At 45.3% G+C, this 70,247-nt stretch overlaps 6 protein-coding genes across 6 annotated transcripts in view; 4 read left to right on the plus strand and 2 right to left on the minus strand.

The window, feature by feature from the left end:
* Positions 1-651, plus strand: part of LOC149995658 (uncharacterized) — a 7,826-nt gene extending 7,175 nt beyond the window's left edge. The window contains exon 4 of the mRNA XM_090260974.1: positions 1-651. This exon is cut by the window's left edge and continues 1,445 nt beyond it. The gene's annotated coding sequence lies outside the window, so the exon portion shown is untranslated.
* Positions 652-7,173: 6,522 nt separating this feature from the next.
* On the minus strand, positions 7,174-20,313 carry ZNF550 (zinc finger protein 550). The gene is made up of 5 exons (XM_090259277.1): positions 20,278-20,313; positions 19,379-19,402; positions 15,964-16,090; positions 13,764-13,859; positions 7,174-9,828 (listed from the first exon to the last, which is right to left on the minus strand). Exons 1-5 carry the CDS (start codon positions 20,311-20,313, stop codon positions 8,834-8,836), a joined length of 1,278 nt encoding a protein of 425 aa, XP_090115403.1. The 3' UTR covers positions 7,174-8,833.
* Positions 20,314-22,767: 2,454 nt separating this feature from the next.
* On the minus strand, positions 22,768-31,063 carry LOC149995660 (uncharacterized). Its single transcript, XM_090260971.1, is given in 5 exon segments — positions 22,768-23,397; positions 23,399-24,932; positions 28,042-28,168; positions 30,295-30,333; positions 30,997-31,063. Coding segments are annotated over 4 exon segments (1,725 nt in total). The 5' UTR covers positions 30,997-31,063; the 3' UTR covers positions 22,768-23,372.
* A 167-nt stretch (positions 31,064-31,230) lies between these two features.
* Positions 31,231-38,488, plus strand: LOC149995661 (zinc finger and SCAN domain-containing protein 4-like). Its single transcript, XM_090260058.1, has 4 exons — positions 31,231-31,669; positions 36,349-36,832; positions 37,327-37,492; positions 37,583-38,488. The coding sequence occupies exons 2-4, from the start codon at positions 36,437-36,439 to the stop codon at positions 38,314-38,316; spliced, it is 1,296 nt and encodes a 431-aa protein (XP_090116184.1). The 5' UTR covers positions 31,231-31,669; positions 36,349-36,436; the 3' UTR covers positions 38,317-38,488.
* A 13,907-nt stretch (positions 38,489-52,395) lies between these two features.
* Positions 52,396-58,498, plus strand: LOC149995662 (uncharacterized). The gene is made up of 5 exons (XM_090259506.1): positions 52,396-52,562; positions 56,239-56,805; positions 56,959-57,525; positions 57,694-58,029; positions 58,282-58,498. Exons 1-5 carry the CDS (start codon positions 52,442-52,444, stop codon positions 58,476-58,478), a joined length of 1,788 nt encoding a protein of 595 aa, XP_090115632.1. The 5' UTR covers positions 52,396-52,441; the 3' UTR covers positions 58,479-58,498.
* Positions 58,499-69,649: 11,151 nt separating this feature from the next.
* LOC149995663 (zinc finger protein 586-like) overlaps positions 69,650-70,247 on the plus strand; it is a 4,823-nt gene continuing 4,225 nt past the window's right edge. The window contains exon 1 of the mRNA XM_090259690.1: positions 69,650-69,862. Coding sequence (XP_090115816.1) covers positions 69,704-69,862 — 159 coding nt within the window. The 5' untranslated portion in view covers positions 69,650-69,703. The remainder of the gene's footprint in view (positions 69,863-70,247) is intronic.

Genomic DNA, 70,247 nt, shown 5'->3' on the forward strand with positions numbered 1-70,247 from the left:
TTGTATCACTCTGGAGTGGCCTTTTCATCTCTCTGTGTTTGGAAGGAGGCAAGAGGAAGTGATCTTGGTTCAGATGTGACTGGCTCTTGCTGTTCTTACCGAATATTAGACTTTCTTGAATAAATGTTTCTTCACTTGCTGTACACCCTTAGGACTATTTCCACAGTCTTAATGGGAAGCAGGTCCACAAAACTCCTTACACTGCCAACCTGGATGTTGATTCACATATTTAGCATTTTAAGAACTTGCCAAATCATATTCTACATTGTCATGCCTTTTCACATTTCCTCCTGGAGTATATTAGATTTCCAGTTTTTCACAGCCTACTGACCTAGTTTGTAAGACAAGGACCATTTATTTTAGCCATTCTAACAGGTGTGTAGTAGTCTTTCATTGTTTTAATTTGCATTTTCTTAATGACTCAGTGGGGCACACTTCCCCTGGGTTTATTTGTCATCCATTTATCTTCTATCTATACCTTTTGCTTACTATTAAAATAATTGTGATTTATTAATATATTCTGGATACAAGTTCCTCATTTGATATGTGCTTTACCAACATTCTATCACAGCCTTTGGCTTGGCTTTTCATTTCTTAACAGTAGAACGTTGTACTAAAGGTCTGTGTTAGTGAGGTCAGAAAAAAAAAAGGTCTAAAGACTGTAAAGCTAGAATTAAAATGGTCTACACTCAAATGATATAATTATGTTTAAGATTCTAAATTATCTGCTAAGAAACTAAATTTAATAAAATATGTTCAACAACTATAAGATACTACCAAATATTGCTGAGCAATCTTAAAGGCCTAGTTTCACTGTTAAATTCTACAAAACATTTAAAGAACAAATAATATCACCCTGCCCCATGTGGCTCAGTGAGTTGGAGCAACGTCCTGTAAATTAAAAGGCCATGGGTTCATAACTGATAAGGGCGTATGCCTAGGTTTCAATTTTGGTGGATATGGTCCCAGCACAATCAAGAGACAACCAATTGATGTCTCTCTCTCTCTCTGTCTTTCTCTTTCTCTCTTGCTCTCTGATATCAACAAGCATGTCCTCAGGTGAGGATAAAAAAAGAGAAAGAAATAATACCACAATACATCCTTTGAGAAAACAGGAAGATCAAAGGATTTCTAACCCATTTTAAGGGACCAACATAACTCTGAAATCAAAACTTAATGAGTACAAGAAAAAAGTAATCACAGAACTACAGTTTTCATTAATCCAGGTGAAAAAACCCTTAACAAAATATAGCACATCAAATCCAGGAAAAAATTACAAATAATAAAATATGACTCGCTGGATTTTATCAGGAACATATGGTTGGTTGAACACAGGGAAACTCAGTCGTCATCCTCAGCCTGTGTTCTTCCTCAGCCAGAGGGAACTCGAGGTTGCAGGTTCTATGTCTGAATCCAGCCTCTTGAATCTGACCCTTGCCTGCTGTGTGACCCCGGGGAAGCCACTTTACTTCTTTGAGCTTCAATTTCCCTGTCAGTACAACAGTAATTCTTGCATTTTTGGGTTGTGAGAATTCAAGAGAAAATGTTGATACAGCAAATACTGGAGTCTGAGTGGGGCCTAGGGTAGTGCTTGGTATATTTTGTTGCTTTTATGAATCCTTCCACAGCCATGGGGGAGAAACACCCTTGTCAGCCTCATTGTCAGTGAGCTGTAGTGAGTCTCCCAGAGTCCCCAGTCTACACAGCAGGAGGAATTTGAACCCAGGCCCTCTGATGCTAACCCTCACCCTCTTCTATTACCAGGTGAACCCACGGTGACCAGGAGCAAAGCACTTCTAATAAGTGTTGCTATTAGATCCACATTAGCCACCCCTGAACATACCTCCGGGGACATGGGCAGAGGATCGGAGCCACCGAAGGGGTGCCACCTGCAGCAGGAATGGCAAGACCCAGGCCAGCTCCCTGCAGCCACTTGGGTCCCTCATCCTTGAAGAATTCAGGAGGCTCCACAAGGAGCTAGCAGTCAGTTTTCCATTCCTGAGTCCCAACCACGTGTGTCCCTGTGGGGGCGATTTGAGGGGTTACCTCCAGTTCATGGTGGCATTGCTCTTAGGGTGCAAAGGGGGCAAGGTGGGAGCTAAGAACTTCTCTTACAGGTGTGCCTGGGTGGGTATGATTGGTTTCACACAGGTAGATGGGCACTCCCTAGGTGTCACTACAGGGGTGTGGGAACACCAAGGAGGAGGGAGAATGGAGGGAGAGAGGCCAGAGATGTGAGAGACGTGCTCTCCAGAGTTATGTGCAGTTAGGAAGAGCTGAATCAGACCATCAGGATTGAAGACAGAAGGGTCAGCCTAAGTTTACGATGTCAGGGAGGCACACTTTGGAGCACCCCAAGAGAACTTCATTTTTTTAGAGGTTTTTTTAATGTATTTACTTTTAGAAAGAGAGGACGAGAGGAAGAAAGAGGAGAGTAATATCATCAGTTGCTTCTCGCGCGCCCCCAACCAGAGACCTGGCCCGCAACCCAGGCATGTGCCCTGACTGGGAATCAAACTGGCAAACTTGGTTCACAGGCTAGCACTCAATCCACTGAGCCACACCAGCCAGGGCAAGAACTGGTTTTTAAGAAAAGGATGAGACCCTGTATGTCAACATATAGAAATCAAGGGCATCCCCTATGTGCATCCCTGCCCTTTGTGTCTGTGGGCTGACACAGATACCAGGGAGCATGAGCAGAGAGCGCCACTGACTTCTGATCCGGGAAACTCCTCTGAGTAGTGAGCTGTGGAGGAGGGTGAGCAGGGTAGATGTGGGGGCACAAGGACTGGTGTCCTGGGGAGAGAGGCTGCTCATGGAGTCCAGTGTCCCCATCATGGCAGAGCTGTGTGGCCATCAGGATTATGTTCATGTACTTATCCCAGGAGGAGTGGAGATACCTGGATGAGATTTCTGTACTGCAGTGGAATACGTTGAAATTGTGTCTGCACTTGCTCTTACTATTATTTATCTACTTCTTCATTAAAAAAGAAAAAAAAACTATACAAAAACTTAGGCAGTTCAACCACAAACATTTTCTCAGTGTCTTGGTTCAGGAAGCAGGGTGTGGCTTAACAGAGCTTTTGTCTCTAGGTCTCCTGTGAGGTCACAGTGAATCCAACTACCAGGGCTGTGGTCTCATCTGAAGGCTGACCTGGGGATGACCCTCTTTTAAACTTACATATTTGTTGGCAGATTCATACTTTCCCAGGATTTTGGACTGAGAGCATGACTTTTTACTTGGCTGCTGTCCCCTGATAGAATTGGACTCAACTGTGTTCAAACGTATATTTTTAAAAAGTCCTCCATGCATCTTCATCACACCGAAAGTGAGAGATTTCCCCGAATATCCTATACATACAAATTCCCTTTTCACACGATTTCAAAATTTCCTGAACTTGAACTCTGCAGACTCTGTCCCAATTAGAGTGAGTGTTGTTCATGTAAGGGTGGGTGATATTCATTTTACCTCTATAGTAAGATCCAGGGGACATTTCTGGCCTTGGCTGTCACATCATCATAATTTTCTAGCAGGCAGTGTTTTAACCAATTATTAACCAATGTGAAGTGAATGATTCAGTCCACCTACAGAACAGTCTCATAGCCCTGTAACCAGATTAGAAAAACAATGTACTCTTGACCTTGCAGCCAAAGCACAACCAAAAGACTCGGGTGTCACTGCCCACAAGGACAAAGAGACTGAATGCTGGAAAACATGGTGCCACAAACACAGAGCTGTTCACCCACCGGCCTGGGTTGGAAAATAGAGTCATCCAAAGGGTCAAAATGGTACAGCCTGAAAAAAAGGTAACAAAGAAACTCATTATAATTAGGATGGTGTACGTGGCTCTGGCCTTGTGGGAAGGTCAGGGGAAGAGTCTGTTGCTGTGAGTGTGTTGCGCTCGTGGCTGGTGCCTGTGCAGGACAAAGATCACGAAGCCACTGGCTCAGATCATGAAGCCCAAACTCATAAAGTCGCTGGAAAAATATGACTGTATATAATAATCTAAATTTCTTCGTAATTGTCCAATAACAGTGTCCATAATTGTTTCCCACACTAAGGTTTTTTGCCATTTAATGGATCATTCCTTGAGTTTGTGTACATTCTGTGATGATTTTTATGTTTGGTTTGAGAACTCATGCTTTGTTCTTTCACAAGGACATTTTCTTCCATAATCTTCTAAGAAGTATACATTTTTATTCCTATTTAAGGCTTCTTTATCTGAAATTAATTCTTATTTTAAGTATGTTTTATTATGTTGTTATAGTAGTCCCAATTTTTTCCCCTTTGCTCCACTCTGCCCAGTATCCACTTCCCTCCAGCAATCCCACCCCCTTTAGTTCATGTCCATGGGTTGTGCATAAAAGTTCTTTGGCTTCACTCTTTCCTATATTATTCTTAACTTTCCCCTGACTCTTTTGTACCAAACAATTATGCTTCTTAGTCCCTGCACCATTTCCCCATTTCTCCCCCTTCCCCCTCCCAGCTGATCACCCTCCAAATGATCCCCATACCTATGATTCTGTTCCTATTCTGGTTTGCTTAGATTTTGTTTTTATTTTTAGATTCAGTTGTTGATAATTGTGAGTTTGTTGTCATTTTAATGTTCATAATTTTGATCTTCTTTTTCTTAAGTAAGTCCCTTTGACATTTCATATGATAATAGCTTGGTGATGATGAACTTCTTTAGCTTTACCTTGTCTGGGAAGCACTTCATCTGCCCTTTCTTTCTAAATGATAGCTTTGCTGGATATAGTAATCTTGGTTGTAAGTCCTTGCTTTTCATCACCTTGAATAATTCTTGCCAGCCCCTTCTTGCGTGCAAAGTTTCTTTTGAGAAATCAGCTGATAGTCTTATAGGCTCCCCTTTGTAGGTAACTCTCTGCTTTTCTCTTGCTGCTTTTAAGATTCTCTCTTTATTTTGAACCTTTGGCATTTTAATGATGATGTTTCTTGGTGTGGTCCTTTTTGGGTCTAGTTTGTTTGGGACTCTCTGTGCTTCCTGGACTCGTATGTCTATTTCCTTTACCAAATTTGGGGAGTTTTCCTTCATTTTCTCACATAAGCTTTTGATTTTTTGCTCTTCCTCTTGTCCTTCTGGCACCCCTATGCTTCGGATGTTGGCACGTATAAAGTTGTCCCAGAGGTTCCTAAGTCTCTCCTCATTTTTTTCAATTCTTGTTTTCTCCTCCTGTACTGGTTGACTGTTTTTTTCTTCCTTATGTTCCAAATCATTGATTTGAACCCCGGTTTCCTTCCCTTCACCATTGGTTTTGTGTGGATTTTCCTTTGCTTAATTTAGCATAGCCTTCACTTCTTCCCTTATGCGTTTTCCGTACTTAAGCCTATCTGTCAAGTCTGTGAGCATCTTTATCACCAGTGTTTTGAACTCTCTGTCTGTTAGGTTGGCCACCTCCTCGTTGCTTAGTTCTCCCACTGGAACCTTGATCTGTTCCCCCTTTTGGGCCATACTTCCGTGTCTCCTCATCTTGACAGGCTCCCGTGTTTGTTTGCCTCTGTGTCTTAGGCAGAGCTGTCACTCCTATTACCTTGCAAGTGGTGGAGCCTTAGGTATTCGTCAGTACGGGCGACCCGTTTCACCTTGTTGTGGCACTGTTTGTGGGGGAGGCGGTCTGAGAGTGAACAGTGCCACTTGCTCCGCACTCACCCCTTTTCCAGGCACTTCTCCCACTTCCGTATGGAACTGGTGCCTCTCTAGCTGTTGCCCTGGCCGTTGTTCCCAGAGTGGGTGGGTCTGCGGATATTCTAGGACCATGGGGGCCCTTTAAATAAGCAGACTCTGCTGAGAGACTGGCAGTTTCTGCCTCCACTCCAAGCCCCACCGTTTTGCACAGTCAGAAGCAATGAGGCTTAATTTTCCTCGGTGCTGCGACCGTGAGCTGCGTGGTCTGATCTGGTGCTGGGAGGGCTCCCCAGGTGTCCCTCCTGCTTTTTAAAAGTGTTTGCACTTTCCACCAGCCTGTCGCTGCTGCCATCACCACACCACATCCTCTCCACCCTGGCTCGTCCCTCCTACCTATCTGGGTGAGTATTTCTTCTTTATATCTTTGTTTGTTGGACTTCCATGCAGCTTGATTTTCTGGAACTTCTGGTTGTCTCTAGTTTTGAGGTAGTTGTATTCCTTCTTAGTTGTGGAGGGAGACACAGCATCTGTCTAGGCCTCCATCTTGGCTGAAAGTCCTAAAATTAATTCTTATATATGTTTAAAAGCAGAGATGAAAATTAGAGTCTTATCTATTTGATACCCTATTTCCTTGGAACAAGTTTTTAAAGCGTGCATTTCAAAGTGTTCTGTATTATCCTGACATCTCAGCCTTAAATGAAGAATCTAAATATGTGAGTGACCCTTTATTAATCTAAAAATTTATTCTGCTAATTTTAAATGTAAATTCTATTCCACTACTTAATAAAATACCCTTCTCATTGTAAATTTATGATTTGCTGTAGTCTCTTTTAGAAAAATTACTTTATATATTAAAATAACTTTGTATCTCTTATATTTATTGCTTTATGACACTTATAAATAGCATCTAAAATTCCAAAAGAATACTGGTATTTTTACATTTATAAGTGTTATTTTTTAAAATTATGAAGTGTTTACTTCTGGAATTTTCTGTTTAATATTTTTGGACAGTGGTTGTAAGGGTTTTTATTTGTATTTATCTTTTCTCAAAAGGAAGAATCTGGGCAATAATTATATTTTATCTTTTCCCCATTTTATTGAAGTTGTTGGAGCGACAGTGGTTAACAAAATTATGCAGATTTCAGGTACACAATTCTGTAACACGTTATCTGTACACTTTCCTGTGTTCACCACCCCAAGTCAAGTCTCTGACCATCACCATTTGTGCCTTTTCCCCTCCCCCACTTCCTCCCACCCTCTTATAACTATAATTATGAACACCTGACCTCACCCCCACATACTTCTACTATTTTTGCACAGTCTCTTAGCAGCTTTTCCTTGCAACACCACCCAGCATGCTAACTTAATAATTACTGTCAGCAATGGATTTATGTTGTCTAATTTTATGTACTAATTTTTTAGCTGATGTAGCTTAAAAAGATACTTTGTTGCATATAATTCTCATTTTTTAATTTCAAACAGGCACTCACTTGATTTTTTTATTTTTAACTTGGAAATTACTCCAAGATTTTCATTTTGGTAGTCTTTACATAGAAAACAAAACAGATAAAGAAAAACAAAAAGTAAGTACTGTGTCAAGCCTCAGTTTTTTAACCCTTTAAATGCCGTTTCTAATCCTGCAACAACCAGTTGTGGGAGTGCAAAAGGCAATCGATTGATGATTCTCTCACACAGGTATTGCAATAATAAGTCAATATCTCCTTGGACATTGGATAATGACAAGTACATGCTCAAGTCTGCCAAAATCCTACCCAGTGGGCTCCCTCTAGGAGCTGGCACAGAACTGCCTTTATTGACTCGGACGCACCGGCCAAGAGCTATAACCAGAAAAATCCAAAAACCCTGAGAATCAACAAAACTGGTATCCGTGACTGCATTATTCCAGAGTCCTCACCAGCAAATATTCTGCCAAGCAATCTCACAAACCGTGGTCTTCACCTGTACTTCGTTTCATGGCCCCTTCCCTGACCTGTTTCCTTCCCACCTGCCAGATGTGTTTAGGCAGCCAGCACCTTGAGCGGGCATGCAGAGGAACTCTGAGTGACTAGGAAACCCTGCAGTCCCACTCTAGGTGTCAACCAGCCACAGGCAGCTAGCTAGTGGGGTCCCACTGCCCACTGCCACCCTCTAGGCAAAATCCCGGAGGCAAAGGTTTGGTGATAAAGGAAAGGAGTCTTTATTCAAATGCTACACAATTTTGGAATAAGTTTTCCACTTGCATTAGTCACTTAGGCCTGTCATTTAAAGCTAAAACGTTTAACTCTTTAGTTACAGCTTTAATCATTAAGCCTATCAATTAAGGCTAAACTCTTTAACTCCTGAGTTCCCCTAACATTTCAGGTTAGTTTTTAATTATTTCTATAGCATTAGTTTACAAACTAAAACAACATCAGATACAAAAACGACACAATTCTGAAAGACTGGCAGGTTTCTGCCTCAAAGCCCACCCCCTCTAGAACACCCGAAGAAAAATAATCTTGCGGCCCTTTGCCAGGCCAGCCTGATCCTCGGCTGCACCCAGAGTTCCTTCTGTCCAAATACCATCTGCAGGCAACTGTAGTACAATCACCCAGGAATCCTCGAGAAAGAGAGTCAGAGAGACAATCTCTGCCTCCTTTTATTTTAAACCTTCCAGCCCATCCATGCCCACCAGAGGTGTTCAGCTTCTTGGTCAGTCTGGTCCTGGTCTGTTCACCAACTGCTGTGGGCAACCTCCTTCTCCACCCCTCCCCCCACTCTCTTCAGTGATCAGATCAGATCTCTTTGTATCAAAGTGACCTGTCCCAGGTTTGCTCACAGCGATGACAATTACGTGGCTTCTCCATTATGAATTCTCAGGCGGCAAGTAAGAATTTTCCCTTTGGCTTAAGGCTGTCCTTAGTAGTTACATCGAGCATCTCTCCCCAGTAAGTTCTCTGATGCTGATGGAGGGGGACCCCCTGGTACCCACCTTCTCTCCTTTCTCTCCCGCCCTGATGAGGGAAGGCTGAGCTGCGGCTCAAGGTGCATTCACTGCATTCCCAGGGCTCCTCGCCAAGGCGACCACTCGTGCGTTTCAGAGCCGACAAAACACCCTCTCCGACATTCTTCGCTTGGAAGGGTGTTTTCCTCCCATGTCGATCCCCTCTGACAGACCAGGAAGGGGCCGTGGGTGAGGCCGGCTCGGCTCAGGTGTGGACCCGCTGGTGCTGCAGGAGGTGGGACCTGCGCTTGAAGGCCTTCCCGCACAGGCCGCACTTGTAGGGCTTCTCCCCGGTGTGGATGATGGAGTGCTGCAGCAGGTAGGTGCTGCGGTGGAAGGCCTTCCCGCACTGCGCGCACACGTAGGGCCGCTCCCCGGTGTGCACGCGCCGGTGCTGCAGCAGCTCCGAGCGGCAGCGGAAGGCCTTCCCGCAGGCGCCGCACTCGAACCGCTTGGCCCCGCTGTGCACGGCGTGGTGCTGCACCAGGTGCTCCCGGTTGCTGAACGCCTTCTCGCAGTCCTTGCACGCGAAGGGCCTTTCCCGGCTGTGGGTCCTTTTGTGCCGAATGAAGGTGGAGCGGTGGCTGAAGGCCTTCCCGCACTGGGCACACTCGTAGGGCTTCTCCCCGGTGTGGATCGGGTGGTGCTGCACCAGGTAGGACCTGCGCTTGAAGGCCTTGCCGCACTCTGGGCACGTGTAGGGCTTGTCCCCGGTGTGGATGAGGTAGTGCCGGACGAGCGTGGAGCTCTGGCTGAAGGTTTTCCCGCACGCGTTGCACTCGTAGGGCTTCATCCCCGTGTGAACCCGCTGGTGGCGAGCAAGGTACCACTTCCTGCTGAAGCCTTTCCCGCATTGCCTGCACTTGTAGAGGTTCCGTCCCGCCTGGGTCCTGGTGCCTTTGGCTGGTCCCTGTGGGTCACGTTCATGGAGAACAGCTCCCCGGGAGGCTCTTTCCTGCAATACCCTAGAGGGCAGACCGTCCTCTGTCTCCAAACCGATACCGTCAAGGCTCCTCTTCCCAGGATGGGTGTCTTTGTGGGGGTCTGTCTCTGGCCGCACTCCCAGAAGCCCTTCCCGGTCCCTGGCTGGCTCCAGTTTGGAGTCCCTGGATGATTCCGGAGTCCGCCTTCGCTGGGCTCCCTCACACAAAACCGGCTGAGTGGTGCTTGGCCCTCTGGTCTGAAGTTTGGCTCCGTCACCTGAAGAAAAATCCAGGACACAGAAGGAGACTTTTAGTGACACAACATAGAAGAAACATAGGCAAAACTTCAGTGGGCGCGTGAGGACAAAAATGCCACCTCTGGAATTTGCTGTGTTCTGACGTCCCTATAACCTTGGTCTCCCAACGACGGTCCTTGTATCCTTGGCCCCATGAAAGGGAAAATCTGGACAGTGGGCTGGACCACGGGACACAGGACTTAGTGCGGAGACCCCTCCTCACAGTCCAGAGTAGGGGAGTGAGGGCAGTTTTGATGACACTGTCGGGGCAGGGGAGGAGTGTGCCCCCAAGAAGTAAGGTCGATGTCTCTTGGTGCTGTATCGACAAGTGGCACCTAACAAGACTGAGAAGAAAAAGAGTCACCTTCCCTAGGGTGGTGCCCCTGAGCTGGGTCCTGATGGAGAATTCAGAGTTGACAGGAAGAGAGAGGGGCACTGGGTTGAAATGGGGAAGATTCACCCTTGAAAGAGGAAAAGGGTACCAGTCACCTGGTGAAGCCGACATCAAGGGGTGGTTTCAGGAGAGGGGTCAAGGGGATACGCAGGCCGAATGGTACAAGAGACAAGCTTCTGCTCTGTGAGGCATCGTTGTGCCAGTTAAAAGTGAGGGCTCTGGGGCCAGCATGCCTGGGTCTCCCCTAAACCCTGGCCTCTGTCCAATGAGCTGATCTTGGATGGACGTCTTTCATCTGTAAGTCATACTTTTCTCATGTGAGAGACTGATGAAGAGACCCAGTTTCCCAGGCTGCCATGGAGGGTAAAGGAGAAAAGTGTTCAGCACGGTTCTTGACGTGAGTGTTCACTAAACTGGGGGTCGTCATCCTTGTTCTTTGTGTTAGTTTCACATGTCAAATTGACCAGGGTATCGCGCTGAGCTGTTCAGTCAAGACACCGGTCTAGATATTGCTGTGAGGTAGTTTTTGAGCGTGATTAACATTTAAATCAGTAAACTTTTGAGAAAAAGAAGACTATCTTTCACAATTGGGTGGGCCTCAGCCAACAAGTTAATGGCCTTATGACTGACCCCCCTCATCCCCAGGGAGGGAAGGAATTCACCTCCAAAAATCCACTCTTCCAGCACACTGGCTTGCCTTGCAAGACTTCGAAACTGCTTCTCCCTCATAATCGCAAGAGCCAACTCTTTAAAATAAATAAAATACATACCGTATTTTTCGCACCATAAGACACACTTCCTCCCCCCCCCCCCCAAAAGTGGGGGGAAATGTCTGTGCGTCTTATGGAGCAAATATTGCATCACAGACCGTGATGTGTATAACCTGACCTGGGGTTCCCAGAAAATTAGAAGAGTACTTGAACCTTAAGTTTCTCTTCATTTGTTAATGACAGTGCTGATGGTTCTTAATACCACTGTTGACTGCTGTTCACTTTACATGGTTGAAATATTATTATGTTATATTTTATTAAATATTTTAGTACACAATATTTTTTTTCTTGTTTTCCTCCAATAAACCTAGGTGCATCTTATGGTCAGGTGTATCTTAACAGTGCGAAAAATACAGTATATCCTGTTTGTTGAGTCACTGGAGAACCCTGACTAATACAGGGTGGGGCAAAAGTAGGTTAATAATTATTCACATAGAAAATATGATTAATAAATAATAATAGAATAACAAACTATGTTTTGTGTCCTCACAATTGTGAACCTTTTGCCCCTCCCTATATGTTTCTCACTGTTGGCCTGCGCAGCGAGGATGACAGCAGGGACACCAGCCAAGAGCCAAGGACGGGCCTCAGCAGAAACCAACCCTGCCAACACCTTGATCTCAGACTTGCAGCTTCCAGAACTGTGAGAAAATAAATGTCTGTTGTTCAAGGCACAGGCACGTGTGCGTACACACACACACACACACACACACACACCGAAAAAAGAAAAAGAAAAAAGCCAACCCACAGAGACAGTGGGTACCACTGTAGGAGGAGCTACTGACAAGGCTGGGGCACCAGGAACCTGCTATGGTCCTAGAAATACTCTAAATGTTGACTGGGGCAGAGGACATTTCAGTTCATACATATGTAACAATTTAAGCTGAATCCTTCAGATTTGTGCACATCACTTGTACATTTCCGAAGTAAAAGAATTGAAATAAGGAGTTTAAATTTTTTAAAAAGATTCTATTTATTTAGTCTTAGAGAGGGGAAGGGAGAGAGCAAAACATCGATGTGCGAGAGATATCAATCAGTTGCCTCTCACGCGCCCCCAACCGGGTACCTGGCCCGCAACCCAGGCATGTGTCCTAACTGGGAATCGAACTGGCGACCCTCTGGTTCACAGGCCGGAGCTCAATCCACTGAGCCACACCAGCCAGGGCAAGGAGAGTTTAAATAATAGGTATGAAGTCAAATGTCTACATATTTCCCAGAAATGAGACAACTCCTTCGGGGAACTTGGCTTTATATGTAGTCTGTGTTGGCTGTGACGTTCACAGATCTAAAAGCATTTGTGTTTCTTTCCCCCAAGTGAAGGCACCCTGAGCACATTATATGTTGAACAGAGAAGATGAAAACAGACAAGGCAAAAGAAACAACAAGTGAAAAACTAAGTTCCCACTGGCCACGACCGCAGGTAAGACTTCCAGAGGACAGGGTAAGGCGCAGGTGTGAGGTGGACACCAATGAGCCTTTGAGGATCGAGGAGCAGGAAGCACATTGCCTGTTCTTTTAACATGACATTGTGTGCTAAGACTCCAGCGACACTGAGGATCTGGAGCGTGTCGCAGGGGCTGGAGCAGGAGGAAGAGCAGATAGAGAGTTGCTGGGGCTCTGGCATCATCCAGGTGACAGATGATGGGTGAAGGTGGTGGAGGTGATGAGTTCGGGGACACAGATAAATGTCCAGTGGACAGGAGTGGGGACGAGTGGCTGCAGGGCTTGATGGAGACAGAGGTGACAAGGGGCTTCCCATGTCACCTGCTTGGATGGCAGGCCCTTCTCTGAACAGGGGTGGGGAGGAGCGGGCATGCTCAGGGGTGTCTTCTAAGGCAGGATGAGCCTCTGAGACACTTAACGGAGGCTGGGGCGGCACCTGGAACGGAGGCTGCAGTGGGGCTGGCCGCAGATACTCACAGGCTGGCTGAGCGGCCTCAGGGCCACCAGGGAGGACACACTATGGCTCACCACGGCTGGGTCCAGCCACACTCACAGCACAGATGTGGACCAAACATCACCTTGCTGTTTCTTGGGGTGAGGTAGGCAAGAAGATGCAGTGCAAGGTGTGGCTTCTAAGCTTCTGATGGACCGACAGGATGATGGACGAATGGATAGAGGCGGGGAAGAGTGGGAAACAGTGCATACAGTGCAGATCATCCTTTCTGGGGGAAGAAAGGCCCCCTTTCCTCTGGGTCCAGGAAGGAATGTGCGGAATCCCTATCACTCATGATTTGTGTCATTACATGGATCCACTAAGAGCTAAATTTTGTTACCTCCCCTCCAGGCCAGGCACTGTACTGACATCTCAGCACAGCCTTCAGCCGCCCAGTCATACAGGGACCGTCACCACTAGCCTTCCGAGAGCAGGCCGAGCCGACATGGGCCCAGCCACTGGCTGTGATCCCAGAGCACGCTGCTACCTGCAGTCCCCAGTCCTGAGCGCCAGTGTGACCAGGTGCCCAGATGTTGTCAGTGGGATGCGTGAAGTGCAGCATACGTGCCCTCCCGTTGTCACTGCTCCCTGCCGCGTCTCTCCTGCTCCAGCTGCAAGTGGCTGGAGTAACCTCACTGCTACTCTGTGACATTAGAGTCTCTCTAACGGTGTGGCTCATGGCAAACATGCTGAGGCACACCGAACCTTGACGTGAGAGAAACAACAGAAGCCCCAGGAGGGCACAGAGTTTCACAGAGGAGTTCAGAAGCAGTGGTGTGCCCGAGGCTGCCGTGACCGCCACCCGCTGGCTCCTACCTGGACGGGTGCTCCGTGCGAGGCCTTTCCTCACCACGCACAGCCCCTTCCTGTGCTCCAGCAGGTGGACCAGCTCTGGCCTGGGAATCGGATGCCCTGTGGATGGAGAAAGCATCAGATATGGGTGTTTTGCAGAGAAGGGGGAAACCCCTCCGTCGTATCTGGGACTTCAGGACAGGGACGAAAATGAAAGAAGCTGCTCCCAAAGTGAAGACCAAGGGGACAAATCCCACTCCTGGGCTGCACCTGCTGTGGAGGGCGCTGCGTCCGTCCCGCAACAGCACTGCCCTTGGACTTCACCATAGAAGCCGATGCGGTTCAGGTGCGTGCCACTGTCCCACACAGCCACAGGGCACCGGGACGGTGGGCCCATCTAACTCTCTTAAACCCCTGGTTCTTCAGAACTGCCTGGGGATCCCTGATTCCAGCCTCCACCAGGAGAAACCCCAGCTCTTGGGGTGAGGCAGAGGCACCCGTTTCTGAGAAACCCCCTGGAGTGTGGGTGCCCCGAGAGGGCTGAAAACTGCTTGTGGAAGTCAGTCGGTGAATGGCCCCCCTGATCGTCAGTCATCTGGGGTAGGCAGGGAACCCGGGGCTGGATCCTCATTCTGAAGAGGAAGCTGGGAATCCTGTGTTGGAGCAGAGGGCTGAGCAAGGGCCCGCTGCCTCCGTCACTGCCGCGGCCCCCTACGACCCTGCCCGGGCGCGCAGGTGCCGGTCCAGGGAGGGGAGCAGAGAGAACCTTCACGCCATTCCCTTACATGCTGCCAAGTACATCTCAGCGGAGACCGGACGGTTCCGTGTAGAAGTCCATGACTGAGGCATGGGTGTCCATTCACACAGGTCTCAGGCACGGTCAGCGACATGTGCTAGGTGCCTGGCACCGACCTCAGGGAGGGGGCGGGACCAAAGGTGATGCAGATGTCCCCTGGCTCTGCCAGCTGAGCTCACTCCCACTGCAGGGCAGCTTCTCAAGTTGGTTCCTCCACCTGGAACCCCTCCTTCACCGCCCCTCCCACTTAGCTCTTAGCCTCTGAGTCACCTCCTCAGATGCCTTTCTTCAAGCATCCAAGACAGGTTATGACCCCTGGCTACATACTCCTAAATCCTGTTTTTCTTCTACAACTCATCACAATTCACCCTAGAATGATGTCCCCTTCCTAACACCCACAGTGTGCCATCATTACTGAAGGTTTCTCGTCAAACCAACCCACTTTATATTGTTCTTCGGTATTTTATTCTAAAAGGAACCCTGTTTTTCTCTGGCAAATGAGAAAGTCGAATTCACATCCCACAACAGAAGGTCACCATCAAAACACAGCAATGAAATGAAATAAAAAACAGTGCCATGAAGTCCCAGTGAGCTCGTGTAGACGCTCAGAGCTGTGAGCCGGCGGTGGCTCGCTCTGTTGAGGAGAGTCATTAGTCACAGTTGGGGGGCAGGGAAGACTCGGCACCAGTGAGACTTTCTTTTGACAACAACCAGCATGCCAGACAGAGAAGGTGAAGGGACTGGCTTTCTCGGGGTGTCCACCGTGACGTTCCCACACACCTTCTAAATCAGGAGCCCCAACCCATGGGCTGCAGACCAGCACTGGCCTCTGGCCTGCTGGGAACTGGGCGGCAGGCAAGCAAAGCCTGTGGGAGCTCCACCTCCTATTACCCACCTCCAGCCCGTCCGCCCAGGGACAAGCTGGTCCCTGGGTTGGGATCTGCTGTTCTAAACCATCTCCTGCACGGTCGGGTCTCAGGAGACATGATTGTCATGTAGACACCAGGGGCCGCAATACCGAGATTGTGGTGTTCAGAGGACTCCTGGCTGGCACTGATGACAAATGCCATGTGGGAGTCTGCCCGACTCACCCTGTCTTCTGAGAACAGCCCATCACCCAGGGCCTTGCTAACTGGGGACACCTGATCCAACCAGGCTGGGCCAGTGACCTCCCCTCCTGTGGAATCCAGAATACAGACCTCAGACTGAAGCCTGAGCATGCTGGGCACTGGGGTGAGAGTGAGGGTTCAGAAAGACATATTTCCATGCCAGCGATCCCTGAAGCAGACACAGGCAGACCAGGCAGGAGGAGGAGGAGCCAGGAAACTGCAGGGGCTGTGGGGAAAAGAGAAGGTGGCTTCTGGGACCTTCTTGACCCGCCAGAAATAGACATCGGGGTCCCCACAAGGATAAGAAATGAGCACTTACCCAGCGAGACCAGGAGACTGCAGATTTCCAGCATCACCTCCTGGTACAGGGTCCTCTGAACCGGGTCCAGCAACTCCCATTCCTCCCGGCTGAAGGTCACAGACACATCCTTGAAGGTCACTGGTGCCTAGAAAGTCAAACACATTAGTCTCATGCGCGTTGGGGTTGTTGGGTGAGATCAGAGCCCCTCACTCAGTCACTGGCAAAGGTGCTGAGAGACCCAGGCCTGGATCACCAAGGTCTTCTAAGGGCCAAGTTCTGTGCTGGGTGCAAAGGGGGAGAAGAAGGGCCTTTGTGTAAGAACAGAGTCACTCAGAGAACCATGAGGAGGCAGCGAACAGACAAAAAGAAGTTTATTTGAGGGAATTAGCAAGCGGGAGGAAGCCGTGCCACGAATGGCCCAACTCCGGGTTCCTAGGGAAGGAGGGGCTGTTTTATATGGGGAAGAAAAAGATAAACTATTGAATTCAGTTGTTTATCTTGCAGCTGTGAGTCTGGGGGCTGATCAAGGCCAAATGGAGCTCGGCTTGACACTCCCTGCTATCACGGGAAACTCCCAGACTGCTGCAGGCGGGCGGGGGGGGGGAGGGGCATGGGAACAGAGGCTGTCACTTTGGGCACAGGGCAGCTGCGGCTGAGAGAAAAGCCTGCCCTGGGGAACCCACTGGAGACGACGCAGACAGTGCTGTTCCCATGAGGACTGTGGCACAGATGGGGAGCATTCTGGTGGAAATGACCATGATGCTAATTTCAACAATGGAAACAGCAGCAGCTGAGCCTCCTAGGTCCTTGCCGCCCACCTGCCCCAGGGGAAGGCTTCACATGCTGGGGTAGAGATTGTCCCAGGCTTTGGTGCCAGACTCCCGGGACTGAATCAAACTCCTGACTCTGAACCAGGGAGGACATCACATCATTTCTCTAAGTTTCTGTAGGGGACGGTGAAAGCTGAAGTTACAAAATGAAGGCGAACTCGCTTGGCCAGGACCAGGTATTTGCAAGGTCTTGCCTGATTGTCTACATTTGCTGATGGGTCAGGTACTTGCAAGGTCTTGCCTGACTGAACACGTCTGCAACATGTAGCCTTTTGATAACGAAAGCTGGAGCCCTGGGAGCTGGAAACAAAGCAGGAGCAGGGAACATCCGGTCCATTAGATTAGAGCAGAAGCTGCTTACAAGATATCTGAGAACACTCTGCCTACAGCTTTCTCGGGAGTTTCTCATCAGTTTCGTTTCTTAGAAGTTTCACTTGTTAGTTTTACCTCCTGACTGCTGATGTCAGTAGCTGCTGTGATGGAACATTACAAATAAACTTGGTGGACTCAGGCTGGGGTCATTGTCTCTCCATCCAAGGGCAATGGACCACCTGACCCCCGCTTTGCATTAATCTTGTGTCTGCGTTTGTCTTTTAATCTCCAGGTCGGGACCCCTCTCTGATACCTTAGGTTTCGACATCAAGCTGTGCGGGTCACAGCAAGGCTCGATTTCCCCATCAGTGCAGCAATATTCCCCGCCTCACCAGGCAGTTTTGAGAACTAAGGAGGAAACGTTCGCACGGCAAACACTGCAGGACCTGCACAGGTTAGTGTTCAGTGTACTTTGTGACTTTTCCTAATCCTCCCACGGCCCATGAGGTAAGTGCCATCATCACCTTCATGTCACAGTCAGTGGCCTGGGGCTCGGGCAGCTCTAGAAACTCACCCACAATCTCACAGGTAAGGAGCAGAAGCAGGATTTAAACATCCGACAAAAGATGGTGAAGAGCTGGGGCCAGGTTGGAGCCAGGGGTACCTTAACTAGAACTCAAACAGCCAGGAAAAGGCTATCCTAACAGGCGACACTGATGCACAGGAAGGATGCAGAGACCTGGGGACCGAGCCCCAGAGAAAGAGCAATGCAAGTGCAAAGACTGCCCAGTGAGCAGGGCTTTGGCAAGTTCCAGATGGCCTGGGTGGGTGCCCTGAGCAAGAGAAGAAGGGAAGGGAAGAAGAGCAGAGGTAGCCCCAGGGGCACATCCAGGAGAACCCTGCAGGCCACACTGGGCAGTTTTCATTGATTATAAGAGTGATGGGAGCCGTGGCTGGTGTGACTCTGTGGATTGAGTGCCCATCTGTGAACCAGGGCGTTGCCGGTTTGATTCCCAGTCGAGGCACACGCCTGGGTTGAGGGCCAGGTCCCCAGTTGGAGATGTGACAGAGGCAACCACACGTTGATGTTTCTCTCCCTCTCTTTCTCCCTCCCCTGACGGGGAGACCCATTCATTCATTCAGCCGTTTATCCAGTACCTTCTACAAGCCCAGGCGGTTCTAGTCCTGGCATGGAGCAGCGACAGGAACTTACGGCCCAGGCCAGAAACACAGCCTAATGAGGCAGCTAAATAAGTGAGTAAGAAAACATTGGAAGGCCCTAAAAATGCCGAAGACAAGAAAACGGAGGAAACTGAAGAGATTACAGTCCCCCTTAGATGGGGCAACAGGGAAGACCTCTTTCCGGAAGGCACACTGGAGTGACTCTGGCATAAAGCGAGGGAGGAAGCCCGTGGACAGGAAATTAACAAGAAGACAGGTCCCGACAGGGATCTGATGGGGACACTCGGGGTGTCTGCCAGTTACCACCCGTGCGTTTGTGCCCGGAGAACGGCACACTCCTGCACACTAACGTTACTAAGCACTCCAATGGGCTCGCTTTTCAAATCCGACTGAATGTCCTGAGCAGGAAAACGGGTTCACTGCGCCGCTGGGACGCCAGTTCCGCCCGCTCGCAGCCGGAAGGTAAACTGCGTGGCCTCCTGGCTCCCAGCTGCGTGTCACCTTTTCTGCCGTCGCGCGGCCGCCATTCAAAGACGCCCCTCCTGCCTCCCCTTCACGCAGCTTCGTTTGTCGGGGAACCGCTGGCCCGCGCTGGACCCTGGGCGCACATCACCCGCGTGTCCTGTCCCGCTGCCTCAGTTCGGACGAGAAACCCTCGGTGTTCCTGCTATTTTATACCCGAGAAACCAAGCTCAGGGCGAAGGGCTTGCGCAAGGTCACAGCCTTGACGCGGCGCGCAGCCGGACCCACGAGGAGGGCTCCGCGGCACGATGCGCACGGCGTGGGGTCCCGGGGGTTCCAGACGCCGCGTGTCCCTTCCACTCGGCATCCCCTTGGGGGAAGAAACGGGACCCGACCCCACGTAGCCCTTGGCCTGGACCGCGACCCGGAGCCGAGGGTCCCCATCCCGGGGTTCCGAGACGTCACCGGACCCCGCCGTCCGCAGAGGGCGAGCGGCCTGGGGCTCCGTCCACTTACCCGCGCCGACGCCATCGGACGGGCTCCGCCGACCGTCCCCCAGGTCCCACGAAGGCGCTGGCCAGGCGGCCTCGCTGCCCTGACCCCGTTGCGGGGCTCACAGACGCACCTCGCTACTTTCGGACACCTACCCAGATGTGCCGGAAGTCCCACCCCTGCCAACAGGGCCAGGAACGCCCCTTCCGTTAATCTCATTGGTCTGGCGCGCATCGCTGCAGACCCGCGGAGCATAGCCTTCTGGGTAATGTAGTTTTTCCCGGCATCGGACCAAGCGGCGGATTCTTTGCCCCTTCTAGGAGCTGAGCCTCGGGAACACTGGGGAGGGAAGCTGGGAAGGGGCTTGCAGAGGCTCCGAGAAAGGAGGGCCTTTGGGTGTTCTGTAAGGGAATGCCCCCGTTGTGTTTTCTGCCTCTTGTTAGTTCAGATGCTCCTAACGCAGCAATGGACACACTATTGCGAATTATAAAAACCATCTTTTCCTGCTGCCTCAGCATCCCCACGAGAGGCTGTGAGCACCCCACCCAGGTAACCACCTGCACCCATGTGATCAGGTGGGCCCTTGACATAATTTCCCTTTTTCATCATCCCCTTGACCTAGTGACATTTCGAAGCACCAGTGAAATCCCTTCATGCTCTTTGTGTACTCCTCCAACTGGGGATCCCTCCTCTCTCTCTGGGCTCTAATCCTGCTTAGCTGAGCTCCATCCTTGGGCACCAATCCCATCTGGGCCCCCTGCAGTGGCGTGTGATGTCCTTACAAGAAACCCAAAAAAATCCTCTTGCCTCTTCCTCCAGGTACCGACACACAGAGAAAGAGGCTGTTGGGTTGTCAATGAACCTGGAAGAGGTCTCTCACCAGACGCCAAATCTCCTGACACTTGATCCTGGATATTCAGCCTCCAGAACTGTAAGTAAATTTCTGTTGCTTATAAGCCACCCAGTCTAGGGTATATTCTTATAGCAGCCTGAATGGACTAAGATAGATACAACTTATTTTAAAATCTTAAGATTTATGTGAAGAGTGGCTTACCAAATGCTTTTTTCCTACTAAGACAGTGGCTGCCATGGTCACAATCTGAGCCTGTGTGCCAAGGGGACAGTTTCACCCCCGAGATAGACATTTTGTCACTGTTTGAGGATGATGTCCATGATCCAAATAATTATTTGGGAAATTGCTAATTAGAGTGAAAGTATCAAGTTCTTTCCTTCTTTTTCTGTACAGGCTGTATTTTGAGGTAACCATATAGAACATTGCAGAAAATTCCTTATATAGGATTTCTAGCTAATAAATGTAGTAGTAACAATAGAAGTAGGATCCAAATGTTTCAACAGCTCATAAAATAATCAACCACCCAATCATCATCACTGCATGCAGACACAACAGATAAAATATGTATGGAAAATTGGTATTGAATTAAAGTATTAATAACATTAGGACCCATGAAAGAGAAACATTCAGACATCAGTGTGGACTTCTGTCATGTAGTCACAATTTCTCAGCTCTGTGTGGAATATTATGGCCAAAAACTGAACCTAGATTTCAAACTTATTTGGATGGTAAGACTATTTACTGAAACTGAGGATGTTGGAATAGGAGACAAGATGGTGACATCCTGTTACTCATGACGAGTTCAAGGTGCATTTGAAATGTTCAAGGGTTGACATTGGATTGAGGAGATAGGGGAACATTTGGAATAGACTCAGGATCTGAGCTGAGGCTGAACACAGACACTGGCTGGCAGAGCAGCCAATCCATTCATTTGATGGCTTCTGCTGCTTCTGCAGTCAGATGTAGGACAGGCAAGGTCAAATATTATAATGATATTTTGGGAACATAAAGGTCAGGGAGACATAGTGCAAGGAAATGCCTTTGAGAATCTAATGGATGAAGAGGAGGATGCATAAATGAATGGAGAATGTGGGAAAGGGTGGGATGCGAAATAGTAATTTCAAAGGAGAAGAAATATCCCATTTTTCCTGAGTCAGGAATGCAGTGTACAAGAAAATGTATGACATTACTATTATTCATTATAACTAATATTACTACATGGATATGTGGGAACACAGATGAGTACAACCAATTTAAGTCAGTTTGGCAGTTTCTTAAATATGAAAACATTTACATCTTTTGAAGTATTGGCACAAGAGAAAACACATTTATATAAAGAATTATATGCCCATGTCCAGCTTTACTTCTTATAGGACTAAACCGGAAACACTCCAACTGCCCATTAACAGAGGAATGAATGAATAAAGAGTGGCATATCCATAGGCAAGAATACTAAACAATAAAAAGAATAACTAGTCACATAAACAACACTGATGAATCTCAAAATAATTATGAAGCACAGAGAGTCCCAAACAAGATGAATGCAAAGAGGCCCACGCCAAGGCACATCATAATTAAAATGCTAAAGTTTAAAGATAAAAAGAGAATCTTAAAAGCAACAAGAGAAAAGCAGTTAGTTACCCACAGGGGAACTCCCATAAGACTGTCAGCTAATTTTTCAAAAGAAATTTTGGTAGGCTAGAAGGGATTGGCAAGAAATATTCAAAGTCATGAAAAGCAGGGACCTACAGCCAAGATTGCTCTAGCCAGCAAAGATATCATTTAGAATTGAAGAGCTGATAAAGAGCTTCCCAGACAAGAAAAAACTAAAGGAGTTCATCATCACCAATCATTATTACATAAAATGTTAAAGGGATTAAGAAAGAAAAAGATCAAAACTATTAATGATAAAATGGCAACAAGTACAAATCTATCAACGATTGAATCTAAAAAACAAACTAAGCAAACAAGGACAAAGAATCATGGATACAGAGAGTGTTTTGATGGTTTCCAGATGGGAGAGGGTGTCGGAGAATGGGTGAAGAGGTGAGGGCATTTAGAAGTACAAATAGGTAGTTACAGAATAGCCTTGGGGATGTAAAGTACAGGATAGGAAATAAGAGTAGCCAAAGAATTTATACACATGAACCATGGGCATGAACAAATGTTGGATTGCCTGAGGGAGTTGGGCGGTGCAGTGTGGAGGGGGCAAAGGGGAAAATTTTGGGACAACCGTAAGAGCATAATTCATAAAATAATTTAAAAAATAAAATGTAACTGAAATTAAAAAAAAAAACAGACTAAGACTCATAAATACAGAGAAAAGACTGATGGTTGCCAGAGGGGAGGTAGGTTGGGAAGCTGGGTGAAAAAGGTGAAGAGACTGAGAGGTACAAATTTGTAGCTAAAAAGTAGTCACAGGGATGCAAAGTACAGCATAAGGAATATAGTCAATAATATTGTAATAATATGTATGATGCCTTGTTGGTCACTGGAAATATCAGAGGCAACACTTTATAAAGTATACAATTATGTAACCACTTTGCTGTACACTTAAAAGTAATACAAAATAATATTGAATGTAAACTGTAATTGATAATTTTTAAAAAATTTAAGCAGTCTAGCCCTTCATACAAACCAAGCCCAATTCTGTTTTCCGCCCACCCCACACAGTGAAGAGAACCCCCAAGATTCAAGGTAGATTCAATAATAAGCCTTTATTATTGCACAAAACAGAGCAATGGGAAGCAGACAGTTATTGGTTGGTGACTTGGAGGCTGGAAAGATAAAGAACTATCAGGAGAGACCAAAATTTTCCATGAAAAAGGTAACCTTCCCTTCTAGCCTCCAGCAGAACCCATTTGTGGCCCAAACTGAGTCAACTTCACACTTAAATCAACAGAAAAGGGAACCCAAGGTAAGGGCACAAACTACTTAAGATTTCCCCCCAGAGAATGGGAGAAAGCACAGACGTGTCCCTTGCCTTCGGCATATGCCATGACCGATGTAACACTGTGCAAGGCTGTAGAGATGAGAGACAACTTCTACCAGAGAAACAGGCAGCGATGTAACTGGTAAGGGCCCTGGGAGTTTAGAATCTGCTCTGTGGCTCCCATAAGCCTCACACATGCTGGAAACTCATGGAGAATATCAACCCTCTGGATGTGTGGAAGTATGAGGTTGAAGTTCAGGCAGATAGCTCCCTCACAAAATCTGCCACATGTCGTTAGAGTGAACAAGGAGTCAACACATTTCCTTCAGGTCTAAGGCTCTTCTCAAGTGTGGACTTCCTAGTGCTAAACAACATTAGATGCTGGAGTATCTTCCATACTTCCTGTGTTCATGAGGCCTCTCCATGGTGTGGAATTTTTGGTGGAGATTGAGGCTGGAGCGTTGGCTAAAGGCTTTGGCACATTTGCTGCATTTATAGGGCCTTTCTCCAGTGTGAACTACCTGGTGCTGAATGAGAACACACTTTTGTCTAAAGGATTTCCCGCACTGGCCACACTCATAAGGCCTTGCACCAGTGTGAATACTGCAGTGCTGAATGAGGCTGGAGCTTCGACTAAAGCATTTCCCACATTCACCACACTTATACGGCCTTTCTCCAGTGTGAACTGTCAGGTGTTTAGTGAAGGTGGCTCTTCTGCTAAAGGACTTCCCACACTGGCCACACTCAAAAGGCCTTGTTCTACTGTGAATCCGTTGGTGTTCAACAAGGGTGTAGCTTTGTCTGAAAGATTTCCCACATTCACCACACTCATAAGGCCTTTCTCCCGTGTGACTTCTGTTGTGCCGATCAAGTTTGGACTTAGATCCAAAGGTTTTTCCACATTCCCTGCACTCATAAAGCCTTTCACTAGTGTGAACTTTCTGGTGTCTAACAAGAGTGGCTCTTTGGTTAAAGGATTTCCCACACTGAACACACACATACGGACTTGCTGTGGTGTGAATTCTCTGGTGTTGAACAAGGGTGAAGCTTTGTCTAAAGAATTTTCCACATTCGTTGCACTCATAAGGTCTTTCTCCAGTGTGGATTCTCTGGTGCCGAACCAGATTGGATTTGCACCCAAAAGATTTCCCACATTCCTCACATTCAAAAGGCCTTTCTCCACTGTGAATTCTGCAGTGTTCAGTAAGGTTGGAGCACTGACTAAAGGATTTCCCACATTCGCCACACTTATAAGGCCTTTCTCCAGTGTGAACTCTCTGGTGTATGATAAGAGTGGCTCTTTGCCTAAAAGATTTCCCACATTCACTGCACTCAAAAGGCCTTTCTCCAGTGAGGACTCTCTGAAGCTGAACAAGTGAATACTTACAAAAGAAGGCTTTCCCATATATGCTAGACTCAGAATCCCTCTTTCTAGTGGAGGCTCTCAGGTGGTAAATAAGACTGTGTTTGTGGCCAGAAGCTCTCCCACATTCATGCAACTTGTAATGATGTTTTGTACCATGAAGTGACACCCCATTCTTGGAGACTTTATTTGGCTTCTCACTATTGGAAATGATCTGGTGCTGGAGAAGGTCCAATGTGGCTGGGAACTCTTTTCCAACCTTCCTATGGGTGAGGGGATTCCCTGACACATGGAATATGCAGTTCTTTACAAACAGTGCCCTATCCATATGTCTTTTCTCTGCACTGAAATGCTTCTGAAGCTGGTGTAAGTTTGCACATGCCCCAACCAAGTATGGTTTGTGCCCATGTAGGTTAGCCAGGTGCAAAATGTCTTTCAGGATTGGGACACACTTCTCACAGGGGTGAGTCTTCCGGGTGGATGGACCCACCCATGACAAAACTTCTACAGAAACACTCTGCTCAGAAGGTGTCTCTTCACTCTCTGTCGTATGCCAACAAACTGAAAGAAGCAAAATGCTGGTAAGTCATGCTGACTGTAATGGGAGAATATTAATCGTTTTTGTTTTTTTTTTTAATATTTTATTTATTTATTTTTAGAGAGAGTGGTAGGGAGGGAAAAAAGAGAGGGAAAGAAACATCGATGTATGAGAGTTACGTCAATTGGTTGCCTCTTGCATGCCCCCAACCAGGGATCTGGCCTAGAACCCAGGCATGTGCCCTGACCAGGAATCGAACAAGAGACCTTTCGGTTTGCAGGCCAGCACTCAAACCACTGAGCCACGGCAGCCACTGCTTCATCATTTTTGTTTAACTTTCTGTATAATATGATGTTTTGATATCTTATAAAACCTTGATTGCCGGGGAGACAGCAGACTTGAACCACACTATAGACCAAAGGGAACTAACAGACATGCCCTGAAATCATCCCAAGTAGCTTTTCTGACCAAAATGTGATAAAAGTAAAAATTAATAATAGGAGAATTAGAAAATTCACCAAAGCTATGCAAAAATTAAACAACACACTCTTGAACAATGAATCAAAGATGAAATCAAAAGGGGTGTATATGGCAGGCAACCAATCAATGTTTCTCTCTCGCGTTGATGTTTCTCTCTCTCTCAAAAAATAATAAAAAATATCAAGGGGGGGGAGGTGGGTAGAGAAGGAGAGAGCAAAGGGGGGAAAATGGGACAACTATAATGGAAAAACAATAAAAAATAGATTAAAAAATATATATATCCTTGGGTGAGAATTTAAAAAATATTTAAAAAAAAAGAATGATCTTAAATACTCTACCCTCACACCTCAAGGAAGTAGAGAAAAATAACAAACCAAGCCCAATGCTAGCAGAAGGAAGGGGAAAAGATCAAAGTGGAAGTAAATAAAAAAGAGACTAGAAAAACAATAGAAAAAATAAAAACGAAGAGTTTTTTTTGCTAAGAGGGTAATCTTATGTTAAGTATTCTTACCATGCACTCACACAAAATAAAAAATCATAATAATAATGAAGGGATGGAAGATGGGAGGAAACTTTGGGAGGTAATGGATATGTTTATGGCCTTCATGGTGGTGATGGTTTTAAGGGTATAAACCCATCTGATTGTATCCATGGAACAGTTACAGCTTTTTACATGCCATTCATACCTCAATAATGTGGTTTGAAAATAAGTAAATAAATAAATAAACAACTTTTAATGTTACAGAAACAGGGGAGTCCAAAAACAAACCCCAGAGTTTGCGGCTGGGAGATAGGCAGCAGGAAGCAGCTTTCAGGATGCCCTTGCATGCCTGGAGCTAGTGGCTGGATACATTGTTGCAAAGATCCGCTTTACTTCCAAGACTCAGGAAGATGGGAGGGATCTTGGACTGTGGGCTGGTAGGGAAGAAGCAGACAGAGCCTACGGAGGGTTCTGTGAATGGTCCGAACTGTTTTGCAACACCCACTGCGTGAGAGGATGCAGGGAGAGAGAGGAGGCAGGGAGGAAGAGAGAAGGAGCTGCGGAGATCTTTGGGCTGGCTGTGGCTCTAGGAGGCTCTCTCTCTCAGGCTCTCTCTGGCCCTCATGCCCTCACTCTCTGGCTCTTGTCGGCTCCCTCCATCTGGCTTGGAGCAGGGGTCTCCAGGCTGCTTTAAGAAGAAGCTCTCGCCAGGCGGTTTTGAGAAGGAGAGGAGATCCATGTGGTTTGCAGGAAGAAGGCAGTTTCCAAGGAGGCTGAGAATCCAGGCGGTCCTGCATTGAGAGCTGGAGGGCACCACAGCACAGAAAGGACCTCCCCAATCAGAACTGAGTGATTGGCAGCTGCTGGTAAAGCTGAACTGTGCCTGGGAAGTAGGGAAACGGTGTCTCTGACTTCCGTAAGACTGGCCAGGTCTGGGAGGGGGAGGCAGGACTTTGTGTAAATAAACAATTCTTTTTCTTTTCACCAAACTCTGGTATTCAGAGTTATGATTCTGGCGGCGGGCAGTCGGGCCCCTAACTAAACAGCCCGTGGGTTCTGTTTCAATCGGAGCAGCCCAGGGCTTCTGTTACATTAACATTTACTAAAAGGCACCAATGACCAAATTTCATAGATTTAAACATTACTGGGGTTCAAATTATACCTGGGAGTCCCAGTATTTTTACTCAATGTATTCCTATACTCTTAGAAAAGTAACTAAATATAAAACAGAGAAAAATAGATATGCCTCACTTGAAATGTAGCCTTTCCTAAATTTCCCAAAGCTGTAGCATCCTTAACTCGACAGTATCCTGTATTGAGTACAAATGCTCTAACATAGTGAATAATAAATTTAAATTAACATAAGTCATTGAAACAAACCGGTTTAATAAAATGGTACCCTACAGTTCACCCAGTTAAAATAGTTACTATGGCCCAATGTAAGTGAAAGCAGGGCCTTCAAGGATTAAAACTTATTATATAATATCTAATAAATAAAGGGGTTATTCTCATGGTTTCTCCATCCTACAACCCAACTGTGCCTGCTCTTAAATTTGGAAAAATTAAAGGATACCTCTGGTGGACCCTATACATAGTATCAATGTTATTAAACTTACAGACTAGCCCTGGCCAGGTGGCTCACTTGATTGGAGCATCATCCTGTACACCAAAAAGGCTGCAGGTTCGATTCCAGGTCAGGGCACACACCTAGGTTGTGGATTTGATCCCTGGTCAGGGTGCACAGGGGAGGCAACTGATCAATGTTTCTCTTTCTTTCTCTCTCCCTTCCTCTCTCTAAACATATCCTTACATATCCTTAGGTAAGGATTAAAAAAAAAAAAATTACAGACTCAACTAGAACTTGAAACACAAGGTGCCATGGATCTGGACACAGTCATTCTCCTGTAAGAGGGCAAACAAAGTAAGCTGCGTTAGGCTGACTGCTTGACTCCTGAACCCCAGGTCGTTCCCTGCAAGCCTGGGGCAAAAGGATTTGGGGCTACTTAGGGCAGTGCACACAGCTCGACACTGGCAGCCACAGCGCATGTGCCGAGAAAGGGAGAAAGTTAGCAGAGCCCATGGTCTGACTATGGGAAGGGCAAGGCTACCTCTGGGGGAAAGAGGAAGAGGACAGACAAGGACCAGGATATTGGAGTGAGTGAGGGCCTTACCCAGAGAGGCTATAAGTGCCAAGATCTCCAGCATCACATCGAGGTACAGGTGTCTCTGAGTCTCATCAAGGAGTCCCCACTCCTCTTGCGAGAAGAAAATGTCCACATCCTCAAAGGTTACACAGCCCTGCCATCATAGGGACAGATCATTCCATGATCAGCTTCTCTCTCAGGACCCCAAGTTCACCCACCCAGACATCCATCCCCTGCTCACCCTCCTATCCATCTCCCCACCTTAGAGCAGACACCAGACCCTGGTGTCACAGATACCTACTGTCTTCTCACAGTATCACAGTCACTGTTTGCCCACAGCAACTTCAGGCACACAGGCAGGAAGAAGCCATCCAAACAGCCTGGCATTAGGACATATGCCCTCAATGCCATGGCCTGACGGTCCTGCAGTTTACATTCTCTCCAAGTCACTCTTTCTCCCACACTTCTCTCTCAGTCTAACTCCGGCAACCACTTACACCCTCTTGCCTGCACCACAGGCATCTCCTTGGCCTTCCTGTATGTCCCTCAGCACACGGTGCCTAGACTCCCAATCGTCCCCACTACCAGAGGGGACAAAATCTGCTCTGAAAGCCTCCCTGCCTAATTCTGCCCCTTGCTTCAGTCTCAGCCACTGAGAACCACCTCAGATCTCAGGGACCCACAGCCCTTCTACACTGGTGCTACACCTGATGTCCCCTCTCCAGTCACAGCCTTCTTCTCTCCACCTCACCATCATGGAAAGCCCAGCCCCAGAGGTCCTCTACCCCAGGCCCTGTGACTGTCCCAGATGGTGACCTGTACCCTTGTACTAATCTTCCAGAGTGACTGAAATATCCAAGATACACCAAGGGTCATAACAAAAATCCCGGAGGAAAAAAAAATCCTGGCGAGTCCAAAGCTTAAATAAGCAATAATCGGGGCCTCGGGGTCATCTTGTCTGAATCACTCTTCTGCTTTCACATTTCTCTTATGCCTCTGCTTCCCCTGGAAACCCTGGCCACCTGACAGACCATCTATTCTCCCAGACCCTTCTCACAGCCACCTCTCTCAGCTGTGCTTGTTACGCCCACCACCCCATCCAGGTAACCAAGCATGAGACCCAGTCACAGCCCCTACTGTCCTGTGCCAGGCTGCTAATATCATCACCTCGATGACCAGGATCCAACTCCTAATAGTGATCCTCAGCTATACCCCAGTGCAGACACTGGCTGTCACCTTTTGGATGTCTCTATACTGAACACTTCCTAAGAGTTCTAGACCAGTGTGGTCATCTACTCTCCACAAATTGTTCTTTGAAACATCTCAGACTCTTTTTCTCTATCCTCACCCAAGGATACATTTATTGATTTTAGAGAAAGAAGAAGGGGGTGGGGAGAAACATCAATGTAAGAGAGAAACACTGATCTATTGACTCCCATACACATCCCAACCAGGGATCAGACCCACAACTTAGGTAATATGTGCCCTGACTGGGAATCGAACCTAGTCTTTTGGTGCACAGGATGATGCTCCAATCACTGAACAAGCCAGGCAGCTCAGCATCTCAGACTCTTAAGATAGCCCAAAACAGAACTGATAGCTCAACAACAGTTAATCTTACTATTCTGGTTAATGGAGTGTCCATTTTTCTAGCAGCCAACCCCCGAAACTTTTGAATCACCCCTAACTCCTACCTTTCTCTCTTCCTTGAAATCTGAAATTCTGGGCGGCCCTAATTAAAACAACCAGTTCCACCACCTCTACGGCCACCACACTGGTAAAACCACCACCACTCACCTGAGGTATTACAGTCACCTCTTCCCTACTGTTCCTATCACCTCCCCACACTTACAGTCTGTTCACTGGGCTGCAGCCACAGGGAGCCTGACCTCATTCCGGTCACCCCCTCCTCAGCTCCAAACCTCCTATTTCTTCCATCACCTCCAGAACAGAGAGCCAACTTCTCAGGGAGCCAATCCAGGCCTGACACCATCCCACCTTCTCTCCATTCTCCTTTCTGTCTCCTGAGAAGGGAGAAAGGATACCTGCAGGTCCCCAAACAAGTTCAGCCTCACCTCCTAGCATCAGCACATTCTGGGACCTATGTCTGGAACAATCTTTTATACCTCATCGTATTGGTTACTAGCAATAGGCACCACTCCGTATAACCTGGGTTTACAAACCCGGGTTTCTTCAGGGTCCCCAAGCTCCCAGGACGCAATTGTAGAGACAACGGGTGAAATCAGGACCACGGAGGACCTGGAATATCCCTCCACTCACCTGCGTACAGTCCATAAGCGCGTCCGCAGTCATGGGCATCTGGAGGAAGAGGAGACGCATTAAAGGGACGTAACCATGGCTGAGCCCCACAGGTTCAGGCGTCTCCACTGCCTCTGAGCCTCCGTCCTCAGTGCTGACTCTTACAGCTGTGTGACCTAGAACTGGAACCCAGCCTCGGCCTGGCCAGGCGGCTCAACTGCCTGGCGCATCGGCCCATTCGGGGCGTGCAAGGGAGGCAACTGAGCGACGCTTCGCGCTCACATCGCTGTCTCTCCCTTCCTCTCTCTAAAATCAGCGAACATGTCATCGGGTGAGGATTTTAAAAGTGTATATGCACCATCCCATTAAAACGAAACGAAAGAACCTCAACCTCCCTGTGCTTCGGGGTCAGGATCCCCTTTCCAGTCTGTTCTAACTCGGGTCAACTTTGGGGGGAAAAAAGGTGTAACTCGGATCACGTTCCTGTTCTATTCACAACCTTCCACGGTGACCGGGGACGGAAAGTAAGAACTCCTCTCCCTGCCGTTCCAGGCGCGAACGCTTCCGGCTCGGCCGCCCCTCAGCCCGCCACACTGTGTGTCACCCACGAGCGCTTCGCGGTCCCGGACGCCGGGGCCTGGGTGGCAGGACGTGACAGGCGGCCCGCCCCTGGGCGGCAGGGCTCGGTGAGGGAGGGAGGAGCGCCCGGGGACGCGCACTCACCTCAGCCGGGCGCCTCAGCGCGGCGGCCGCTGTCCGTCCGACCCTGTGGGCGGGGCCCTCGCTGACATGACGGGTGCTGCCCCGCCCTCACCGTCAGTTCGCACGCGGACGCGCCCTGCTTCTGGGCCTTCATTGGCTGCCCGCCGACGCGCGCGGCGCGGGGCATTGTGGGTGATGTAGTTCCCACCGCGCCGTGAACGCCCCGCTCCTGCGTGTTCATTGGCTGCACTTGAGCCTTTTCGCTTCTGCAGCTGTGATCGCCGACGCTCGGAAAATCAGCGAGTCGGTTGGAGACTCATCGCTGACACGACCTGACCAGGGTTTCTGTGAGACTCTGATGTCAGCCTTGGCACCCCCTCAGTGGGGACGCTGTCAGATTTCACCTCAGAGTGTGAGGGTGGTCGACGTTGGCCTCGGGCCCCCGCCCAGGGGATTATACTCTATTGTACCAGGTATCAGGGGGCTGGAGCTGGAGGATGAACACGCCGTCAGGAATCCATCAACCGCCAGCTCTTATCCAATCACGTCTTTAATTGGACTACTGACCCCCAGTTCCTCTATAAAAGGGAGGAGCCTTGGGAACGCACTTCAGAAGAACCAGCGCAGACAGCCCGTCGGCAGCTCAGCTTTCGGTCCGGGATTACCGGTTTTGAAGTTCAGTCGTCTCGGGGAGGTGAGTTTCCAGAGAGAAATGACAATTTCTAGTTTCGTGCTTGCGTTTTGTGCATGTGCGTGTGGGCATAATTTTGGGGGGCAGTTTCCTAGGTGCAGAGAGATATGCGGCTTTTTTCAAGAAGGGACTGTGGTCTCTTTTGACAACTGCTCTGGCCTAAAAGCGCTTGATGTTGTAGAGTCTGTGGAAAGGCCTGACCTGACAGTTTTCCTGAAAGTCTTGTGTGTGTGGCTGTGTTGTCTTGTTAACTGTATGTTTCTAGTAATTCATTTTTATGGCATCTTGGGAACGAACGTTGGTCTATGGCCTTCTGGGGTGGGGGTGGGGGCTAAAATTCAAAGCGATTAGCTGAGCCTTAATTGTATAGTAACTCACTGAGCTCCAGGGACAACTCTGGGAGCCTGGTGTGTTTAGAGCCTGGTGACATTGATGGCACCCCATGGATACCTTGTCTGGGTCAAACAGCTGGTTCCACATTGGAACCCTGGCGGTCTGATTCTGAATGCCAAGGTCTTTACTACAGTGTTTCACAGCTGTGTCCCTGTGGGATATTTGCAAGTGTGACCAAGTGGTGGTCTGTGTGTGCCTGGAGTAGTCCTGAGAAGGAGAATTTGGGGGGAGGACCAAAAAAAGGAGAGGGTACGGAACCAGGCACAACACCTGGAGAGATGAGAACAGGCCTGGGCAAGGCCCCAGGTACTTAGTATTTTTCCCTCAGGGCAGAGAGAGTGAAATAGGCATGACCTTAGAGATTATCATTAGATTAAGATCATCTGGTAGTTTAAAAGGAAAGGCTGTGTTGCATTTTTCTCTGAGGTCCTTTTAGATCAGCAGTTCTCAACCTGTGGGTCGCAACCCTTTAAGGGGTCAAATGACCCTTTCACAGGGGTCGCCTAAGACCATCGGAAAACATATATAATTACATATTGTTTTTGTGATTAATCACTATGCTTTAATTATGTTCAATTTGTAACAATGAAAATACATCCTGTATATCAGATATTTACATTACGATTCATAACAGTAGCAAAATTACAGTTATGAAGTAGCAACAAAAATAGTTTTATGGTTGGGGGTCACCACAGTATGAGGAACTGTATTAAAGGATCGTGGCATTAGGACGGTTGAGAACCACTGTTCTAGATTCATCCTCACCTGTTACTGATGGGATAAAGGTGCTTAATCTGATCAGATCACCAGATGAGATTAATTAACAGTAAATATTAATTCCTTTCCTGGGCCTGTTACCAACTAAAGGGGTGCCTTAGTGTAAGACCCAACAATTGGTGTTGAGAAAAACAGGTTTTTGTTTGCAATATTCCAACCTAGGGGGCCGTTTGAGCACTTCTGCTCAGAGCCCTGTTTTCCCCCGAGACCCAGCACTTCCCTTGCTCCCCAGAAGGCTATAAGCCAGAGCCAAGCCCAATAGTTCCCCACCCCTTATCTGTCAGCTGTCTCCTTCAGGACCTGGGGTATGATGTCTTCAGCCTCTCTATAGTAGTCCAGGAACGCTTGTCACACTGGGTCATGGAGAAGTCCAGGAACAGCACGAGTCCTAAGGGAGTGTCCTCTCCATATGTCCCAAGTTCTGAGAGTCCGGGTCTGCAAGGCAGAATCCCTGGTGGGTTCAGAGTCCGCTGGAGCGGCACAATCACAGCAGCAGCGCGGCTGCTGTCCTACTAGCCCAGGCCGCGTGGCTGAATCCTGACTACAAACTGCACAGCTGCTGCTACACCCTGCTGCTCCATCGGGCTCCTCTAACATGTTCCTTCCATCCTGTGTCTTCTCATGGTGGACAGTGGCCCTTCTTCATTCCTTCAAACCGCGTGGCCCTTCTTTCACATCAGACTCTATGGTGGACAGCAGGGCTCCTCTTCCTCCTTCCAAACAGCATGGCCCCTTCCTCATGGCTGACTCCTGGCTAGCTCCCTTCCTTCTGGCTGCCCCTTTCCTCCTGGCTCTCTTCCTCAGGAAAGGCTCAGCGAAGTATGTCAGGCAATATCATCTTCCCTGTCACTGGCCCTAGCTACCAGCCTGCCATAGATATACAAAGTACCGTAAAAGTGGTATTATTTCCTCCCATCCCCAAAACAGTGGGCTGTAGGGACTTTGTGGATTCCTGCTCCTCTCTGTTACAAGCCCATGTAAGACTCCCACCATTCCCCAATTCTTTCTGTTTTATGGTATAAAATTTTTTAAATGCACCCTGGCCAGTAGCTCAGTTGGTTAGAGCATTGTCCCAATATCCCAAGGTTGAGGGTTCAATCCTTGGTCAGGACAGATGCAGGAATCAACCAATGGATGCATAAAGTAGTGAAACAACAAATCGATGTTTCTCTCCCTAAAGTCAAATTTTAAAATAATTATTAAAAATATGTAAAAGTGTAACTTTGACAAATGCAGTAAAGTGAAAACAAATATTGTTCTCAAGGAAAAGTACCTTTAAGGGGGAAAAAACACAAGGTGATGATGGAAAGTTTCCTAAGAGATCATAGGACTAACAGAGTGGTATAGCTGGAGTTGCCAGGCACATGTTTGTGCCTGGGTAGGACTTTTCAGCACAAAGGACTCATTTGTATGGATTCTGGCCCATGTCTTCTATCTTACTCACTTTTCTCTACTTTTTCTAATACTAGAATTTCTTAGATTAATAGAATACACCGTAGGCCAGATCATTGCCTTAATTTAATGGCATCAAGTCAGTGTCACATTTTTCACAAATCAAATAACTGTGTATATCTTGCTCTGTATTAGGACACTATTCTGTTGCTGTATTTGTCAATCTTTGTGCCATTATGATGCTATCTTAATTATTAGCAGTAGTTGTAAAATGACTTTATTACCTGGTTATGTAAATCCTCTAAATTTTTTTTTCAAAAATATCTTATTTATGTTTGGCTTTTTGATACCCATGTCATTTTAGAATTACTATCAATTTTTGCACATACATACACACAAATTTTCTGGATTTTCTGTGGAATTGCATTGAATATATAAATCAATTTGGAAAGATGACATTTTCTATAACATTGAGTCTTTCAGTCAATCCATACACATGGTTTTCTTTCCATATATATTTTTTTAAGATTGTATTTATTTTTAGAGAGAGAGGAAGGGAGAAAGAGAGGGAAACATCGATACACCAGAGAAACATTGATTGGTTGCCTCTCACACAACCCCAACTGGTGACCTGGCCCTCAACCCAGGCATGTGCCTGACTGAGAATCGAACTGATGACCTTTCAGTTTGCAGGCCAACATCCAACACACTGAACCACACCAGTCAGGGCATATAATATAATAATATTTCATATAATCATTATAGACATCTTGCATTATCTTTATTTATTTATTTATTTATTTATTTATTTATTTATTTATTTTTTTTGCCCTGGCTGGTGTGGCTCAGTTGGTTGGAGCGTCCTATCATAAACCAAAAGGTTGTAGGCTTGATTCCCAGTCAGGGCACCCACTCAGGTTGTGGGTTCAATCTCCAGTTGGGGCACAAATGAGAAGGCAACTAATCAATGTTTCTCTCTCTCTCCCCCTTCCCTCTCTCTCTCCCTGCCTCTCTGCCTCCCCCCCCTTCACCTCTAAAAGCAATGGAAAAATGTCCTTGAGTGAGGATAAAATAAATAAAAGTGTAAAAAAATAAAATTTTATTTATTGATTTTAGAGAGAGGAAGGGGGAGAGAGAGATAAACATCAATTTGTTTCACATATTTATGCATTCATTAGATGCTTATCATATGTGCCCTGACAGGGGATCAAACCTTCAACCCTGGTATATTAGGATGACACTCTAACCAACTGAGTTTCTTGGCCAGAGCTTGCATGTCTTTCATTAGATTTGTTTGTAGATATGATATTTGGTGTTGCTTATGGAAGTGATACAGTTTTTACTTTAATTTTATCTGCTTGTCTTATTCCAGAAATTGATTTTGAAATCTTGAGCTATATCAGGCACTTTGCTATATTTAAATATGTAGTCAGATATTTGTAAAATATTTTGGATTTTTCTTCAGACAAAATCAGACCATCTATAAACAGTAGTTGACATGTTTTCTGATCTTAGTTCACTGATTTAGGTACCAGACAAATGTTGTATAGAGTTAACAATGGGTTTCCATCTTTGAGTCTCAAGGACAAAATATTTATAATTCTTTCTGTACTTATTCTATTTTTGTTTACTGTCTTTCTCAGCATTGAAGTATGACTTTCTTGAGCATACTTAATGTATCTACTAAGATGATAGCATGTTCTTTCGATTCTGTGAATGGGGTAAATCATACTGCTTTTTGAAGTTTATCCCAGCTTGCATGTAGAAGATAAAACCTATCTATTCATGAGGTATTATTTTCTTTACATATGACTGGGTTTCATTTTCAGATATTTAGTTCGGGATTTTTGCTCATAAGAATTATTGGCCACTAGTGTTCCTTTCTTTAATGTACTTGTGAAGTTTTGTGATTAGGAAGGTTGATTAATTAATTAACTCCATTAATTAAAAGATCATCTCTGCTCTTGGAGAATTCAGGTAAGAATTAACGTTATTTCTTTCTTAAATGTCTTATAAAATCCATGTATGAAATAATCTGAGCCTGAAATTTATCTTTTATTTTTTTAAGTATGCCAGTGGTAGAATTAAATACATCTCTCTCATCTCTCTTCTGTTTCTAGCTCACAGTCTTTTAAACATCCAGCACTATCAACACAGGTGTTCAAAAATAGAATCCTGGTAGTTGAGTCTCTGAGAAATATTGCAAGAATGGATTTAGACCTCAGAACCTCATTTCTGTGTGAACCATGCAGGGATGACTGTGGGTCAGAAAACATGGACTTTACACCCAGCCAAAGACCTGCTCTCCAAAAGGCAGGGGAGAACTCTGGGTTCCAGAACACTCAGCTCAGCTCATTTCAAAACAGCAACAACTCATGTGCAAGGCAGGAACTGCAAAGACTTTATAAGTCATTTCACTCGTGGCTGCAGCCAGAAAAACACAGCAAGGATGAAATTATTTTTCAAGTGGTCCTGGAACAGTTTATGATCAATAGGCACTGCAGTGACAGGCCCATGTTGAAGGAGAAATGGGAAGCAAGTGGCAGAAACCTGGAGACATTCATGGAAGGTCTGAGTGATGACTGCATGAAGCCCCCTGGCTTGGTGAGTGGAGGGTTCTGACCCCAGGGGTGAGGGGTGGAAGGGAGAAAGGAATAATTACAGTCTGTTGGGGGTGCCCGGAAGTAGAGAAAGAGTTATTGTAGACCCAGTTATTAGCCCTCACCAAGGTAATCTACCATCCTAAGTAAGAATAAAACTTCTAGGTATGAATCCAGTTAGGACATGTAAGAGCCAACATTAATTTATTAAGTGATTTTCATTGGTGAGGTGGTAGGAGGGCTCACTGAGAGACTGTCAGATAGGCAGAAGCCTCAAGGATGAGGAAAAATGCCTGAACATCAGCTGGTTTTTCCCTCAGAAAGCCTTAGTATTGGTCTTTTTTCATGAGGAATGAAGAAATTACAATGAAATACAATACAAGTAGAGCTAAAGGCAGAACAAAGAGGTATAGAGATCTTGGGAAGCCTGACTGGGTAGGTTTCCCACACAGTAGACCTCTATATGACGGTGATCAAGCTTTTTCTTTTTTTAAACAGGTCCACGTCCACATGCAGGGACAGGAAGCCCTCTTTTCTGAGAATATGCCCTTAAGAGAGGTCATTGTTCATTTAACTAAACAGTTGTCAGCAGGAACCTCAACAGTGGCAAACGTGGGGACACCCCCCTGGACTCCCCAAGATGCTTCTCTGCAAACAGGACAAGGTGAGTGACAGGAGCCCGGGGACCAGAGGGATGTTCTGTGTAAATCTTCCTTGGGTACAATTTCACTGAGTCACTTTTTTATACTCACAGGAGATGAGGATAAAGAAAATGGTGGCAACATTTCTTTACAAACTGAAGTAAATGGCAATATTACTAGTCAAGGCCGTCGAACACCTTCCCTCCTCATTATCCAGGGAGAGAACTGTCCTGAGCCTGGAGAGGGAGATGTTTCTTTGGAGAATCCACTCAGCTCCAGAAGAGCAAGGCCAGGCACCTCCAGATCCCAGGCAGGGTCCATCAGAGGACCCTCTTATCAAGGTGTCCTCATGGAGGTGGGACCAGCGTTTCTCTCCAGGCTGCACCGGGTCACCCCTGAGCCCATTCCTACCCACCAGAGCAATTCAGGAAACTCCACACATGGGGGATGCCAAGAACGATTCCACAGAGCTCGAAGGTCATACCAGTGTGACAAGTGCCCCAAGATCTTCAAGTATTTCTCTCGGTTAAAAGTCCATCAGAGAAGACACAATAACGAGAGGCCATTTATTTGTGCTGTGTGTGACAAAGGCTTCTTCCAGACCTCAGACCTCCGTGCGCATCAGAAGATTCATGCGGGAGAGAAGCCTTTCAGATGCTGCACGTGTACCAAGTCCTTCAGTTACAAAACCAACCTTCTGGCTCATGAGAGAATCCACACGGGAGAGAAGCCCTATGTGTGTTCCGTGTGCCAGAGAAGCTACCGCCAGTCATCCACCTACTACCGCCACCTGAGGACGCACCAGAGACCTGCCTTCGGACGTGTTTCCTCTATGCAATGCATATAATTATGCCTGCAAGTATGTATATTTCCATGGTACCTCTCTATTGAGAACATACTTTATAACTTCATGATCATATGTTCCGTTCATTATCTTCCCCTCTAAAATGTAATTTTAAGGAGGGCAGGTGTCTAGAAAGTGGCTGACGCATTTCAAATGACCAATAAATACCTGTTGAGTAAACGAAAGTGTAATGTTTGTGTTGTTTACTTTTTAAAATCCAGGAATATGTCCCATGTGAGAATACAGTGAGGTCCAAGGCCAGGACACAAACCCTGGCTACCCAGGCCTCTGCCCGCGCCCTTTATTTTAGTGCAGCCACAGGCACCTAAAACCGTGAGGAGGGGAGGTGGGAACCTGGAAATAGGCTTTAGCCCATGAAAGAGAACTGATATATTCAAACAATGTAATCATTTCTTTAATCCACTGAAAATATCAATAGCTAAGCAGGACGTGAATATGACTGGTGACTGAAAGTTACAGAATGCTGTTTTATGAACAGATACCTGAAAAGTCCAATATTTCCTGTTCACTTGTTCCAAAGATGGTGAGTATGGGGAGTGAAGGAGCTAATTTACCCAACCAGTTTGAGGAAGAAGAAAGGATTCTGTGCAGTGCACAGGCAAAAGCACGTTGCGTTGGTTATTCAGAGTCCATTTGTGGGCTGGTGTCCACTCAGAACTGGGGCTCAGTCCCTCCGAGAAACTGGAAGGTGCCCTGTAGGAACAGCTTGAATCATGGAAGGGGGTAATCTGCCAGGTGTATCGTGACATTTCTCTTTTCCTTGCTGCATCTATAGAAGGAAGGACTATCAGGTTGCAGATAAGGTTCCACTGTGTGGAGAAGCTGTCCTCTTTCTGGGGCTGTATCCAAGTGTTCTGCTATTATGAACATTTAAGTTTTTTACGTTTTTATTTATTTTTATCAAACTTATTGGGATGACATAGGTTAATTATAGGTTTCAGGTGTATAGTTATACATATAATACATCAGGTATATATTGTGTTTAATACCCAAAGTAACTCTTTTTTCCATCACCATTTGTCCCCGCTTTACCCTCTACTACCCCCCCAACCCCTTTACCTCTGATAATCATACTGTTTTCTGTGTCTGTGAGGTGTTTTATTTTGTTTTGAGCACATTTTGATACAATACTTGATTTCTATCCATATCTTTATTTTTTTTAAGAATTGATTTTTTAAAAAATTTTTATTTATTTTTAGAAGGGAAGGGAGAGACAGTGCAAGGTACATCAATGTGTGGTTGCCTCTCACTTGCCCCCAACTGGGGACCAGGCCCCCAACCCAGGCATGTGCCCTGACTGGGAATTGAACCAGCCACACTTTGGTTCGCAGGCCAGTGTTCCATCCACTGAGCCACACCAGCCAGGGCTTTTCTTTTTGTTTTTTTTCTTAATCCTTTACCCTTTTCACTGAGCCCTCCCAACACCCATCCCCTCTGATAGTTCTCAGTCTGTTCTCCGTATCTATGAGTCTGTTTCTATTTTGTTTTGTTTTGTTTTTTTTTCAGTAGATTCCACACATGTGGCATTTATTTTTCTCTGAATGGCTTATTTCACTTAGAATAATACTCTCTAGGTCCATCCATGCCGTCTCAAAATGTGACATTTCCTTGTTTTTTTATGTTGGCATGGTATTCCACTGTGTAAATATACCACTGCTTTTTTAATATTTATAGATTTTAGGGGAGAGGAAGGGAGAGAGAGAGAGAGAGAGAGAGAGACATTGATTGGTTGCTTCCCATACCCACCCTCACTGAGGAGTGAACCCACAACCTAAGTATATGCCCTGACTGGGAATCCAACCCACAATATTTTGGTGTGCAGGGCCATGCTCCATCCAACTAAACAACCTGGCCGGAACTCACAACGTTTTTTCTGACATATCAATTCCATCTTTGACACTTTGCTGCCCTGTCATTTCATCCGTGACTTCTAGGCTCCTGGTTACCTTCATGTTTGTGGCCTCTGTGCATCGGGTACTTCTCTGCACAGCCCCCTCTGCAGTGTTCTCCAACATTGACCTGCACGTGGCTTATGAGGTGTGCATGCAGCTTAAGTAGTCTTCGAACACCATTGACTCATTTTTTGAATTTTACTGGGAAAAGGACATAACCAGCCTTCTGCTCAGCTTTCTTAGGTCACTAGCAGACAAGATCTGATGGACACTGGTAGCAGAAGATGACTTAGAGATCCTGCTTCTTTTCCATATGGTGCTTGCCATCTTTGTGCCATTTCTGGTGAGGTCTCCCTGTTTTGTGATCTTAGAGGTTCAGTACTGCGCGGCAGCACCTTATTCAACCTGCCTCTAGGTCCCTTACTTTCAGCCAATCCCATGGGACCGACGTATTATGTCTGGCACACCTTTGTAATGGGACGTCCCCCCCACCAAAGTCAACATCCATTTCCTCAGCATTTCTCTGCTTTCAGGTTGTTGCCATGAAAGGGAAGATGAGGAGGCCCCTTCTGAGCAGAGTGTATCTGTAGAAGGAGAGTCCCAGGTCAGGGCTTCTGAGATAGCTCCAGCAACCCAGAAGACCCATCCCTGTGAGCAGTGCGTCTCAGTCTTGAAAGATATTTTGCACTTGACCAAGGGCCAAGCAGCGTATCTTGAGCAGAAAGCCTTCCTCAGTGACGTGTGTGTGAGAGGCTTCTGTTTCAGTGCAAACCTTCACCAGCAACACAGGCCTGCCAGTGGAGAGAAGCCCTGGAAAGGAGAAACGGACAGGGCCTTGTTTGTCATCAGGTGCAGCTTGTACATATCATGGCCACCTTTTATCTGTAGGGAAGTTTGGGAAGGCTTTCCAGCCATACCAGGTCTTCTCCAGCTCGAGGCCACTCCTAACACTGAGGAGCCACCCAGTGGCAATGAGAATGAGCAGGCCTTTCGTGGTGGAAAATGTCACCAGCAGTGGGATGAATGTGAAAAAGCTGCCAGCCACACCCAGAAACTTGTACAACACCAGGGTGTCTGCTCTGGAGAAGAGCTTAGTGAGTCTGGCAAATATGGGAAAGTTTTTAGACAAATCTTTAACCTCATTTGACATAGGAGAGTTCACTATGAGTCTAGGGGTTATGGCAAGTCCTTCTTTGAAAACTCCAGCCTCAACACCAGAGAATTCACAGTGGAGAAAAGCCTTATTAGTGCAGTCTTTGTGGGAAATGCTTTAGCTGCAAATTTATCCTCATTCAACATCAGAGACTTCACACTGGAGAAAAGCCATATGAGTGTAGTGATTGTGGGAAGTCCTTCAACTCAAACTCTGCCCTCCTTCAACACAAAAGAGTTCACACTGGAAAAAGGCCATTAAGTGTGATAAATGTGGGAGATCCTTTAGGTAACACTAGCACCTTATTGAACACCACCGAGTTCATTTTGGAGAGGAGCCTTACAGTGTGGCACATGTGGCAAATCCGTTAGTAATAACTCTACCCTCATTCAAGACCAGAGGATTCATACTGGAGAAAAGCCATATGAATGTGGGAAATCCTTTAGACAACACTCTCACCATATTGAACATTGTGGAGCACATTCTCTCTCTCTTTTCAAGAGAGATTTTATTTATTTTTACAATGCGAGGAAGGGAGGGAGAAAGGGAGAGAAACATCAACGTGTGGTTACCTTTCACATTCCACCAACTGAGGACCTGGCCTCAACCCAGGGTTGTGCCCTGACTGGGAACTGATTGCCAGTCAATCCACTGAGCCACATCAGCCAGGGCTTGATTTGTTTATATTTCAGCTGAACTTGGTAGTAGCTTTAGTTCCACAGTTTCTGTTCTCCACTTTGGTTAAGACCTCATTAAGATCACTTTTTCCTCTGATCCAACCCTCCTGAATTACCTCCCAAATTGACACCCATCTACCAATCGGCACTTGGGCTGCTTCCAGATTTTGGCTATTGTAAATTACACTGCAATGAACTTAGGGGTGCATATAGTTCTTTGAATTAGTGATTTGAGTTTCTTCAGGTATATTCCCAGGTGGAGAATCGCTGGGACATAAGGCAGGTCCATTTTTTATTGTTTGAGGTAACTCCACACTGTTTTCAGTAGTGGCTACACCAATCTGCAATCCCACCACAGTGCATGAAGATTCCTTTTTCTTTACATCCTCAGCAGCTCTTGCCTTTTTTTAATTCATTGGTGATAGTTGTTCTGACAGGTGTGAGGTGATATCTAAGTGTGGTTCTAATTTGCATTTCCCTGATGACTAGTCATGCTGAGCACCTTTTCATATGTCTGTTGGCCTTCTGTATGTCCTCCTTAGAGAAGTGTCTATTCAGGTCCTTTGCTTATTTTTCAATGGGATATTTGTTTTTTGGTGTTGAGTTTTATAAGTTCTTTATAAATTTTGGATATCATCCCCCTTATCAGATGTATCGTTGGCAAATATGTTCTGTTATTCAATGAATTGTCTTTTCATTTTGTTGATGGTTTCCTTTCCTGCGTAAAATCTCTTTAGTTTGATGTAGTCCCATTTGTTTATTTTTTTCTTTTATTTTTCTTGCCTGAAAAGAGAGATCAGGTAAACTATATCTACTGCACATGTTGGAGATTTTACTGCCTATGTTTTCTTCTATAACTGTTAGGTTTTGAGTCTAACATTTAAGTCTTTATTCCTTTTTGAGTTTATTTTTGTGTATGGTGTAAGAAGGTGATGTAATGAGTGTTCTTGCACATGCTTCTTGGTCATGGAAAGTTTATTTGAAGGACCTCTGTGAACTAGGTTGTGAAATAATTTTTAAAATATGCATAAATATTTTTATAGGTATCTATCTGCCTATCTCTCTCTACCACTGTTCCTGACACAGAGCTCTGGAAACCCTTGTAATTTCCTATGTGATAAGAGCACTAGGAGCATCTTTTGTTGTAATAGTTGGCCTTTGACACAGAGTTCCCAAATCCTTTGGAATTTCCTGGGTGATAGAAGTGTCTTTTGTTTTGAAAGTGAGGTGACTCTGGGTGGGTTCCTGTATGGCGTCAAGATGAGTGCTGGTCACCAGAAGACCAAGCCATCATTAGAAATCTGGGACTTTCAGCCCCCATCCACATCTTCCACGAAGAAGAGAGGGTCTGGAGACTGAGTTAATAATCAATCATACCTTTGTGTAGTTTTTTAGTAAAAACTCCTTTTCTTTATCACCAAATTTTTGTTTCTGGAATTCTGCCTACAGGGTGGTGGTGGGCAGCAGGACCCCACTTGCCATTCGGTAACAATGGGAGCCTATAGTTTGTAGACAAATCAGAGAGAATATGTGGGTAACCTGGGGAGCTACCATTTGTGATTGGAGTCTGAAGTGGGGTTCAGTCCTGTAGAACTGATCCCTCAACCTGAGTGGTTCTCAGTAATTCCAGCTAGTGTCAGAGTTAATTGAATTGAGGGGCACCTAGTTGGTGTCGCAGAGAATTGCTTGGTATGGGAGAAAGATATTCACATATCTGGTGTCAGAGGAGTCATGAGAGTGAAAGAGAAACACAGGTGTGTGTTTTTTCTGTACATAGGGACAAGCTTTTTTGAAGTGGTTTTTACCTACACAGCAGAGTAAGCAACAAAAAGGAAAGTTGCCTTTGAAGCAACACTTAAGCTTTTGGGGTACCGTGGCTTCTGTGAGAAAGGCAGCCCACACCACACTTCCACTAGGTCCCTTTAGCTCTTTACTAAACCCCCAGTCCAGGGACATCCACTATGAAGACAAATCATTGCATGATTTTGCTTACAAGGGGAATGGCCCACACTGACTTTGTTGTCATTGAGGGAATGTTTTTCCACTCCTAAGCCTTTACCTTCTGTGTTCACCAGTTACCTTAGTCATGCTCTCTGGGTGTGTCAGAGAAGGAAATCAAGTTACACCCAGTGGACCTAAACATATATCCTAGAGGATTTCAGCACCCAAGACAAAATGAAGACAGCCAGAAAGGCATATCCTTTGAAACCTCATATTTGATGTTGGCCACATACACAGTCACAGCATAAAGAAATGGCAGCCAAAGTGCAAAGGTGCCAACAGCCAGGGGTGCCTTCCCCAGCACTGTAGGCTGTTTAATGAACCCAGTCAGTCAGCCAGGAGCAATCAGGAAGGCGAGCTCTTCTGTCCAACACAGTCGCCCTGCTCCCTACACCAATTGTCTTGATTATACCACAGGGTTTTAACTCAGAGGTGACTGAATGGCAACATGAAGAGTTTAATGTGCACGACATTTTCATTACTTACAGTTCCCAAGAGCAGGGACACATTGTGCCACACACGGCCACATGGGAAAGCAACAGTGTTGGCCAGAAAGCCAAGAGTGAGGAGGACATCGACACAAACATTTCTTGTCCTTTCCTTGGGAAAGTCAAGGCAGGGTGGCATGCCCCTACAGGACTCGCACGTCGGAGGAAATCTGGCAAGCTTTGGGGTGTGGATGTAGGGGTTATCCCTAACTTCCTGTTACCTCACCCTGGATTGATTTCGGGAAAATACTGGCTTCCTTTGTGAGAAGCAGGTAAAGGAGGTGGATGAGACTATGGCTTTGGATTTGTTGATTTGCATATGAAAGAAACATTGTTGGGCAGGAATTTATTATCTTTTAAAATCAGCTAGCCCTCTGAGGGGCAGTCTCTTCCAGGTTTGTGGTGCCTCCAATATGCCAGCTTTGGAAAATACAGAAAATAAGTACATATAATTAATACATGCATAAATGTACTTCTCACGTGTGAAAATTTCAGCAATGTTCTAATCCCTAAGCCTTGGAGTTCTGTCTTGTACATCATGCCACACTAACTGGCATCTCAGCCTCATTAACTAAAAGGCCACCTTTAAATCTACAGTCAACTGAACAGGTACGCTGTTAGAGCCGCCTGCTCCAGCCACACGAGCTAACACACTAAATCCAGAGTATCTAGTATTGCACAATTTCAATGAATTTGGTCCATTCACATATTTGGTCTGTTCATACAATTACCCTTACTGTTCAAAGAGCCTTAAAACCCATACCCACAGTTGCTTCCGTTTTATGATAATAAACACTAGCAAAGTATCACAATTGTTCTGATGTGCCCAGTAGTTCCCTGGATCATGCTGAGATGAGTACTAGTTATAGGTTGTTTTGGTGAGTCTTGTGAAAAATTGGCATTTTTTTTTACAGGTGACTGCCCCAGGTGATATTGTAAGAAAGGAAATAGTGACTCCCAAACCAGTAGAAAATTATTAGCAACAAAAGGCAAATGTAATTAGAGGGTCTCTGAACCAGAGTTAACAGTATTAGCATATTTACAAATCAGAAAGGGGGCATCCTGCAGCTCAGCACAAATGCTTCTAAAACCAAAGGCTACTTGAGATCAAAACGGGGAGAGACAGTCATCACCAGACTCAGGGAAAATGAAAGAATGTAGCTAACAGTATTAACATATTTACAAATCAGAAAAGGGGCATCCTCAGATCAAAAGGGGGAGAGATAATCATCACCAAACTCTGGGAAATGGGAAAATGTAGCTAGACAGCCCAGCAAACAAGATAGGGAAATTTCAAAGAAGAGCTGGGGACGGACCTATAACCAGATCCCCCTCAGTTAATTTTCGCCTTCAATTAATTTAGATAGTTGCATTAGATTGTAACTCCGGAGTGTCCAGCGTGGAGAAATGGGGAAGGAGAAGGAGGGGGAGAGGGGAAGGAGACGCAGGCTTTTCTTGCATTAGGATAAAAGCACCCAGCTCCACCTTTTCGGCGCACACCTTGATTTGGCTTTTAGGCTGCGCCCAGAGCTGCAGATCTGTGAATAAACAACTGCCTCAGTTACTGCTCAAGTCCTGCGTCCCAGTTTTGATTGTGAGCATTTCTCACACTATCAGCAGAGGAAGCCTAGTCTTTCCAGATGCCTGATAAGAGAGACTCAGTCACTTCAGGGTTTCAGGTTGCCATTTTCTTTTGCATCCAACCAGGTGTCCCCATTCTAAGGTTCTGAATTTCACTTTATCAACCAACACCCTAAGTTTCACATGAGAAACATTATGGTATGTATTCAACTCTCATTGTAACCCCACAAGACATTAATTGAATGTTTTGATTTTTAGGTCTACGAGCCGTGGAGCTACAGAATCAGAACTTCTTTTAGGGTTATCATAGAACTTTCTGTTTCTCATCCTGAGACTTGAATTTACCATTTTCTCTTTGTAAGCAATAATGTGGACTCAATCCTTCCTGACCACAGTCCTTGTAGTCACTCTCACTCTTAATATTAATTGCAACACCTCCTTGGCCTCAAGACATGACATACACTTCCCCCTTCATCATAATCAGCTCCAGGTAACAGATTATGATACCACTGTGTGCCGCTAGTCACTACTGTGAGGTTTGTTCCCAGGAGAAAGGAGGAGTCAGGTGGACCAGGTCAAAGCCTTTACTGAAGGATGTTCAAGCAGGCGGGCTAAGTCTGAGCAGACTACAGCAACAAGGGAAGGGATGGGGGTGTTTTAAGGGCACGAAGCATACCCCCCCCCGGGGTGGGGGGCGGCACACTGAGTCACGCTGCTGGTCAGCTCCAGAGTCCGGGATGTAGGTGAAATAATGGTATCTTCTGGTTAGGGATGGTTGCTATGGGAACAGAAAGTCCAGGATATTTATGGCCCTTGCTCCTGGGAAATGCTCAGGGGGAGAGAAACCAGGTCTCAGCAGGAGTCTGGCAGCTGTGCCTGAACTTTGTGATCGGGTACATGGCCAGTGATGGATACTCTTTTTGTTTTAGCACAGGTGTCGGCTCAGGTCCTGCATGACTGCAGGCCACAGCTCCCGAGACCACAGTGACCACTGACCATAGCCTGTTTTGCAAGTCCTGACACAGGTGGCAGGGTCAAGGTTGGCAACGTAAGTCCCTGGCCCTAACAACTACCACCTTACTTCCCATTGGGGAGATGTTAAGTACTTTTTTCAAGCTCAAGAACATGGCCAAAACAATCTGTAATTTTCATGTTTATGGGTTTGTCCATAGCAATTTGATTCGAGAAAACTTACTAAAAATAATTAACTAAAACATTGGAGTATTTAGTAATTGCTAATTATAAGTAAGACAACTTTAGAAACGCTAGGATTACTATATAAATACTTTAAAAAGGAATTAAATGCTGCAACACAGACTAGAATAGATTTGTGAATATCTGGCTGAAGGCTTTGAATATAAAAGAAATAATAGAAAGTAATTAAAAAGAAAAATAGACACTATATTTTAGCAGAATCTTTATTGAATAACACATGATTCCTTTTGCCTTGTTGCACCAAAGAGAATAAATTCAGTCACCACTGCTCTATCAAAACCATTTGAGAAAATTCTGTAAAGATTCTTGTTCTTGCCATGTCTGCTCAGACGAGCACTACGTAAAACAAAAATACAGCCTCAATATATCCCGTCACTATTTCTTTCAGTGGGCAAAGGATATGGACTTCATTGAGTTGGACTAAGTAAACTTCCATGAATGGGTCATTCAACAAATCTACCTTACAGCAGAATGAAATATTTTTTAAATAAGAAATAAAAAACAAAAACAAAACAAAACAAAACAAAAAACCCAGAACGTGATTATTAGGCCTAGGACAGCTTGACATCAGTCATTATAAAATTGTAAGTTAAAACTTCAGTGAGCCCTGACTGGTGTGGCTCAGTGGATTGAATGGTGGCCTGTGAACCAAAGGGTCATTGGTTCAAGTCCCAGTCAGGGAATATGTCTGGGTTGAAGGCCAGGTTCCCAGTTGGGGGTGCATGAGACGCAACCACACACTGATGCTTCTCTCCCCTCTGTTTCTCCCTCCCTTCCCCTCGCTCTAAAATTAAATAAAATCTTTTAAAAAAAGAACTTCAATGAGAAAGCATTACAAATCCACTAGGATTTGTATGATTAAAAAGAATCACAATACAAAGACTTGGTTCAGCCTAATTCAGACTTAAGGGTTTTTTTTTCTTAATGTATTGCTTTTAGAGGGGGAGGAAGGGAGAGAGACACATACACATAGAGAAACATTGATTTGTTGTTCCAGTTATTGATGCATTTGATAGGGAAACTCAAGAGTTAAAGATTTCAGGTTTAGTTATTTGTTGATAGGTTTCAGTGATTAATACAAGTGGAAAGCTGTTATTCCAGGTACTGAAATACATAACCTACAGGACTCCATGAGGTTAGGAAGCAATTCAACCTGTGTGCCCCAGGGGATCTGCAATCTTTGGAGATGGTATCTGAGCCATTGTGTTCCAGGGAGGGATAGTCCCTTAAGCAGATCAAAACTCGTTGATCAGCAGATAAAGAAGTAGTAGGAAAATCATCCCTGGATTGTAACTCTTATCTCATTAACCTTTTTTCCCAAACCCCTTACCTACTATTTTCTTCTCCTTAGGGCAGCGTGAGATGAGATGTTAAGACAATTTTTAGGGTACATAACCTGGGGTGTTCTCAGATCACCAGCATCTGAATAAAGCACCCATAAAGATTCAATCCTTGTCTCTACTTATGGGTTCTCATAGTGAGAGGCAGCATGAACACCTACTTTTCAGTTTTCACATTCACTGGTCAATTATTGTTTGTGTCCTGAACTAGGCACAAACCTTGGCATATCAGAATAATGCTCTAACCAACTGAGCTCCTGGGCCAGGGCAGACTTCAATGTTTCTTGATAAAAATAATGAGGTCTTAACCCTTTTCCTCCTCCACTGTTTCCTCAGAGCTATTTCTACCAGTGTTTTTGAATAACTACCTAGTCATTATTAATAGCTCTCTGCTAATTGCATTTTACAACTCATGCATAAGAGCTACAGCAATCACCAGAGATAAGATAATCCCTTCCTTGCAAAATGAGATGAGAGGATGGTGTTGGGATGTTCCCTTTGCACATGTGATCTGCCTGAGAGCACTGTAGTCAATATCCCATACAAAAATGGAATTTGATGAGTTGTTCCTCATATTAGAAATAGGTCCATTCCTTAAAACACTGACTAGGAAGGCAGCCGTCCGTCTCGAGAGACGATGGTGTAGCTTCTTAAGAGTCTATCTGCACCGCCGAGAATGGCTGTGCAGTCCGACTCGGGAGTGACACGGTATCTGTCTCCTCCCGTGTTGAATCGACATCTTGCGATGACGCTGAAGCTACAGAGCCTGGGCAGGGTAATATGGAGGGTCTGCTGTTGCCCATGCAGCAGACCCCCCCTCTCTTCGCAGCTGAAGGGTCCAAGGGAAAGACGGAGTCGATACAGCTTGGCTTCAGGTGCGCCGCAGGAGTTGCCGGTGTTGACTCCAACGTCAAACCGCCTTAGGGACTCCGGCTCCGGATTTTCTGTCGGGGTTTACTCCCTTAGCCTTTCCCCTGAAGAGGTATGCCGCAAGGCAGCGGAGGTTTTTTGGAGTCAGAGTTTTCCTTCTCTGATGTGCCCTGACTGGAAGATCGAACCAGCGACACTTAGCTCGCAGGCCGACGCTCAATCCACTGACTATATCTTAGAATACTGAATAGGAAATACTAAATGGATAAACAAGGTTGTTCTGTAGATTGGACGTCTGTCACTGAGGATGAAGTCAGGAGAGATATTCTCCGTGGGTAGAGATAACTCTTAGTCTTCCTCCTTGAGAGCCTCGTAAATCCCTTATCTTCCAATCAAGGCCCAAACTGAAGGTACTGACAGTTACAAAATCCACTAAGGCTTCTGGCTCCATGCATTTGAACAGGCAGAAATGAGTTAAGAGAGTTTAGGTAAGAGAGGTTGCATTTTGTGTTTCAATGAGAATAGAGACAAATTGATTGGAAACAGTACTTCCTGCCTCGTGCAGGAGCTTCAAAGAGTCTGAAATAATGTCTCGTAAACAAGCAATCAGTTGCAAACAGAGCTCACCGGAAACCGGCCAACCGCTCAGTGAAGCCTCAAATTGTGATTCGCCAGCGCCCAAGCTCAGTGATTGGCAGCTAATCCCTCCTATACGGCTAAATATAGCTATAGTACCCAGAGGGCACTGCACACAGCGATGACGAGATTGAACCAATGAACGCCCAGAAGAGAACATGCGTGCGTGCGCATCACATTAGGGCGGGACTTCCGGTTTCCTGTGGCGGTCCTTTTGACCTCCCTAGCTGCCCTGAGTCGAGGTTCCGTAGCGCTGCGTCAGGGCCCAGGGGGCGCTTCCCGGAAAGTGCGCGGAGGCGGTCGACGCTCCGTGAGTTGCTTGTTTCTGAGGTCGCGGCCTCGGCTTCGCCGGGAGGGTCCGCTGGCGACAGCCGCGAGAATATTATGGGTGTGAGGGAAGTCGTAGAGGGACCAGGCAGGAGGCTGCTTGGATAACCTGCGTGAGTGTGAAGGACCAGGAAGGCGGCTGCTGAGGTGGGGGAAGCAGTTGGATTCTGGATGAGGCTTTTTTAGGTGTGGCCGCCAAAATTTTCTCATTTTGAGACTGAGAGAGACAGCGGTAGTCAGGAATGACTCAGTGGTTTTGTTTTAGTAACTTGAACTGTGGAAGCGTTATCGTCTGAGAAGGGGAAGGCCACAGTAGTAAGAATGATTTTCACTGGGGCTCTCAAGAGTTGTCTGGGGCCCGTTAATGGTATGAGGTTGTTTCAGAGAGCAGTTCATAGACGCCTGTACCTCTGAGGTGGAATTCGGGATGGAGACTTCTCCAAAGGAAGGGGAAAGTGTATGGGCCAGGGGGGAGCTGTAGATCATTTTGATAAGGGGACTCATGATCAGGGTTATAATGGTAGTAGTGGCCCAGGCACAGGTTGGGGCTGTGGACCAAGGTTTCGACTGGGAATTCTGATTGTGGGGAGTTTGTGTCACAACAGAGGATACAGTCAGAAGTGGTCATATAGAGAGATGAGGAAAGATTACGGTTTGTCAAATGTCCAAGCCCATGCGTGGATGTGAGATAGATTGTAAAGTTGAGAGTAATTCACACAAGAGGAGATGGGGGCTGGTCTCATCGGGACTTTGTTGTGATCCTTGGTGAGACCTGGGGTGTCCCAGTCAAGCTGATGGGTTAGCGTAGGGTCATAAGTGGGCATATGAGAGTCTTCCTGGGCATGGGGTAGAGGGCCACTGGAGCAGGGCCTTTAGTAAGGGCGAGGTGGACAGGGGAGGGCTGAGTCTGGTGTCGGGACATCAAGTGCAACACCAGTGGAGGAGGGCAGTGCATGTCTGAGAACTGATCTGGTTCTCAGTGGATGAGATTGAAGCCAGGAACTTTCAGGAAGGGAGGCCTTTACAGCAGAACTGAAGGCACCCTCCGTCAGTGGGGACTGTCAGAATCTGGACTGTAGTTGATACTGTTTGATTTTACCATGTATTCTCTGGACCACATATGCTGAGTAAAGAGTAGAAAGGCCAAGGTGATGCCTATGGTGAGGGCAGGAGGAGGCCTGGGCTGTGAGGGTGCAGTTGTGAGAGAGAGGTGTGGTAGAAAAACTGATATGCATTTGCAGGGGGGTGGGGGTTTTAATTCATGGCCCCAGGGCCCTGGCTTTGACGTAAGAGTGAATGGTGAGTCCATCTCTGGTGGATTCTGAAAGTGTGACCATGTGTAACCCCATGTGAACTAACTGAAGAAAAGGGGTATTGTGATTTTTACATGTCAGGTCCAGAGATTAGATATCCTTTGTCTGCCATCCTGCCTATTGTTGTTAAGGGCTGATATGACCTCAGTGAGGTAGCAGAGATCATTCCTACCTGAGCTTTAGAACCTACATTGGCATTGGATAAACAGGAGGTGGGTTAGGGATGTGGTGAAATTACAATCTGGGAGACCATAGAGGTCTTTCCGGACAAGATCACTGTCATTTCACTCACAAAGTCTCTATGGCCTAGATCTATCTCTCCGTAACCTATGTTTGTCTCACCCGCTGTATGACTAGATGCACTGTGGCCCACATACCTGGTTCAAAGCTCAGATATTATATATCTGCCCATCTACTTATCCCTGTTGTGGGAAGACACAGTATCAATGGGAATATAAGGAGAGAGAGAGACTCCAGTGATATCAAGACATGGTATCTTCTCTGCTGTGGGGAGTTGAGGGAGCAGATGGATTTGGATGGTAGGAGTTAGGACAAACTTGGGATCCTAGGAGAGAAGCTGGTCATGGAATGAACTGTCCCCATTCTGACAGGATATGAACTTTGCGGACGTGGCCATTGCTTTCTCCCAGGAGGAGTGGGAGCTCCTTGATGAGGCTCAGAGACACCTGTACTGCAGTGCAATGCTGGAGATCTTTGCACTTGTCGCATCTGTGGGTAAGACCTTCTCATCTCTCATTGTGTCCTGTGGTGATGTCCTGTCTTCCTTATTTTCTCCAGAGTGAGCTTTGTTTTTCCCACGGCCACACAATGAACTCTGCTAATTTCCTCCACTTTTTAAAATTACATTCGTTGATTCTGCTATTACAGTTGTTCTGACTTTTTTGTTTTTGCGCCCCCCCCTCCCCCACATCTCCACTCCCTCAAGCAATCCTCACACCATTCTCCATGTCCTTGGGTCTTGAATACGTGTTCTTTAGCTGCTATACTTTAAGCTGGACTTTACATCCCCATGACTATTATATAACTACCAATTTGTACTTCTTAATCCCTTCATCTTTTTCACTCATCCTCCCAACCCCCCTCCCATATGCTAACCATCAAAATATCTGTATTTATGATTCTGTTCTGCTTTGCTTCTTTGTTTATTTTGTTTATTACATTCAATTGTTGATAGATATGTAGTTGTTGCCATTTTATTGTTCATATTTTTGCTCCTCCTCTTCTTAAAGAAGACCCTTTAACATTTCGAATAATGTTGTTTTGGTGGTAATGTACTCCTTTGGCTTTTTCTTGTCTGGACAGCTCTTTATCTGCCATTCAATTCTAATTGATAGCTCTCCTGGATGTAGGTCCTTGCTTTTCATCACTTTGAATATTTCCTGCCAATCCCTTATAGCCTGCAAACTTTCTTTTGAGAAATCAACTGACAGACTTATGGGAACTCCCCTGTAGGTAACTTAACTGCTTTTCATTTGCTGCTTTTAAGAGTCTCTCTTTGTCTTTAACCTTTGGCATTTTAATTGTGATGTGTCTTGTGATGGGCCTCTTTGGGTTCATCTTGTTGGGGACTGTCTGTGTTTCTTGGACTTGTATGTCTATTTCTTTCATGTTAGGGAAATTTTCTGTCATTATTTTTTCAAGTAGGTTTCTAATTTCTCGCTCACTCCTTCTTCTGGCATCCTTATGATGTGAATGTTGGTATACTTCATGTTGTTCCAGAGGCTCCTTACACTACCCTCATTCTCTTTTGAAAAAATTTCTTTTTTCTTACTCTTCTGATGGTGTGTTTTTTGCTTCCTTATATTCCAAACCACTGATTTGATTCTCAGCTTCATGTACTCTGTTAATTCCCTATAAATTTTTCTTTAATTCATTAGTGTATCCTTCATTTATAACCGGATCTTTTCATGCTGTTGAGGTCCTCACCAAGTTCCTCGAGCATCCTTATAACCGGTGTTTTGAACTCCATTTTGTTGAGTTCTTTTTCTAGGATCTTATTATGTTCTTTTATTTGGGCCATGTTTCTTTGTCTTCTCATTTTGGCAGCCTTCCTGTGTTTGTTTCTATGTATTAGGTAGACCTGATACAACTCCCCAGCTTGGTAGAGTGGCCTAATGTAGTAGGTGTCCTGTAGGATCCAGTGGCACAGCCTCCCCTTTTACCCTAGCTGGGTACTTGAGGTTTACCCATTGTGTGGACTGGGTAACCCCTCCTGCGTACTTGAGCCTTGATTGCTGTTGGCACATCCAGCGTAAGCAACAGCCCGTGTTCTACTCAGAGTACACAGCATAAGCTACAAAGCAATCTGTAGATCGCTGCTACTTAGCAGGCTTGGAGGTGCCCAGGCAAGGCCAGGCTGTGAACTGAGGCCAGCTGTTGCTAGTGCCAGGGTTGGGGCAACTTAGTGAGAGGTACAAGGCTCAGTAAAGCCAGATCTTCTTTTTAGAGGTTATTTAGGAAAATCTGATGTATGGGCCAGGACAAGGCACAAATATGGAAAATCCAGTGGGAACTGCTTGAGTGAGTGGGAAAGTTGAGTGGGACAGGGCCTCAGAGAATCACCAGGATGGGGCAAACTGTGTGAGCCAGGTTGATGGAGTCTCAGATATGGTTCCTGCCTCCTAACTATTTGGTTATGTGGAAGGAGGGCTCAGAAATGGAACAGTGGCCTCTGCCAGCTCTTCTGTCTGGGAGAAAGTTGCCCCCCCAGCTCTCGCCCTGTTGCTGAATAATTCAGTTCCTCTCCATATGTCTGGTAACTTTCCTTCTGCTGCTCCGGCACTGGACTCAGAGGGATTGAGTCTGAGTAAGTCTGTGCACGGGCCCTTTAAGAGGATCTGCCATGGAGACCAGCAGGTTCTATCTTCCACAGCCTCAATCCCCACTGGTTTTTATAGCCAGAACTTATGGTGACTTCTCTTCCTGGCACTGGAACCCTGACCTGGGGTCCTGGTGTTGGGCAGGGATGCTTTGCTTCGAAGATGACCCCTGTTGATTTTATTTCCCGCACGTGGGTGTGGGACCAGCCTGTTTTGCTTCTCTGCCCCTCCTACCAGTCACATTGTAGTTTTTACTTTTAATTTCATGGTTGTAGGACTTTTTTCAGCTTGATTTCTGATGGTTTTGAATAACTCTTGTTCTATGGTTTAGTTGTAATTATGATGTGGTTGTGTGAGGCTAGCTGTATTTTCCTACGACTCCATCTTGACTGGAAATCAGTCTTCTTCTTTCACTTTCATGCCATCTGTGCTACGGCTGCCAGTGCTGAGCAGTGTGGACTGCCCTGAGTCATGAATTCCCCGAGCAGGTCTAACACCTGTTTCCTCAAAAAGTGCAGGTTAATGTCTGTGTATTAGGAGTTTGCAAACAGCTTAATGGATCCCACCATGCTTGCCCTATTTCTCTCAGGGTGACTATGTACAGATCCATGGCCTCCAGTTCTGCCCTCCTTTCTCCAATGAGGTTCTTTTGTGACTGCCTGTACTAGGACATAATCATCACATGCATGAACTGTGGGCTTTTCTTGTGATACACTCTTTGAAGTTTTTTTGTTTATTTGTTTGTTTGTTTTTGTAATATTATCTTTCCCGAATACAACTCTATGCTGAGTTGCTCTGGGTCATTGCTTGCTGATTACTTCTGTTGTCTTTCAAAATACTTGAATCATTCAGGTTCTGAGTAGTAGTACAAGAGAGGGTGCAGGGAGAACCCTGGTTCTTTCACAGGGTGGACATGGCAGGATGGTCTATGAGGAGGCCTGACCCTTGTGGTGGTAAATGCTGCAGATAATTACAAGAGGGTTATGTTCAGATCATACCAAGAACCTGTCTTGTGTCCACTATCGTTTTTGTACAACAGTGACCACACCACATTTCTACCTTTTCTTCCCCATATTTCACATTTTGCTGACTTGTCATTTCATCTGTCACTTCCTGCCTCCTGGCTACTTCCACATGTGGCCTCCATGCATCACTTGTTCCTCTATGTGGCTCCCTCTGCGGTATTCTCCAACATTGACCTATGCATGGGTTATGAGGCACACGTAAATCCATAAGTAGTCTTCAAATACCAGCTACTCATTTATTGAGTTTTACTCAAAAAAGGACATAACCAAACTCCTGAACAGATTGTCCACATTACCAACACACAAGCCCTGATGAATGCTGTTAGCAGAAGATGAGTTTGACATCCTCCTTCTTTTCCATGTGGTGCTTGCCATATTTGTGGGTGTTTTTTAGTGAGGTCTCTTTTATTTTGTGAATTTCAGAGGCCTGGTATCTCCCTTTCAATGTCATGAAACCATCGTATTGTGTCTGGCACACCTTTGTAATGAGACTTGCCCCTCCCACCAAAGTCAACATCCATTTCCTCAGCATTTCTCTGCTTTCAGGTTGTTGTCATGAAAGGGAAGATGAGGAGGCCCCTTCTGAGCAGAGTGTATCTATAGGAGCAGAGTCACAGGTCGGGGCTTCTGAGATAGCTCCAGCAACCCAGAAGAACCATCCCTGTGAGCGGTGCGTCTCAGTCTTGAAAGATATTTTTCACCTGACTGAGTGCCAAGCAGCGTACCTTGAACAGAAAGCCTTTCTCAGTGACGCGTGTGTGAGAGGCTTCTGTTTCAGTGCAAACCTTCACCAGCAACAGAGACCTGCCAGTGGACAGAAGCCCTGGAAAGGAGATACGGACAGGTCCTCGTTTGTGACCAGCTGCAGCTTTTACGTATCAGGGGCACCTTTTACCAGTAGGGAGATTAGGAGTGACTTCTCAGCCATCTCAAGCTTTCTCCAGCACCAGGCCACTCCCAAGAGTGAGGAGCCACACAGTTGCAATGGGAGTGGGCAGGCCTTTCATGGTAGCAAAACTCATCACCCATTGGGTGAATGTGAAGAAGCTGCCAGCCACACCCAGAAACTTGTTCAACATCAGAGTGTCTGTTCTGGAAAAGAGCTTGATGAGGGTAGCCAAGGTGGTAAGGCCTCCAGACAAATTTTGAACTTTGTTCCATATAGGAGAGTTCACACCAGAGAAAAGTTGCCCGATTGTAGCGATTGTGTGAAGTCCTTCATCCAAAGCTCTAGCCCCATTCAACACCAGAAAATTCCTAGTGGAGAAAAGCGGTATGAGTGCACTTTTTGTGGGAAATGCTTTCGCCACAAATTTGTCCTCCTTCAGCCTCAGAGAATTCACACTGGTGAAAAACCTTATGAATGTGGTGAATGTGGGAAATCTTTTTGCCTTTCCTTTTCTCTCATTCAACACCATAGAATTCACACTGGTGAAAAACCTTATGAATGTAAGGATTGTGGAAAATTTTTCAGACAAAAGTCTAAACTCATTGATCACCGCAGAGCTCACACTGGTGAGAGGCCTTATGAGTGTATTCAGTGTGGTAAATTTTTTATTCGCAAACATCACCTCCAAACACACAGGAGAGTTCACAGTGGGGAAAAGCCTTATGAATGCAGCGAATGTGGGAAAACCTTTGGAAAAAACTTTAACCTCCTTCAACATAGGAAACTTCACACTGGAGAAAAGCCTTTTGAGTGTAGTGATTGTGGAAACTCTTTCAGCCAAAGATCTAACCTCTTACATCACCAGAGAGTTCACACTGGAGAAAAGCCTTATGAGTGTATTAAATGTGGAAAATATTTTAGTCGCAAATATCACCTACAGAGACATGGTAGAGTTCACACTGGAGAAAAGCTGTATGATTGTAGTGACTGTGGGAAATCCTTCAACCCAAGCTCTAGCATCATTCAACCGCAGAAAATTCCTAGTGGAGAAAAGCAGAATGAGTGCACTTTTTGTGGGAAATGCTTTCGCTACAAATCTGTCCTCATTAAACATGAGAGAATTCACACTGGTGAAAAGCCTTATGAATGTAGTGAATGTGGGAGGTCTTTTCGCCTTTCCTTTTCTCTCATTCAACACCATAGAATTCACACTGGTGAAAAACCTTATGAATGTAAGGATTGTGGAAAATTTTTCAGACAAAAGTCTAAACTCATTGATCACCGCAGAGCTCACACTGGTGAGAGGCCTTATGAGTGTATTCAGTGTGGTAAATTTTTTATTCGCAAACATCATCTCCAAACACACAGGAGAGTTCACAGTGGGGAAAAGCCTTATGAATGCAGCGAATGTGGGAAAACCTTTGGAAAAAACTTTAACCTCCTTCAACATAGGAAACTTCACACTGGAGAAAAGCCTTTTGAGTGTAGTGATTGTGGAAAGTCTTTCAGCCAAAGATCTAACCTCTTACATCACCAGAGAGTTCACACTGGAGAAAAGCCTTATGAATGTTGTGATTGTGGGAAGTCCTTTAGCCGAAGCTTTACCCTCCTTCAGCACCAGAGAGTTCACACTGGAGAAAAGCCCTTTGAGTGCAGTGATTGTTTGAAGTCCTTCCACCAAAGATCTGCCCTCATTCAACACCGGAAACATCACACTGGAGAAAAGCCCTTTGAGTGCAGTGATTGTGGGAAGTCTTTCACACAAAACAGTATGCTCATTTATCACCGTAGAAGTCACACTGGGGAAAGGCCATATGAATGTAGTGAATGTGGGAAGTGTTTTAGACAAAGCTCTAGCCTTTCCCGACACCACGTAATTCACAGTAAAGCCTTATGAATGAAGCGAATATGGAGAAAACTTTGGACAAATTGACTTGCTCACTTAATTATGCATGCTATTAATTATGATATTTGCCCTGACCAGGGATCAAATCTCCAACCTTGGGCTATTGGGACGATGCTTTAACCAACACACCCAGGACTGGAAAATTTTTTAACATCATTTGATATAGAACATCTTACACTTGGGAAATGCCTTCTCAGTGTTATTGTGGGAAATTCTTTTGTTTTAAATGGTATTTTTGAAAGATTATACTTGTTAATTTTTTTTTTAATAGAGGAGAAGGAAGGAACAGAAGAGAAATATCAATCGCTTGCCTCCCACATGCACACCAAATGGGGACTGGGCCTGCAGCCAGGCATGTGTCTTGATGAAGGATCGAACCAGTGACTTTACTTTTCAGGAGAAGGCTCAACCAGCTGAGCCATGCCGGTTGGGGTGATGGTGGAAAATTCTTTAGGCAACTCTTCAAAGTTATTCAAACCCATCCGGTTCATTCTAGAGGAAAGCATTATGAGTGGTGAATTTTGGAAATTCTTTATGCATTTCTCTAGTTTGATTCAACAGCAGAATGTTCACACTCGGGAAAGATTTTATGAGTATAGTAAAGGTAAGGAATCTTAGCTGCGATCCTCACCTCCTTTTACTCCAGAAAGTTTCCACTGGAGAAAAGCCGTATGTGTGTGGTAATTGTGGGAAATGCTTTGGCTACAGATGTGTACTCATTTAACAGTGAAGAAAAGCTGTATGAGTGTAGTGGTAGTGGTATGTCCTTCAGACAAAGTTCTATCCTTATTCAACACCAGAGAGTTCACAGTGGTGAAATGTTTTATCAGTGTAGTGAATATGGGAAACTACCCACAAACCTGACCTCATTCCTCATCAGACGGTTCACCCTGTAACTAAACTTTATGAGTGTAATGAACATGAGAAATCTTTTTCTTGTAAATCTCACCTTAAATGCCAGAGAGTTCACTGTGGAGAAAGCCTTAAATATACTGGGAATATTTTATTTCTCCACTCTATAACAATACTGGAAGAGAAACTCCTTTAGACCCATGTGCATGATTTTATATTTCATCAGAACATAAAATGTGCTAGATTCCTTATAATGTTTCAGGTATAAGCGAGCCTTTAAGGAGCTGATTGCACTTTCTAACCTGTCCAGAGATGTTACCAGGTTGATGTCACTGCTAGTTTTGTGGATCAAGCCATTTCACCTCTACCACCTGGTTCACCTGTTCATTGTGTGCCAGTCACAACTCCTGCATGCTCAGGAAATCTGACCTCTGTGTTCTCCCATTTGCTTGAGGAATTTAAGAATATTCTGAGCTCTCAGCATGATCCTCATTCTTTTCCTCTGACTGGGGAATGGACCAGACTTAGTATTGGTCTGGAAGACCCATCCTTAGCTAATGACTGCCTCCATCAGAGACATTGTCTTTCTTACATGCTCTGATGGGTTTTTGCAGCTCCTCATTCACAAACCAGTAATCTGCCTCCTGTACACACTACTCTGGTGTATGGTCTTCTGTAAAGATATTTTTGCTTTTTTACCTTTGGTGATTCTCTTCAGTGGTTGATTTGAAAGCAGAATTGTGGTCTGTCAGCATGTAGAGTGAACAGATTTTTGTGGAGCTCTTAAACTTTTTTTTTAGAAGGGACGTAAAAGTGGCAGAAAATACTCTATCCAATACTGGCTTATTTTTTGCTTTGACACCCAAGTCCTTAAAAGAAAGACTGTGTAATTTTGTGGTCCTGATTTGCATCCTTCTGCCTCATTTATTAAGGAGCTCATAGGTCACATTGAAGAGAGGGCATTGGTTGTGTTTCTGTAAACTATATAAATTATATTCCCTCATTCACATACACATTATATAATATTTGCTGCCACGGAAGCAACGCTTTCTCCCAGGATATGAGGTGATAGATGGTAGAGTCCAAATAGGGTTGCCAACCTAAATTTCTAAGAAAAGGGATATCTAGGTTTTTATTTGGAACCTGTTTTAAAAAGTTTATTCAGGTATATGTACAATGACATGCAGCAAAGTGCACTTACCTAATGTGTACTATTTGGTGAACTTTGACATGGACAAAGCTGTGAACCATCACTCATGAAAGGAATTTAACTGGCACTTGTATACAGAGTGGGGCAAAAGTAGTTTTATAGTTGTGAGTATGCAAAACAGTTTATTCTGGTATTATTATTGTTATTTGTATCATTTAATTGCATTGTTTTCCAGACAAACAACTGTAAACCTACTTTTGTCCCATCCTGTAGTTACCTCTTGCCTTTTTATAATCTCTCCCTGGGTTTCTTAGCCCCTCCCCCAGGCAATCATTAATATATCTTCCTTTATAATAGGTCATATTTTGTATGACTTTATAGACATTATAATGTGTATACTCTTAAGAAATATTGGTTCCCTTCATGCTGCATGGTTATTTTGAGAGTGAACACTAATACTTCTGTGAATAGTTCTTTTTATTGCTGAGTAGTACTGTGTTTTTTTATCCATTTTTCTGTCTATGGTTTGGTTTATTTTCAGGTTTGAGGTATTACAAATAATGCTGCTATGCATGTTTGCCTTCAGTTCTTTATACGGATGTTTACTTCTCAAAGTGTCTGAATATTTTAGAAAAAAAATAAATGTAAAATACTTGTTTCCTTTGCCTTTTCACCCACCCACAGCATATGAAAATTCTACTTCTGCAGCCTTTCCATCACTTGTTATGTTTAATGTTGTTTTTTTTTTTAATAATAGCCCTGGAAAATAGTGTAGTGTTTACTTGCTTTGGTTTTAATTCCATTTCCCTAAGAAATCATGATGGTGAGCATTTTTTTAATCCTTTTTATCCTGTCTTTATCACCTTTGGTAAAATTGCTGCTCAGACTCTTTTGTCTGTTTTCTTTTTATAAATCAGATATTTTAACCAACAAGGACACAGTGCAGCAACAAAGATTTACGTTGGAATTTCACTCATTCCTCAATGACCTGAGTAACTACTGCGTTCTATGGAACAAATGTTTTTGAATCTTGGGAGAAATTTTTTTTCTGAATTTTTAATTTTATGTAGAATTTAAAGCCCACTTGTATCACACGCTTGTAAGTTTTATGTGCTTTGTGAACTTTCTTTAATACTTTTTTAAGTCTAAGCATTCAATAATACATTAAGTCAAGTCTAGGTTTGTAATCTTTGTCAATTTCCCTGGTATAACTGCCAAAATGACGTCACTGAATATGGAGGTTGTAAAATATTCCAGCAGCACATGATTTTATTTCCAACATACCGATATAGTCACGATAAGTAACCTCAAGGGCATTGATAATAAATCAGTAAAATAATTGGGAAGTGGCAAGTTTTAAACATTTAAAAAATTTTTGATATAAATCTAATTAATTTAAAACATGCAGTTTTTTGTTTTTTTAAGTAGAGAGAGGGGAAGGGAGGGAGAAAGAGAAGGAGCAAAACATCAATGAGTGGTTGCCTCTCACACACCCTCAGCTGGGAACCTGGTCCACAACCTAGGCATATGCCCTGACTGGGAATCGAACCAGTGACCCTTAGGTTTGCAGGCCAGTGCTCAATCCACTGAGCCACACCAGCCAGGGTTGAGTACAGTTTTTGATATTTCCATACGTGCTTGCATCCTTTAAACCAAGTAACTTCTGCCATTTTCAGTGCTTTCTGGCAAATAAAAATACTGATACAGGGATGTATACCTTTATAATGGCTATTTTCAAATACATCCATAAATAGAATGTTATTAAATTCTATGATCTGTCCTATCCTTCTATCATTATCTGTCATGGTGGTGATTCTTGGATCTGTCTATCCCCAGGCACAGTAGTGGGTTATTTTACTTAAAGTTTCAGATATATCAATATGTAACCTATTCCTAATGCATTTCTAAAATGTAAGGACTCTGATAATGTGAATACATATACATATTTTTTAAATATGACAAATATGTTAGTGCTCACTTATTATTTAAGGCAGATTGCAATCAGGATATAAAAATATTTGGCTTTTATAAACTTTCTTTTTTGTTTTGTTTTTAAAGATTTTATTTACTTATTTCAGAGAGAGGGAAAGGGAGAAAGGGAGAGAGACATCAATGTATGAGGGAAACATCAGTTGAAGGAAACATCTGTTGGTTGCCTCTCGCATGCCCCCAACTGATTACCTGGCCAGCAATTCAGGCATGTGCCCTGACTGGGAATTGAACTGACGACCCTTTGATCCGCAGGCCAGTACTCAATTCACTGAGCCACACCAGTCAGGGCTTTAGCTGTGTGTTTTAAGTCTATTCATGTATATGTATCACTTAACTCTGTTCACTTGAAAATGGTTTATTAAGGTGTTTATGTATTATATAGTTGATTCAATATTTCATGTTAAATTAAAAATTCTGAGTGGCTTCTACACCATAATTTTACATTACAGACATATATAAAGTATTCTTCCTTTTATGTAGACTTTTAATTAGACTTCCATATGTTAGATGAAAAGCTTTAACCTTTCACAGTTACACTTACAGGAGTCATAAATTCCAAGTTTTCTGAGTTTTTTAGGAAATTTTGAGCCTTTTTCAGAAAAAGCAAACCCCACCAAATCAAAAGCCTTAATCTGCTTTTCACAGTGTGTTTATCAAATCACAATATAGATTATAAATATTGTATAGGTTTGTCAATTAACTGTTAATGAAACCAATTATCAGAGCCACCTTAGAGGTAGGGAATCAAAGACCACTGAGTGGATCCAATTGTATACCCAAAGCCTAGGCTGGTGCAGCTCACTGGGCTGAGCACTGGTCTGTAAACAATTGTATACTCAAAGCATTTTAATCCCTAAGACTAAATGAAAGTCGCCAGAAAGACACATGCCTTTGAAATCCTCTTAAAAATGATGGAGTCCCCCAATGGCATGAACATTCACAGCATAAAGAAATGGCAGCCACAGTGCAATGGGCCAAGAAGCACCTGTGCCTTCCCCGGCATTATTGGCCGTTTAGTGAATCCAGTTCAGCAGCCAAGAGAAACCAGGAAGGTATGCTCTTCTGTTGGACAGTCACCCTGTTCCCTACGTGATTATCACAATTATACCCATGAGGTTTTAAGTTAGAGGTGATTACATAGTGACATGAGGAGTTTAATTGTGTCTGTAAGAAGTTTTCATTACAGTTCCCGAGAGCTGGGACACGCTGTGCCACACATGGCCACATGGGAAAGCAACAGTGCTGATCAGAAGGAAGAGTGAGGACATGGGTATAAGCATTTCTTGTAGATTCCTTGAGAAGGGCAAGGCAGGGTAGCATACACCATATAGGATTTGCAAGTCAAATAATTCTGGCAGGCATTGGTGAATAAAGGTGGTCCCTAATGTTGTGGTACCTAGCCCTGGGCTGATTTAGGGGAAACACTAGCTTTGTGAGAGTCAGATAAAAAATATGTATGGGATTATGGCTATGGATTAGTTGGTTTGCGTAGGAAAGAAATACATGTTGTTGGGCAGGTAGTTTATTTTAGAGTTAGCTAGCCCTGGGAGTGACAGTCTCTTCCATGTCTGTGGGCATCTAAGATGTCTACATTATGAAATACAGAAAATAAAAATGTGATTAATACATATATAGATGTACTACTCACACATGATAAATTTAGCTAATATTTTTATTCCTAAATTTTTCTTTTTTAATATGGAAATCTTCATGAATTTATGTGTCATTCTTGCACAGGAACCATTTTAATCTCTGTCATTCCAATCCTAGTATACAGAACCATAGATAGGACATTTTGTTGGTTGCCAGATGGGAGGGGGCTCAGGGGAACTGGTGAAAAAGTTGTAGGGATTAAAAAGTACAGAGTCGTTACGGAATAGTCATGGATATCAAAGTATGGCATAAGGAATATAGCCAAAGAATATATATGCATGACCCGTGGACATGAACAACAATGTAGGGATTGCCTGAGGGAGTGTGTGTGGGGGGGTCTAGGTGGAGGGGGAGAAGGGAAAATTGGGACAACTATATTAGTATAAACTATATATAATTAAAAATTTAAAAGTAAAATAGAAACACATAATTTCATGGCACAAAACCTATTTGTTAAATTAAGTCATAGATTAGAATGCAAAATAGTATGAGTTAGGAAGTCACAGAAACCTGGCTAGATTCAGCCTGATAGGAGATAGATAGATGATAGATAGATATACAGGTATGTAATATGTCAGGCCAATAATAAACAAAATTCAAAATAGGGACAGAGAAGACCATAGAAGGAGATGCAGTAGGATTAGTAGAGATTCTATTCTTAAATTAGTTGATGGGCCCATTAAAAATTTTTTAACCCATAACTTCTATTTTCATTACATGTTTTGTATGTATCTAATGTTACATAATAAAACACAAACACACGAAAGATTAGGTAGGTGATGAAATTAGAATCCTGGAAAAGAAGCTGATCAGAAAACAAACTATCCCCATAATGGCTGGGTTATGTTACCTTTCAAGTTGTGCCTCTGAGAAGGTACCTGTGTGAGAGGTGATTCAAAAAATTCTGTGCACAGGTTGTGCAAACTGATGACTTCAGGGCACAGGAACTGGGGTTATAAGGTGAAGGGAGATGCCATCTTTTTCTAAATCTGTGTGAGGAACAATCTGGAGGACCGTAGAGATATATCCTGACAAGACCAGTGTCAAACCATTCACACCGTCTCTATTGTCAACTTTTCTCCCTAACATATCTTTTGTCACACCCACTGTACTGACAAGAGGCAGTGTGACCCACATACCTGGCCCAGAGCTCAGGTATCATATATCTGCCCATCTCCCTATTGTTGTAATGGGAAGACACAGTATCAGTGGGAATATAAGGAGAGAGTGAAACTTACGGCACCAAGGCCTGGTACCTTCTCTGATGTGGGGACTCGAGTGAGCAGATGGATGTGGAAGGTGGGGAATTAGGGCAAACTTAGAATCCTAGGAAAGAAACATAGATGTGAGAGAGAAATATCGAACAATTGCCTCTTGTATAAGCCCCAACTGAGGACTGAACCAGCAACCCAGGTATGTGCCCGGACTGGGAATTGAACAGGCAACCTTTTGATGTACAGGATGTTGCTCAAGCAACCAAGGCACACTGGCTGGGGCTAAATGTGAGGATTTTGATAACCTGAATACACAAAAATATTTTTAAACTATGATAGAAGTGTTAGTGTTGGATTTTATTAGTTATATAAAGCAGATTGGAATCAGAATACAAAATATACTTGTTGTGTTTTTATTATGTCTTTTACATCTATTCACCCGTATGTATCACTTACCTCTCTAGTCTCTGAAAAATTGTTTTTTGAGGTGTAAATGTTTATATACTTGGCTCAACATTTCTTTGTAATTTAAAATCCTGAGTTGCCTACAATACACACACTTCTATAAACCATACATCCTACTACTTAGAGTGCAAAGTTGCTGACTTCCAATTGTCAAATAAATAAAACAATATTTCACAGATACAACTTTAGCAATTTACAGTTCACTTCTTCCCTTATGCATTTGCCATACTCTAGCATATCTGTCAAGTCTGTGAGCATCTTTATCACCAGTGTTTTGAACTCCGTGTCTGTTAGGTTGGCTAGCTCCTTGTTTCTTAGTTCTCTCACTGGAACCTTGATCTGTTCCCTCCTTTGGGCCATACTTCTCTCTCTCCTCAACTTCACAGGCTCCTGTGTTTGCCTCTGTGTCTTAGGTAGAGCTGTCGCACCTGTTACATTTAAGGGGTGGAGCATGAGGTATTCATCAGTATGGGGCAACCCGTTTCACCACGTTGTGGTGCTGCTGTGGGGGAGGGTCTAAGAGGGAACAATGGCACTTGTTCAGCACTTGCTCCTTTTCCAGGCACTTCTCCCACTTCCCATATGGGACTGGCACCCCACTAGCTGTTGCCCTGTTTGTGGTTCCCAGGGTTTGTGGGTTTGTAGATATTCTAGGACTTTGGTGGCCTCTAAACAAATAGACTCTGCTGAGAGACCAGCAGGGTCTTCCTCTGCCCCAACCCCCACTTGTTTCACTGTCAGAGGCAATGAGACTTTATTTTGCCCAGTGCTGGAACCATAGGCTCTACAATCTGGTCTGGTGCTGGGAGCACACCGCAGGTGTCCCTCCCTACTTTTTTAATGTGTTACTGCACCTTGTGCCAGCCTGCCGCTGCCGCCGCTGCTGCTGCCACCACCACACCACTTCCTCTGCACCCTGGCTGAGGCCCTTTACCTGTCTGGATGAGTATTTCTTCTTTATTTCTTTGTTTGTTGGACTTCCATGAGGCTAGATTTTCTGGAACTTCTGGTTGTCTACAGTTTTGAGGTAGTTGTATTCGTTCTTAGTTGTGGAGGGAGATGTAGCATGTCTGTCTAGGCCTCCAGCTCGGCTGGAAGTCTTTCATTGTGATTTTTATTTGTAGTTCCCTGATTAGTGATGCTGGGCATGTTGTCATATGTCTACTGGCCAACTGTATGTCCTGCTTGGAGGTGTCTATTCAGATCCTTTGCTTATTTTCAACTGTATTTTTTTCCCTTTGGTGTTGAGTTGCATGAGTTCTTTATAAAATTTGGATATTGACCCTTTATCAGATGTATCATTGATGAATATATTCTGCTATTCAGTGGGTTGTGTTTTCATTTTGTCAATGGTTTCCTTTCCTGTGCTAAATCTCTTTAGTTTGATGTAGTCCCATTTATTTTTTTCTTTGGTTTTTCTTGTCTGAAAAGATATATCAGATAAAATATTTCTACAGTAAATGTTTGACATTTTACTGCCTATGTTTTCTATGACTGTTATGGTTTTGAGTCTTACATTAAAGTCTTTAACCCATTTTGACTCTATTTTTGCATATGGTGTTTATGGTGTAAGAAGGTGATCTAATGAATGCTCTTGCACATGCTTTCTGGTCATGGGAAATTTTTTTTCAAAAGACCTCTGTGAGCCCTGGCTGCTGTGGCTCAGTGGATTTAGCATCGGCTTATGAACCAAGTGTCGCTGGTTCAATTCCCAGTCAGGGCACATGACTAGGTTGCATGTCAGGTCCCCAGTTGGGGGTGCGTGAGAGGTAACCACACAGTGATGTTTCTCTCCCTCTCTTTCTGCTTTCCCATCTCTAAAAATAAATAAATTAATTAATAAAACGATTAAAAAAAAAGACCTCTGTGAGCCAAGTTGTGAAATTTATATATATATCACAATTCCAGAGACAGAATTCTGGAACCCTCATATTTTCCTCAGTGATAAGAACACTAAGAACATTTTTTGTTGTAATAGTTGGTCTTTGATTCTGTTTTTTGACACGAGTTCTCAAATCCTTTGGAATTTCCTGGGTGATAGCGGTATCTTTTCTTTTAAAAGTGAGGTGACTCTGGGTGGGCCTGGTCAACAGAAAGACCAAGCTATGAACAGAAGTGTGGAACTTTCAGCCCTACCCCCATCTTTCAAGACAAAGAGAGGGTTTAGAGGTTTATTTAATAATCGATTATGCTGTTCTAGGTATGGAGTTCAAATAACTTGGTGAACACATCCATTGTCCAGGATTGTGGTGCACTCGAACTCCACCAGGACAGATGCACTTGAGATTGAGACCCTCCCAGACCTCATTCTTTGTTATTTATCCATATTTTTATTAAATTTTTCTTGTATAATAAAATAGTAAAGATCAATGTTTTCCTATTGAAGAATCATTAATGATAAGTAAGGAAAAGTTTTAAAATATGGTTTACATAATTTATATACATATCGTCGTCGGCAGCCGTCCGTCTCGAGAGACGATGGTGTAGCTTCTTAAGAGTCTATCTGCACCGCCGAGAATGGCTGTGCAGTCCGACTCGGGAGTGACACGGTATCTGTCTCCTCCCGTGTTGAATCGACATCTTGCGATGACGCTGGAGTGTCCTCTCCAGTGAAGCTGAAGCTACAGAGCCTGGGCAAGGTGATATGGAGGGTCTGCTGTTGCCCATGCAGCAGACCCCCCCTCTCTTCGCAGCTGAAGGGTCCAAGGGAAAGACGGAGTCAATACAGCTTGGCTTCAGGTGCGCCGCAGGAGTTGCCGGTGTTGACTACAACGTCAAACCGCCTTAGGGACTCCGGCTCCGGATTTTCTGTCGGGGTTTACTCCCTTAGCCTTTCCCCTGAAGAGGTATGCCGCAAGGCAGCGGAGGTTTTTTGGAGTCAGAGTTTCCTTCTCGAGAGCGTGCCCGCGGGCCGGCCCCCGGGAAGCCTGGCCGGGATCGGGGGTGGGGACGGGGTGATCCAAGCGGTGGCGGAGGAGCCTGAGGCGACTGAATCTGAGGAGTCTGAAGATACCGAAGCGACTCAGGCGATAGAGGCGACTGAGACGCCGGTAGCGGTTCCGTTTGCACGTGTGCTCTGCCTGAGAAAATTGTAGTCACTATCCCATACCCAAACACAATTTGATAAGTTGCTCTGCATTTGAGAAATAAGTCAGATTCCGAAAGGTACAGACTATATCTTAGAATATTGAGTAAGACATAGTAAAGTGATCAACAATGTTGTTCTATAGACTGGACACCGGTCACTGAGGATATAGGCAGGAAATATGTTCTCCGTTGGAACCAGAGGCAGAGGTAACTCCTAGTCCTCCTACTTGAGGGCGGCCCAAATCCTCCAACTCCTGTCTCAGACTGAACGTACAAAGAGTTATATAATCGGTGGATTTCATGCATTTGACCCCATGCATTTGAATGGCAGAAAATACTTAACACATTCCAGGTAAGAGTGGATGCATTTTGATTCTCAATGAGAATATATATCAATTTAATTTGAAATAATATTGCTTGCGTCATGTAGCATTCTGAGCTTCACAGAGTCTGAAATAACATCTCTAAGCAAGTAATCAGTTGCAGAAAACACTCCCCAGAAACCTACGGGTTGGTTTGTGAAATCTACAGTTGTCATTCCCTGGTGCCACTCCCTGTCTCACACCACTTTTGTTCCTTAAGTTCAGCGATAGACAGCTAATGCTGCCTGTGCGCGTGACGGAACTACATTACCCAGAGGGTAATGCGCACAGCAATGGCTCGCATGACCCAATGAAAGCCGAGAAGGGCGCCCATTGGTCCGTGCACATCGAGGTAGGGCGGGACATCCGGTTCTCCGTGGCGGTCATTTTGACCTCTCCAGCTTGTTTTCCCGGTCGGAGGTTCCGCAGAGCTGCGTCTGGATGAAGCCGGCGCTGCAGGAGGGGTGCCTGCTGGGCAGAGACGGGTCGGACGCTCAGCGGGTTCCTCGTGGCGTGACCCGGCCCGGCCTCAGTGTCTCCCAGGCTCCGCTCCGCCCACGGAGTCCCCTGGCGGCGGCCGAGCCGAGGCGCCCGGCTGAGGTGAGTCCACGTCCCCCGGGCGCTGGCCCCTCACCCCACCGAGCCCTGCAGCCCCGGCCCCGGCGTCCGGGACGTGAGGCGCCCGTGGGGGACACGCGGGGTGACGCGCTGAGGGGCCGCCGTGTACCGACGCGCGGGGGCGGCTGAGCCGGGAGGACCCGGGCGCCGTGTTGCGTGTGGAGGCGCCGGAGAGGCCGAGGCGAGGTTGTGCGTGAGGAGTTTGACTTTTCCTCCCGGGACGGCCGCGGCCGCGGAGGGTTGTGAACAAAAGGGACACCGGCTGCGGTGAGGTCGCAACGTTTCCAAACGCGGCTCAGGGGCCGGAGAGACGGGGCGCGGCGAGAGCCGTCGGGACGGGACGGGACGGGAGCGCGGACCCCGGAGA

This window comes from Furipterus horrens, unplaced genomic scaffold (genome assembly GCF_987537825.1).
Source record: "Furipterus horrens unplaced genomic scaffold, mFurHor1.1.pri manual_scaffold_13, whole genome shotgun sequence".
In the NCBI taxonomy this organism is placed as follows: domain Eukaryota; kingdom Metazoa; phylum Chordata; class Mammalia; order Chiroptera; family Furipteridae; genus Furipterus; species Furipterus horrens.

Bases quoted from the DNA above. Each gene is read 5' to 3' on its own strand.
- ZNF550 (XM_090259277.1), bottom strand. From the start codon at position 20,313: ATGGCAGCCACTGTCTTAGTAGGAAAAAAGCATTTG. The intron at 16,091-19,378 runs GTAGGTGTCCGA...TTGACTTTCTAG, and splicing joins GGGACTTCCGGCACATCTGG to GCACCAGTGACCTTCAAGGA. The intron at 13,860-15,963 runs GTAAGTGCTCAT...CTCCATCCACAG, and splicing joins CAGTCTCCTGGTCTCGCTGG to GGCATCCGATTCCCAGGCCA.
- LOC149995661 (XM_090260058.1), top strand. From the start codon at position 36,437: ATGGATTTAGACCTCAGAACCTCATTTCTGTGTGAACCATGCAGGGAT. The intron at 36,833-37,326 runs GTGAGTGGAGGG...TTTTTTAAACAG, and splicing joins GCATGAAGCCCCCTGGCTTG to GTCCACGTCCACATGCAGGG. The intron at 37,493-37,582 runs GTGAGTGACAGG...TTATACTCACAG, and splicing joins TTCTCTGCAAACAGGACAAG to GAGATGAGGATAAAGAAAAT.
- LOC149995662 (XM_090259506.1), top strand. From the start codon at position 52,442: ATGAACTTTGCGGACGTGGCCATTGCTTTCTCCCAGGAGGAGTGGGAG. The intron at 57,526-57,693 runs ATGGTAGAGTTC...TCCTCATTAAAC, and splicing joins CAAATATCACCTACAGAGAC to ATGAGAGAATTCACACTGGT. The intron at 58,030-58,281 runs ATAGGAAACTTC...CCCTCATTCAAC, and splicing joins AAACTTTAACCTCCTTCAAC to ACCGGAAACATCACACTGGA.